Raw genomic sequence first — 72,089 nt, 5'->3', positions numbered from 1 at the left:
ATCTCACACCTCACATGCAAGTTTTAATACGTAAGCTCAAACCAAATACAACCTAAAGTGACAGTAGAATGACCTTAGGGTTTATAGGACTGAAATGCACATATTGTACACTTTCAGTCGACCGACCTTGGCAGTTCATTTTGCCTCGATCGATCGAAACAGGCTTGGGTCAACAGTTGACCAAGGTCCCAGTCAACCGAAACCTCCTAAGGTCAACAAATTGACCATCTAGTCGATCGAGCCAAAAATGTATACCAACTGCCTAGTCAACCGAGGGTCCTCGGGAGAAATCCCACCAGTCTGGTTAACCGAATCATTTAGTTCAAAATGGCCTAGTCGACCGAACCTCGGAGGAATAGAAAATCGCCCTTTGAAGAGGCACTTTCGGTCGACCAAGTCTCCAATTCAAAAGTGTCCTAGTCAACCGAACCATATGAACTTCGGTCGACCGAAATGCATCTGGTCGACCGGACCTCTCGGGTTGCCCTGATTTTTTTACCGCGGTTAATTTTTTAAATTAAATAGGGTTAAACTAATTAAAAAGTCATTAAACTTTCCTAATAATTCCTAATAGGTCCCCAACGGTCATAATTCATGGGGTGTTTATATATACCCCTTCATTTGGGAAAATTAGATATAGGATTAGCAAATCAAAGTAAAAATTTTCTCTTAAGCCAAAAATATCCTACTGCTTATATTTTCTCTAAAAGCACTCTAGCTTACATTCTCAAGTTCCAAAATCCTTTGTAAGTGTTTTGAGTGTTTATACAAAAAGGTTTGCTCTCATTGTTTGATTGTTTGAATCGATTTTTTCGAAAGCATTGCCTAAGTGTTCTTAACGGGCTTTTCTCATAAGCCTATCCTAAGAAGACTTTGCTAAACTTCTGAGTATTGCATTTTCGTTGCAATAACTTAGGAAGTTTTGTATTTTTTTTGGCTTACAAAACGTTTTCTAAACTTACTCAAATATCTTGTGGGATTGACATTGATATATTTGTGAAAAGATATTTGTGTTTGTGATATTGGTCTTTGTTGCAATATTTATCATTTTGCTGAATACAAAGATTAGATATATCTTGCAAACCAAGCATTTACACTATTCACGTGATTGATATATTATGCACTTTGGAATATTTGAAACTTGAGTGATATCTTTGTTTGAGCACCTTGATTGAGAACATCTTGAAATACAAAGATTGCTTGTTGACACTCTTACGTACGCATTACATTGATAGAAAATACATTTGAGAGTTAAACTATTTAGACCACACTGAGCTTACATATTAAATCATTTGTGGTGTATGTGATACGCATTTGGGTACAAATCTGCTTTACGTGAAAGCACTTTTATATTGTACCATTTGATTATAAATCTGAGTGATTCCAGGCGTGGCTTGAGGGGGCGGTAATCCAGCCCGGTAAGGATTGTTGTAAAGGTTGAGGTCAGTCCTGTGCTAATTGGCCTAGTTTGTATAGGTGCGGCTCCACCCTATTAAGTGAGCAAGTGATAATGGTAATCCTTGTGCTTGTTAGCCAAGGTGGGGACGTAGGCAATTGGCTAAACCTTGATAACATATCTGCATGTCACCCTCTCTTTACTGCTTTTTGGTGCTTGTGTGATTGATTAAATTGCTTTATTTACTTTCTGGTATACATTTACTTTACCTGCACTAGATTGACTATAGGGTTGTGAATATACTGGTATTAGGAGATTGACCTAGGGATTAAATTTTAAAAATACCAATTCACGCCCTCCCCTCTTGGGATCACGGTAAAGCTAACAATTATGTGTTGTATATGTGTTAAACACTCAATCTTATGTCAATAGTAAATCAAGCACAAGAGTGTATAATCTAAGCAGTCTTTGAAACAAATAGTCAATGTAAGTCAATCACCTCAAGTTTCAAAGTGTTTTAACAAGATTATTCAAAATATCTCAAATATGATTTTCTCAAATAATAGCTCAAGAGATATTTAAGAATATGTAAGCTTGTGAAAAATATTTTTACAAATCAAAAGTACACAAGCTTGATGAGTCTTGCAACGATGATGCAAATACTCACTAGCTATGAAGATTTTTCCCACACAAAGATTTATTTGATAAAATGGAGGGAAAAATCTTTGCTTAACCCTCAAAAGAAAATCACATGCACAAAAGCAAGTAAGGATTTCTAGCAATATAGAACAATGAATAAAACAGTCACAATGCTAGATTTCTCAAATGAATGGAAGTATTTGAGTGTATGGGGTTGATATAAGGAAATAGGGCTCTAAAAAATTCAGAGGAAATTTTTCTTATTAAAATCCCTAATCACCCACTAATTATTGCAAATGAGGGTATATATATAGCCTCTACCAAAAATATGATCGTTGGGATATAAAGGGGATAATTAAATTTGTTTTAAACCATGTTTAGGAAAATTAATCCTCTTTTAACCCCAAATAACCTTGGTAAAAATTGTGCAACCCAAGAAGTTCGGTCAACCATTTTTATGGTTCGGTCGATTGGGGTGCTCAGTTCGGTCGACTAGGACAATTTTGAACTGAGAAGATGGTCGACCATTCATAGGGCGATTTCCAAATCTCCAAGGTTTGGTCGATCATTTTTGGTTCGGTTGACCAAACTTTGGTGTTCGATTGACTAGGCAATTTTGAACTGAAGGTTCAGTCGACCAGGATGTTGGAATCTCCCCACGTGTCAGTTCGATCGATTAGAGCATTGCAGCTCATTTTAAAGTCGGCCGATCGAAGGGTCAAATTGTTGACCCAGTGGAGATTCGGTTGACCGAAGAGTTCTACATGTAGAAGTTCGGTCAACCGAACATGCCCTTTTTGTGCATTTCGGTCTTTTTCTTCTTATAAAGTTACCCTTATTCACAGGATAATTAACATTAAGATTATGGGGGTCATTTTCATGTAATATTGTGGGTCCTATGGTCGATCTAAGGCCTTTGAGCATATACCGTAAAAATCTGGCATTGGTCGACTAAATCCCTTAGGTCCATCTATGGTCTTGAGCTTATAGATCCTATATGCATGATATGCAGATTATTACAGACCTTGGAATAAATGATTATTGCAAACCCAATTGAATGAAAAAATACAACACTTAAAATCAATAAGGGTCTTCATATTTTTTCGGGTCTCTGAGTTCCATCATATGATATTGTCAATGAAAACCTGCACGCACACTCGGCAATCATTAAATACTGGAGTATTTTTCATAATTAAAACAAGGTATGACCCATAAGGTCAACAAGCTTTGTTTATTAATTGGGTTATTCTACTGAGTAGTGCGCAGTCTTTGTTTTCCCTCATGAGTTGTGCTTATCAAGTGGGCCGGTTTTTGTGCCTCATGAGCGGTGCTCATCTGTTTGGGCCAGTCTTCAGTCCTCATGAGTTATGCTCATCAGTTGGACCACTCTATTGAGCAGTGTAGAGTCTTTGTTTTGCCTCATGAGTTGTGCTCATCAAGTGAGTTAGCCTTCGGGCCTCATGAGTGGTGCTTATCTATTGGGCTAGTCTTCAGGCCTCATGAGTTTGCTCATCTCTTAGACCAGTTTTTAGCCCTCATAAGTTGTGCTCATTAGTTGGGTTAGTTCTTCAAGCCTCACAAGTGGTGCTCATCAGTTGGGCCAGTTCTTCAGGCCTCATGATCTGTGTTCATTAGTTGGGCACTTCCTTTTCAAGTCAGTTCGACCCTTTCTTGTGGTTATCACCTCTTCTAGGTTGATGTATTTCTGGGCAGGTGTCATCAATTCTCCCATATTGATCGGGGGCTTTTTCCCTAGTGAATTTAGGAAATCCCCTAACTAGAGAGTCATTGTCAAGCCTTCTACTGCCACCCCATGATCTAAGTTCCGAATCGCTAGGGTGGCGTTAAGAAAGCGGTGCATAAATTCCTTTAACGGTCCAACCAACCTTACAGGAAATGATTAAAGCCGCTCAGATGAAAGATGTCGAGTTGGTGAAAATCGTGGGGAAAGTACAGAGTGGTCGGGGAACAGTTTTTAATATCTTAGATGACGAAGTTTTGAGGTTTTACACTAGGATGTATGTACCTAATGATGCATAGATTAAAAAGATAATTATGGAGGAGGCTCATCGCTCTCTCTATACTGTACATCCAAGGAGCATCTTTAGGGATCTGTGTGAATCCTTCTGGTGGAACAACATAAAGAGGGAAATTGCTCGATTTGTAGAACAGTGTCTGACATGCCAGCAAGTGAAAGAAGAGCATCAAAAACCAGCGGGACCACTGCAACCACTTCACATTCCTAAGTGGAAGTGGGAGCACATCTCCATGGACTTTGTGATAGGGTTACCATTTGCGTTGCATGGACAGAACGTCATCCGGGTAATAGTAGATTGTTTGACAAAAACTGCACATTTTATTCCTATTAAAGTCAGTTACTCTATCAATAGGGTAACAGAGCTATATGTGTAGGAGATAGTTCGACTTCATGGCATACCAGTATCCATTGTTTCGGATCGAGATCCATGATTCACCTCCCAATTTTGGAAAATCTTGCAGAGAGCTTTGGGATCTTAGCTAACATTCAGTATAACATTTCACCCACAAATGGATGGATAGTCAGAAAGAAAGATCCAAATATTGGAAGACATGTTACGGGCGTGTGTACTGGATCTTGGTGGTGGTTGAATTCAGTATTTGTCGTTAGTCAAGTTCGCTTACAACAATAGCTACCAGGCTAGTATTGGAATGGCACCATGTGAAGCGTTGTATGAGCGTAGATGTCGATCTCCACTATATTGGGACAAGGTTGGCGAACCGCATATTTTGGGGCCATAATTGATTGAACAAACATCTAAGAAAATCAAGCTGATTCGGGACAGAATCAAGGCAGCTAAGAGTCGGAAGAAGAGCTATGCTAATACTCGCCGACGGGAGTTAGAGTTTGATGTAGGGGCTATGATTTTCCTTAGGATTGCTTCGATGATGGGAGTTATGAGATTTGGGAAGAAAGGTAAACTAAGCCCTAGGTATATTGGACCATTTGAGATTCTGGAGAGGATTGATCCAGTTGCCTATAGGGTAGCTTTACCCCCCCCCCCCCCCCCAAAACATTATCTAAGATCCATGATGTATTTCACGTATCTATGCTAAGAAAATACGTCCCCAATCCTTCGCATGTGATAAGCTACGAGTCATTGAGGTTTGATATTTTGATATTTTGGTTGATAATAGTAGTCAGAGCTGGTGATACACCAGCTATTATGTTTTGATATTTTGGGGTTGAAATATATTGACAAGAAGTTTATATGTATATTTGGAGACAGTTAGAATTCTGGTAATATGATTGAGGTGCTTTCTTCTGCTATATGGTTTTACTTTCAGTTATGATAAGACTACCTGATTTTTCCTTATTAGGGCGGGTGGAGGTATTATGGTATGAGAGTTTATTTTATTCACATATAATACCCCGAGCCCACTTCCAGGTTTGGGGGCGTTACACTGACTATCTTGCCTGATGCGATGGAATGATCAGTGATTGTTCTAAGATTTCACTGAAAGCTGACTTCTTATTAATCCGTACGCTCATCACTGACTATAAGTCAATAACATTTCGCATAATTTTGTTAATATTATAGTTGTATTTTTTTTATTAAAAAGTTTAATATTTTCATAAAAATACTCACGCTTTCCTGTGTTTCTTTTCTTTTCTTTTCTTTTCTTTTCTTTTCTTTTCTTAGGAAGAAAGAGGGAATATATTTTGAAAAACACCAACATCACTTCACAATGAACATGAACAGAGGAAGATGACTGATGCATTCACATTGTGCCCGCCGATGCTGTTAACGCCGATGGCTCCTCTCTTCCCCCCCCCCCCCTCTGTATTTTTAGAGAAAGATGAAGTTGCATTTTTTTTTAGAAAGAGAACCAAACTTGAGGGTGCGAGATTGACGGTCGCTAGCCGGATCCTCCATTAATATAAGCAGAATACAGATTGAGATGAGCCCAATGGGTCCGAAGGCTAGGATGTCACAGTTGCGAAAACCCTTCTTTGCTGTTGCTAGCCTGCGAGAAGGCCATACTTGCAAAAATTTCTCTCCGAGGCACGAAAGTAATTGCAAGGCTAGCTATTTTTAGTCTCTGGTGTGGACTGCAAACTTTTTAAATGCAGTGATTAAAATTTTGTTGTGCATACACATAATTGTTGCTGGTGTAGAATTTATAGATGGCTGGCTGTTCATTCTTGTTAATTTGTTGTATATAGAAAATTTCTTAATATTCCAAAAATTTGTTAGGTGTTTACCATGTTTTTTTAGGAGCTCTTGATCTTTATATTAAGGGTTTATAAAATTGTAGGGAATGGCTACAACTAATGAAATTCTCAAAAAATAAAGTGAGGTGTTTAAAGAGGGCTGGTGGTAGGGCCTTGTTATCTTTCTCTTTTAAAAAAAAATTATAAAGGTTTTAGAGTACCGTAGTGTGTTTGGCTGGGCTATTGTTTGCTAAAGCTGCTTTTGGTTGTCAGAAACTTTTGGCTGAGCTAGGTTCTTCTGGGCGAGACCAATGCTAGGCATGTTATGTGAGCCTTTTTCCCCAGAATAGTATTATTTTAGTTAAATAGTTCCCGAATTGATGCAATCTGAAAGCTTTCAATTCAATCTGATTTTAGTCGTATTATTGAGAACTTGAATATCTAATTCAATTTTTGGATTTATACTTGAAAAAGTATGATATTTGAGTATTCATGAGTATCACATAAATTTAAGTTAATTTATGAGTTTTGCATCGATGATTATGATCATAGCATAAGCTTTTATAATGTCAAATTATATGCATATTGCTGCAAGTCCCTTGGTAGCTTGAGGAGTACTAAACCTCACCCTGTGTCTGTGAGTTGACAAAATCAGGCATCGTTAACATGAATGATGGATTAAGTTGAATGTGGTATTTAGACCTCTTCAAAAAGTTGAGTATGGTATGCTAATTTCTCAAAGGATAATTTTTTTCCCCAGCAGTGGAAGAGAAAGTTAGGCATTGGATAATTGTTTTAGCTGGAGACAGGATATACAGCTGGAGCCAGGTGTGAAGAGTTGGCATTGCAAGCTGGACATTTATCCATCATTTATGCGTTGCAAGCTGAACATTTATCCACCATTTATCTCCATGATTATAACCTCCCAAATTTATAAGTTATTGTATTAAATTGTGATTAAATATCAACCCTATAAATAGAGAGTTGAGGAAGTTGTAATATGTACAAGAGGAGGAAGAGAAGCTCAGAGAGCAAAGAAAAGAGAGAGAGGAGGAAGAGAGTGAGAGAGTTGTATTTTTTCGGCGGATAGTGAATTTGTGGTGTGCTCCGTGGACGTAAGTCGATCTTGACCGAACCAAGTTAAATTTCTGGTGTCATATCTTTCTGGTTACTCATAGGGTCCTAACATGTGGTATTAGAGCCCGGTTGGAGCAAAAAAGCCAAATCGAAAGTGATCCCGAAATCAAAACTCTGTCTAGTGGCTCGAAACTGAGTTTTGAGGCCACCAACACATTCAGCTCGCTGAGACGAAGAGAACCGTGCAAACCAGAGCTTGAAGAAGCCTCACACGCCCTTACATGCTTCGCCAGAGCAAGATGCTTCACCACCCGCTGGTCACCCGCCGGTGACCTGCTCTCATGCGCCCCACGCATTGCCATAAGTCTTCCTCGCCCGGACCACCTCAACCCGACCCGGACACAACCCAACGACTCACACGGACCATACCAACCCTCACTGACTTGGATCTGTATCCGATCTGAACCAATCCAGACCCAAGCATGTTTGCAGTGCCACGTCAACAGGCCACGTCAGCATACTGCCACGTTAGCTTGCCACATCAGCATAGTTGACTATGTTTGGCCTAAACTTTGACTAAGTTTTTCGGAGTCGTTTTGGGTCCATTTTTCGAACGACTTGAACCATTTCTAAGGTTTTCAACCGTTTTGGATCCAACCGTGCAATCCGTTTGAGCTAATTCTATCTTTAGATCAAGAAATCGAGATATCAAACGAAAAGAGTTCAAAAATCGAAATGTTCAATGGCAACAATTTCGGTTTCTGGAAGATGCAGATAGAAGATTATTTGTTTGGGAATGAATTGCACTTACCATTGAAGGGTAAGCCATCATCTATGAACGAGGACGAGTGGGAGTTTCTTGATCGAAAAGCTCTTATAGCCATCAGAATGACGTTGTCAAAGTCTGTGGTGTTCAATATCAAGCATATATCATCCACCAAGTCTTTGATGGATGCGCTCTCTAATATGTATGAGCAACCTTCAGCTACAAAGAAGGTACATCTCATGAAAAGACTATTTACTATAAGCATGTCTACAGATGAAAGTTTCAGTAGGCATTTGAATAATTTCAATGAGTTGTCGGATCAACTCGCCTCAGTTAGTTGCTCGAAAGTTGGAATGGTGTTGTTACTGCAATTAGTAGCTCCACAAGAAAATTGCAGCTTATATACGATGAGGTCGTCAGCATGATTTTGATGAAGAAAATCAAAATGTAGTCGAACCATGGGTCCACTTCGAGTTCAGCCTTGAACATGGAAAGTCGAGGCAGAGGAAACAGGTATGGACAATCAAACAACTGCGGTAGATCTAGGCCCAGGTGATCTAAATCTAGAAATACCAGAGGTTCTCAAGACATAGGTTCCCAGAGTACAAAAGTTATTGAGTGCTGGAAATGTGAAAAAATTGGTCATTACAAGAACCAGTGCAGAAGTCAGAAGAAAGAATACGAGATGAGGGCAAAGACAGAAGCTAATGTTGCTTCAAAAAATGATGATTTGTTGGTCTGCTCTTTGGAGAGCAAAAAGGAGTCTTGGATGTTAGACTCTGGAACTTCATTCCATGCCACTTGCAACAGAGATTGCCTAGAGGAGTATACATCAGGTAATTTCGGTAAAGTATATCTGGGCAATGACCAACCTTATGACATTGCCGATAAGGGGACAGTGAAGATCAAAATGAATGGGTCAGTATGGAAACTGAGAGATGTCAAGTATATTCCAGATCTGAGAAAGAATTTGATCTCAGTCGGTCAATTGGCAGATGAAGGTTATAACACATCTTTCATTGGTGATGAATGGAAGATTTCGAAGGGTGCATTAACAATTGCTCGAGGTAAGAAAAGTGGTACTCTTTATGTAACTTCTGATGCATGTATGTATATTACACTTGCTACAGGAAATGTGATAGCAACTTATGGCATCAACGACTCGGACACCTAAGTGAGAAGGGACTCAAGGTAATGCACTCAAAGGATAAGTTGAGTGATTTATAGTTGGTGAAGATTGATACATGTGAGGATTGCATATTTGGAAAACAGAAGAGAGTCAGTTTCTAGACAAACATCAGTACCCCGAAGAAGAGAGACTTGAGCTAGTCCATTTAGATGTATGGGGACCAACAACCATTTCGTCTACAAGAGGAAAGCATTACTTCGTCACGTTTATTGATGATCATTCACGGAAGGTATGGGTTTACTTCCTAAAGTACAAATCTGATGTTTTTTATGCTTTTAAAATTTAGAAAGCGATGGTAGAAAACGAAACTGGTTTGAAAATCAAAAAGCTGAGAATAGATAACAGTAGTGAGTATGTTGACTCCGAGTTCAAGAAATTCTGCTATGAGCATGGTATCAAAATGGAAAGAACTGTGCTAGGTACGCCTTAACACAACGACGTAGTCGAGCGGATGAACAAAACATTGACAGAAAAACCCAGAAGCATGCATATGTAGTCAGGCTTGCCAAAGATGTTTTAGGCAGAAGCAGTCAACACAGCAGCTTATTTGATTAATAGAAATCCTTTAGTACCATTGGACTATAGTCTACTAGAAGAAGTTTGGAGTAACAAAGAGGTAAAACTTTTACATTTGAAAGTTTTTGGTTGTGTTGCATATGTACATAACAATGATCATGTTAGGAATAAGCTAGACCCAAAATCCCAGAAATACACTTTCATTGGTTATGGTGGAGATGAATATGGATACCGTATTTGGGATGATGAAAACAAAAATGTGATCAGAAGTAGAGATGTGATTTTTGACGAAAAAGTGATGTACAAAGATAGACACACAATAGAATCTACAGAGCCTGAAACGACCTTTGTAGATGTGGATGATGTTTTAGAAGGTGTAAGGACACGTCAACAAAACACCAAGAATCCTCAGCAAAATACCGAGATTCCTCAGGCAGAGGAACATGTGGAGTAGATTGTTGCACCACCGCCTCCTACTCCAGTACCAGAACTTAGGAAACCTTCTCGGTAGCACGTACCAAACATGAGGTATGTGAACCATTTACTTCTTACAAATGGAGGAAAACTTGAATGCTATGTTGAAGCATGTCAGGCACGAGATGCGAGCAAGTGGGAGCTTGTAATGAAAGACAAGATGAAATCTCTTAACTCCAACAAAACATAGGAACTAGTTAAGTCGCCCAATGGTAAGAAGGTTATTCACAACAAGTGGGTGTATAGAATCAAAGATGAGCATGACGGCTCCAGGAGGTACAAGGCTCGATTGGTAGTTAAAGGCTTCAAGCAGAAGGAAGAAATTGACTACACCGACATCTTTGCACTAGTTGTGAAGCTGACAACCATCAAATCTGTTCTGAGTACTGTTGCCTCAGAGGGTTTACATCTTGAGCAGTTGGACATGAAGACGACATTTCTTTACGTTGATCTTGATGAGGAAATCTATATGCAACAGCCAGAAGGTTTCTCAGAAAAAGATAAAGAGAATCTTGTATACAAATTGAAAAAAGAGTTTGTATGGTCTCAAACAAGCTCCTAGACAGTGGTACAAGAAATTCGACAATTGTATGCAGAGGAACAATTTTCAGAAGTGCAATGCCGACCACTATTGCTACTTTAAAAGGTATCGAGCTAGCTATATTATTCTACTGTTATATGTTGATGATATGCTAGTCGCAGGATCAGATATAGAAGAGATCATAAAATTGAAGCAACAATTGTTAAAGGAATTTGATATGAAAGACTTGGGTCCTGCAAAGTAGATTCTTGGGATGAGGATCTCTAGAGATAAGCAACAAGGCACATTGCAGTTATCTCAGTCATAGTACATTAGCCGTGTTTTACAAAGGTTCAACATAAGCAGCGCTAAAGTTGTAATTACACCATTGGTAGGTCATTTCCGTCTCTCAAAGGAGCAGTCTCCCCAGACAGATGAAGAGAAAGACTTCATGGCTAAGGTACCATATGCCTCAGTCGTTGGAAGTCTAACATAGGTTGTGGTTGGTACTAGACCGGATATTGGCCAAGCAGTGAGAGTTGTCAGCAGGTATATGTCAAATCCAAGGAAGACACACTGGGAAGCAGTGAAGTTGATTTTGAGATATTTACGTGGCACTATTGATAAGTGTCTATGTTTCGGCAAAAGTGATCTGAAAATCCGAGAATTCATATATGCTAATTTTGCAAGTGAAATTGATCATCACAGAAGCACCACTGGGTACATATTCATTGTTAGCACAACAGCTGTTAATTGGATGTCACAAATACAGAATATTGTTGTTTTATGCACTACAGAAGCTAAATATGTAGCAATGACAAAAGCTAGTAAAGAGATGGTTTGGTTTCAAGGTTTGTTAACGGAGCTTGGATTAAAGCATGAGATGAGTGTTTTGTACAGTGAGAGTTAGAGTGTGATACATCTGGCAAAGAACTCCGCATTTCATTCCAGAACTAAGCATATTGGATTGCGTTACCACTTTGTTAGATCTCTTATAGAGGATAGTGTGTTGATACTTGAAAAAATCCAAGGTAGCAGAAATCCGACAGATATGTTAACTAAGGTGGTGACTATAGAGAAGCTGAAGTTGTTTTCAACTTCAATTGGTCTTCATGCCAGAAGACATATTTTGAGCACATCATTATTTCATGATACTGGTTGTCTCCGTCTCCAAGTTGGAGATTATTGTAGCTGGAGACAGGAGATACAGCTGGAGCCAGGTGTGAAGAGTTGGCGTTGCAAGCTGGACATTTATCCATAATTTATGCGTTGCAAGTTGGACATTTATCCACCATTTATCTCCATGATTATAACCTCCCAAATTTATAATCTATTGTATTAAATTGTGATTAAATATCAATCCTATAAATAGAGAGCTGAGGAAGTTGTAATATGTACAAGAGGAGGAAGAGAAGCTCAGAGAGCAGAGAGAAGAGAGAGAGGAGAAAGAGAATGAGAGAGTTGTATTTTTGCGGCGAATAGTGAATTTGTGGTGTGCTCCGTGGACGTAAGTCGATCTTTACCGAACCACGTTAAATTTCTGGTGTCATATCTTTCTGGTTACTCACAAGATCCTAACAATAATAACAATATAATTTGAAAATCCATAACCTCTCAAACTAGTTTAAGCCATTTAAGCTTGCAAAATCACAATGGAAATATATGTGCAATAAGTGTTAGCTGCATTAACACCATATTATTCTTTATACTTGAAGAGCTCATAGGCATGGAGGATGGGGCCCTGGATTGAACTGTAAGCTAAATCAAGGCAAAATGCCAAGTTTAGGACCTGGAGCCCTAACCCCTAAAACATTTGCAACTGGATCTTCTTTTAGGCGATGCACATCTCCATGGGGAAAAGATATTTTATCAACAACAATTATCCAATCACTCCAAGAAGTGCAAGAATTCTTTTGAAGAAGGCCAGCACCATGGCCAGCATCGTCTGATTCATCTCTAGCACCACAAATGCACTTCCCCAGGTTAAGCTCAACCAGTTGATCTGCTTATTCGGTCTCATATGTTACAACCTTCGACTTAGGCCATGCCATGCTATCCCATTATTTTAAACGCGTGAAACACTAGTTGAACATTTATCTATTTCTAAACTAGTTTAGATGAGTTCACTAGCTAGTTACTGGCTCCGAACATTATTGTGTAATAGGAATTCCTATTGAAATTTTTTCAAAAGTCATCCTCCAAAAATTCTGTGTTGGTAGTTTCAATTGTTCCACTGGAAAAGAAATTAAAGTTTGGTTTAGCAACATGCATATGATCAGTGTAGTATGGAAAAGCTAGTGGATTGTACGTGATTCAGTTATTGAGTCCACATGTGATGTTCCTTGTGTCTACATCATCACAGCCTGATCCAATGGATAGACAATTATCAACTGTAAAAAATAGGTTATGGGTGTTTGTGAGGAAGTAAATGATGGGAAGAGCTAGAAGGTTATTTCAAGGAGATTATTTAATTATCTATTTCAACCCCATTTGTGTTGTCTGTGAATTCGATGGGCATTAGGATTTAGGGTGGGAGCTGTTATGTGTATGGATTCTATAAGGGCATTCTTGCAGTTATTGAATCTAAATTAAAAAATTAGGGGCTCTTGATTTTTAAACCTTGTACAGTCAAGTTAGAGCTCATGAAGAACTTTACGACTTACATCTGGAGAAAATCAAAAGGCATTAATTTAGACAATTCTAAAAAATGGCTTGAAATTAACCAAATATAAAGGTGATACTGTGGTAGTGATGATAGTTTGCATAACTTACATTGGCTGCAACATGGTCCTGGCAATGGTGTTCCATTTGTTCCCTGTGCCATACATGTTGGGATATGTATGCAAGGGCTCCTGATAGTAGAAAAGATTTCTCAAAACAAATTGGGCAACTTATATCAGTTCATTCTTGTTAATTTGTGTTTTTCATGCGGAGAAATTCTTGAAATTCGAAGGTTATTATTGTTTTTGTTTTGGGTTACTGATCTGCTGCTAATGTTTCAGCTGATGAATATGATATGGCAGTAGAAAACGGGAATGTGAATTCTGCAGAAAGGGAATTAGATGATTGGTATTTTTAATATCGTCACTATCTTCTCAGCACCTAAACAGTATATATATATATATATATATATATATATATTTTAAAAAGAAAAAATGCAGCCCAGTGCACAAAGTTCTCGTTGTTGGGCTTTTGTGGAGCCTAGTTGTGTTTTAATTTAGATGACGACCCGACCTCTAATTAATTAAAAATTTCTATCCTAAAGCTTAGTCCATGGAGCGAAGGCTTGGGCCGTAAGGGGCGGGAAAAGGCATAATAGGTGTGCCTGATGTACAAATGTGTAAGTCTCAACATGTGTTAGAGAACTCATCCTCAAAACCTAGGTGTTAAGGAAAAAGAATTAAGAGGATCTTATACTGGCTTTAGAATTGCTCATAGAAACGATGTGGGATTGGACGGATATTAATACTCCCCCTCGAGCCCATAGAGGAAATGAAGCGAGGAGAAGTCTAGCCCACGGAGGAGCTAAGCAGCCCAAGACCCAACTCTGATACCATGTTAGAGAACCCATCCTCAAAATCTAGGTGTTAAGGAGAGAAAGTTAAAAGAACCTTATACTTGCTTTGGAACTACTCACAGAAACGATATGGGACTAAACGGACATTAATAACATGTAATGCTGAAATTTGGTATTTTAAATTAAGTGTCAAGATATTTTAAGCATGCTTCGTCTTGAGGCAAGCCTCAATTAAGCCTTCTAAAACACTACGTTTAAGAATGGAGCTAAAATTACAGGGAACATGAATCCAAGGCTCAAAGAAGTATTGACTGTATTGTTATAAGTATGTGAAAAATACCTTGATCGTAGGAGGAGGCTTTTGGATGTTATATGATTGTAATGAATTTTTTAAAATTATTATATCTACTCTAGAGCGATAATCATGAGCTGATGTTGCAAGATAAGAATTTAATGGTGGTTAGGCTTGATAGCCTTCTTATTATTTTTCATTTGAAAAGAAAAATGATGACATTATTTGAAATTGTGAAGGCCTGAAGCTTATATATGCGTTTGTTTAGGTCACTTGCATAAGTTATCTGCTCGAGTTAAACAATGTAGTCTGGCTATGTTTGCAAGAACATAGATGAGCGCCTTAATTTATCTATATGGTAAAGTGCTGAAATTGGCTGCTCTTCGCTTCATAATAAACCCAGATAAATAAAATGTTTAGATTTTTATTTATTTATTTATTTATTTATTAATTTATTGGGGGAGGTGTTCTTTTATACCTAAGTGCTATTTTCATTAAGGTAGTTTTTGGGTATATGGATTTCGGGATTCAAATTTGTGTAAGCTTATAAAAAAGAAAAACTCAATATAATTTTGTATCATATTCCATCCAAATTTAAGATATAAATTTCATGCTTTAAACAACATAATAAGGATAATCTCATGAAAAGTTTTGTAATTTATAAGTGACAATCCAAATATCAAACAAGTATAGCACCATAACTTTGTTAATGTCTAATATATATTGTTAGCCGACAAACCTATTAGTTTGAACTTTCAGGGAAAGTGGTACTCTAATATGATATGAAAGTTGGTTACCATGACGTTCTAAGTTCTAGTTGTTGGCTGCGTTTATTGAATAAAAAATTATTATATTTCTTGTAATGGGCATTATTATCGTGTGCTTCTCTCCGCCATGTGTTGGCGAACTGCTAGTATGAGAGTGTTAAAGCTTAATATACAGTGTTGGCTCACAATTTAACAAATTAAACTTGTAGAAAAAGTGATAACTAATATCCTTATTGAACCTACAAATCTAATACTAGTCCAACTTTATAAACCCTAACCATGAAAACATAAATGCACCCTACATTCCCACATTCTACTTAACTCCACTTGTTGAATGGTAGCTCCCAACTTATGCAGATTTTAATTCCAAATTGGAAAGTTTGTACGCATGGAACAACCATTCAAAGAACACATGGTCATCCCCCAAACACCAAATACCAAACACGAGGCACCTAGAATTCTTCAGCCACAACATCCTCAAGAAAGGAAATTATTATTGTTAGGTGCGTTCATACAAGCCCCACCACCATTATTCACTTACTAAGATTGAAAAAAGAAAAAAAAAATACTTTAAAAGATAATTTCTCCCCATAAAATTTGAAACTTGACAACTGCAAGATGCTATGTTAGGACTTTAACTCACACGAGTATGAGATATGGTTCGGTATAGAATACCGAATTATAACGTGAAGGTTCAAAAATCATAATATCTTGTAATTAGAGGATTTCAAATGTTCTATGGAAGAATCGTCAGTGTAAAATATTTTTCGATTATGCCTTCTTTTGCAATGCGAGGACCTTTGACCAAGCCGGTCGAGCTAGAATATCGGCACACCACGCACTTACATGGGGGCGCGACTCGAATAGCTCCTTCACACGTGTCCCCATCAAGTAGTGAAGGCAGGGGAGGTGGTGCAGATCAGCCAAGCTGAAACAATCCCCAGCTAGGTACTTGGATTGAGCCAGCCGAGCCTCGTACACATCTAGAACCTTAGCTAGCTTTGACCCATTCTCCTCCGCCGCAACTGAGTCGGTAGCCACACCTCGCGCTGGCTTGACAAGTAGCTCAGTTGTGAGTCGAGCTGCCGCGGGGTTGAACTGGTGGGCCTCCACCTCTGTCCACACCCCTACGATGGCCATCTTTTTCGAGTCGGCACAAACCAACTGAGTCCCAGCACTCTCGTACTCGTGTGCTATGTACTGCGTTATTGCCCTTGATTCTGCATACCGTAGCAAGTCAAACCATTGTATACCCATCAATGGCATGAGCGCGATATATCCAAAAAATAAACAAAAAAAGACTATGTACCAAAGAGCTTGAGGTCTCCGTCTTCAAAGGCTGGGACTTGACCAAACGGCTGCGCCAAAACAAAAACACAGTCGTAAGAAGTAAAACGCCATATCAGAGAGAGAATTCAAATCAAAGTCCTGAAATTATGCAGGCTCCCAAACAGTACCTTATTAAGAACGATGAATAAAGGAAAAGGAAAGAAAAGGGAGCATGGGCCAGTTCCCATACGCATCAGTTAAAATTTCATTGTGAAGAAGTTGATTTCTCGGGAAGCAAACAGAGGGAAACTAGGAAAAGGGTAGGTGGGGAGTGGGGATTACTTACATTGAGGGAGAGAAAAGGTTGGGTCTTCTGCTGGCGGGTGTTGAAATCAACATGCACAAGCTCAAACTGGAGGTCCTTCTCGTAGAGGCAAGCCACAACTCTCATGAGGCATGTGGAAAATGGAGGACCGTGAACCTTCAAACCCGCCATTGAAAAGAAAATTGATATTCTCAGATTATTGTTATTATTCTTTTGCTTTTTTCTCTGCTATGGAGATGGAGATGGAGATGGAGATGGAGATGGAGATGGAGAAGGAGAAGGAGACCCCTCATTTTATAAGCGCATACATGACATTAAAATAATGCAAAAATGGAGAACGTGCAAACAAGGCACTGTGATCTTAATTTGCCACCTCCCTTTCTCCAACTGTTATTCAAAATATAGTATTGACGTGTCACATTTTTACTTTTTAATTCATTAAGGGCAAATTTGAAATTTGAAAATTATTATTAAAAAATAAAATATTAAAAAAAAATTTTGTTTGATTATGAAGAATATAAATATATATATATTTATATACCAAATTCATGTACAAAATTTTAATTTTACACAGTATTAGATTTTTAAAAAAATTTTAATTTTTATATTAAAATAAGCCTTCAATTTTTTGTAGTATTTAATTATAAGAGAAAAATATGACGAAAAATGAGTTTTCTCCTTATTTTTCTTTTTTTTTTATTTTTTCAATTAAAATATTTTACCCGAAAGGATCCTATATAATTTCATTTTTTATTTTCACTTTATTAATAAAAATAAAAACATAAAAAAGGATTTAAAATGCAATTGTTAAATATGAAATATACTTACTACTTACACATATATTGTTAAATTTGCAATTTCAATTTTTTTTTCATGTTTTCTATTTTTCAACGGAGACTGCAATATATGAAAATAGACTATTTTTCAAACCTTTTTTCAATAATGTAGTAAGAATAACAATAACTCATATCAAAACAATATATTTATTGTTGTTGAAATATTTTCTAAAATGATCGATTTTATGGGTTTTCAAAGTCTTCCATTTCTATATTTTTTAAAGCACTTATGAGTAGCATTTAATGTTATGTGGGTTTGTCTCACATTGGAAAGAGTGAAAAAAGAAAAGTTATCAATAAATGATAAGGTAAAATATTATCTTAAAGTTGGTGTAGAGATAGTGCTAATATGTACTCTAGTACACGCCACACATGCACGCGCTCGCATTCGTGGCGTAGGCTATGAGGCACTAGTGGCGCATTTAGTTGGCGCACAAGCATTTAGTTGCGAGATTGTGATCATTGATCATGATCGGATGACTTAAAATTAATCTTATATTTTTTTTTATAAGATCAAGTGGTGCGATCTGAATCATATAAATAATCTAACAGTCAAATTTTAATCTGACAAGTGGCAATTAATAAAACAGTTATTTAACTGATTGTTTAATTTGAATAGATGTAACTGTTTATTCAAATAACCACCTTTGTAAATATTGGGAATAGACATAATTATGTCTATTTAAAAACAGAATTAACTCTAAGAATCCTATAGAAATATTCAATCATTCTTTCCTTCTCTTTCTCTCATAAGGCTTTCACAAATTATATCTTCTTCAATTTTGGGTTTTGTTTTTTGCAGAAACAGAATTCTAGAAATTTGTTCAGATTCTTATAAGGGTGTTTGTGATTAATTTTTCGTTTGTGTATAATGCAAACTGATATCAGATTATATTCTAAGTTTCATTGTATTCTGGAAATGTTTTTGTTGACTCAATACACCGATTTGGTGGAAGCAAATAACGTTTTCAGGAAAACGACATTATAGCGTGCCTTGACGTATTTTCTGTCTTACAACATTTTTTCTATTTCTTTATTTACAATTGTATCTTCGTTATTATTGTTTATTGTTGTTAGGTCATAATTGTCTCTCAAAAATGATAGTCGAGAATCGAATGCGAGGTTAAAAAAAAAAGGCATGCAGACGCTGTATGATTGAGAAGAAATCATCCTTGTGGCAACCCTGGTTCATGATTATTTGAGGAGCCTTGGTGAGAGGAGGGAGTTGACATTGCTCATATTGGGTTTAGGGTGTGATGATTAGTTCCTCTTTTTGATGATGATCAAAGGGGGAGAGAATTGGTGTATTTGTATTTTAGTCCTTTAGGTTAATGTTCAATTGGTTTGAGAAAGATTTTTATGTTATAAGTTCGGATTAGTTTGAATCTTAATTTTTAGTTGAGTTGTTGTGAAACCTAAATATTTAGTTTAATGCTTAAGCTGTTATAAATGAAAGTTCAATTTGATGCTTTGAATCTTAATCCTATGTTGAATGAAATGAACTTTCTAGTTGAATGGATTGCATGTTATAAATCTCCTATGGTATGAAATAATTAATTGAATTAATTAATTGTGCTTTATATGCATATAGTAAGGGGGAGTAAATTTTTATTTTGTTCAACCATATGTATAAATTAAGGAGGAGCTTAAAAATATATCATGTGGAAATATCAATAGTTTGTCATTATCAAAAATGAGGAGATTGTTAGCCTCAGTGACTACATGATCATAATTGTCGCATTTTGATTATTACAACTAATTAGTGGTTCTAATGTCACTAACCTTTGCATATCAAGTTATGATAGGTACAAGTGGCGAAATCATGAAGATACATGTTAATTTGTACAGAAGTGGACACTCACATAGAATATATCAAGCACATCCAATGGATCAATTGTGAAAATGGGGAGTCTTTGAGGTAGAATTGTTATAACTCTTTTAGTGTCGTTTCACGCAAGCTTATTGAGAAAGAGATGAGCAAATTGCACATACGTACTAGTCCATATAGCATATAGGATATCATTCATCATGAAAAATATGTTTTTCATAGTTTTTACACTTCGAAGTTTTCAAAGTCAAACCCATGATTTATATGATGAAAGAGTTGCATATCCTAAACTCAATTTTGTTTATAATGGGACAAGATTAAATGGTCTAAGTGTTGTATACTTTAATATACTTGGTCCCAGTTGTGTTAAGATCATTTTTATGTACCTAAAAAATAATAAAATCAAGGATTTCAAGAAACAAGGAAAATCATTGACGGTTTTCCATAGGTACATCAACGGTTTCAAGATGAAGCTAATTAGGAGAATTGCTCGAAAGAAACTATCCACGGTTTGAGGAAACCATCCACAATTTGAAGAAACCGTCGATGGTTTGGTGAAAACCGTCGATGGTTTGGTGAAAACCGTCCACAATTTTGTGAATCCGGCGGCAGTTTGTGTTGGGATTCAAAACCCAACAGCTATAAACGGTTAGTTTTCAAAATATAAATTGTTTTACTATGTCCAATGACATACAAGGCTTCTAACTTGTTTTGATTACAACTTACTACTTCACAACTGGTGAACATCGTATACAAGCACTTTACATTTTAGTTCATCATTTTAATGCTCACTATCTCTCTTGCTCTCTAATCTTGTATGTGATTTAGTACTTGAGAGATTAGTGTGAGGATTTGTTATTGATTGATATTAGTTCATTCAAGGAGCATTGTCTACTGCATCAACATCTTATATACCTTCTTCAACTTGTAAGGGTTCTTTATGAACCTAGCTTGTTAAGGCTCTTTATGAGCAAAAAGGGATTTGTTCCCTTGGTAAAACTCTTTGTGAGCAAGAAGGGATTTGTTCCCTTGATGGTGTAAAGGCTTCTCTGTCCTTAAGGAGCACATATAGTGGATTCAGAATCATTGAGTGTCTCAAGGCGTGGACGTACGAAAAAAGCCGAACCGCATTAAAATTGTTTGTTAAGCTTCTCTTCTCTTCACTCCTTTATCTACGCTTAATGTATGATCTATCTTATACATATTGCGATATAATCATTTGTATCTTGTCAATATTTTATTTTGTAGATAAAAACACAAATACGTAAAAGAGTCTATTCTCCCCCCCCCCCCCTCCCTCTCTAGACTCCACATTAGGGATGACAAAGGCTGTCATACTCTTTCAATGGTTCAGGAAAAAAAATAAATATAAAGACAAGCGGTGGGTGCTTATAAATTAGTTTGATTCATGTGTAGCTCATTTTACTTAGAAATATAATTAAATTTAGGCCTCGACTTCTCTATTATGCACTAGTGCATGCTGCAACTACTTTTTTTTTTTCCTTGTCTAGGAAAATGTCCTTATTTGTCATGTATGCCATTTGATGTGATCTTGTAAATAACATTGCATTGGTTTATTGGCTTAAGATCTTGGATTACTTGAAAATTTTATTATTTTTGGAATTTGTTTTATGCATGTGTAGTTCATTGTCCCAAGTATGTACCCAAAAAAAAAGTTCATTTTCCTAAGTAAGATATTAAATTTAGGCTCTAACTCCTCTGTTATGTACTAGTGCATTACGCAGATGCTTTTTTTTTTTAGGGAAGTTGGGGGGTTAGAGAGAGGGGGTATTAAGGAACTAAAAAACAAAGTTATCGAAGAAAAATAATTTCAAACTTATCAACTACTAGACGAAAAATCTCAAGGCACTACTAGGATACACCATATTCAACTCTAGATAAGTATTTGTTGAACTGAACTTGGCCAAGTGATCCGCACACTACCTTCACTCGAGCTATTTTATCAGCACGAGTGCATTATATGTTGAGATATAATGTAATAATTAGACATTGATGTGAATAAAGTTATTTAGGACCATTTTAAATGAAATCTTTTTGCCTCTTATACAACAAAAAATATAAAGTTGTTGAGCTCTGATACTACATACTAAAGAGCTAAGATCCCAAATTCAAAGAAATGCCTGACACGTCAATGATATCATCATCTTTATGGTGGAAGATGCTTGAAAGCCACCAAGTCTTTGGTGTTAGCACCGGAGGAGCCCATGGGTGGGCTTGATACACATTGGTAAACACCAACTTAACCCAAAAGTTTAAACATATTGGATCTTGGGCCCAACCATGTATATAAGCACTCATCATCCACTCTAATTTTCTAATGTGGGACAAGATCACAAATGGAATTCTCAACAATCTCCCCCTCACTTATAAGTTCCAACTGCTCTCCCTTGAATGAAAATCGTCTCCCTTCTAGGAGTAAGCCTAATTTTCCAACAATTGCTCAAGTGGGCCTTACCACTGGCGCCTTACGTGCTTCGGATTGTATTCCACATGCCTTCAAACCAATCCTACCTCTCATGTCTTGACCCTATTCAGATCCATCCCAGCCTAGATGATCCTTATTGGCCTCAGCCACACACTTGGTCCTCCAACTATTAGCACGTCAGGAAAATTAGCTTCACGTCTCGACCTTTTTATGATGTCGCTCACCCAAAGTTACGAACCGTCGGCTCTGATACCACTTGTTAGGACCGGAAGAGCTCATGAGTGGGCTTGATACACATAAGTAAACACCAATTTGACCCAAAAGTTTAAGCCTATTGGGTCTTGGGTCCAATCATGTATATAAGCACTCATCATCCACTCTAATTTTTCAATGTGGGACAAGCTCACAAGTGGAATTCTCAACATTTTGATCCTCTATGTGTAAAAAATCAAATAAATATTTTTAATGGGAGTACCATTTTTACAATTCATCCTTTGGCAATGCTAGGGTTGCATGAAAAGCTACCAAAAAGAAACGATCTTATTGAAAAATTCACAAAGTCCATCTCTTACAAAGAGATTGAGGAAGTTTGAAACAACATATGAAAAAGAAAAGTAGATTTAAAGTGATAGCTTTGACCTGTCCAATATATATAGCTTAGGAAAGTAATTTCTCTAGCCAAGATTTCACTAATTTCTTGATAATGTCCATGATATTCACAAAAACTTGAAAAATTTAGTAGGAAGGTTCAAATATCTTTCAACCTCAAAAATCTTGTGGACCTTAACTCTTCTAGTCAACTCTTCGAAAATTCTTTGGAGGGATATTTTAGGTGTGTTTAAGTTGTTAAACTAGTAAAACGACTTATTAAGTGATAATGGATTTCAAAGATTTCATGTAAATTATGAAGGCTATCAAGTCATATTTGAAGGAAATGAAAGTATATATATGATCAACAAACAAGATTTAGCTAATATTGGACTTTTTCTATTTTGCTATAATCCCTTTGTTTTTGCCCCTTTTCTCACCATCTCTAGAACGTAACCAAAAAAAAAACGGAAAACATTTCATATGTCTCTTTGCGATTTGATTTTGTGTTTAGAATATAACAGAAGGCTTAAAAAGTGTCAAAAGTAGTTTAGTATTGCAACGGCACTGCCTTCTAAGAGAGATTTGTAATAAGCGACAAGTGGTTGCTTAAATTCAAAGAAAGAGAAGAATTCTAAAGCAACAATTGAAGGTACCAACTAATATTAAACCAATTCCTTATGATTCTAGATAAATAAAACATATATTAAATTAAGGGCGTCCCAATTGTCAACCAGGTCAATATTGTTGGCTTTTGATCATTTTTTGAGCCTAAAGGCAAAAAAATTGTAATTTTCAGAATTCTCGTAATCCATTCCTTATTTGATTTTGGACCTTGTCAAAAAACATAATAGTATCTTCAAGATAAGTCTGTATTCATCTTTAGCTCTAATCACCTTCAAATTTTGAAGAGGCAGGAGGAGGAACTCAAAAGAGACTCCCCTCCTCCCCCCCTCTCCCCCAACAAGTGCAAAAGGAAGAGTTTTCAAAACTAGTTAGAACTTGAACATGGTACCAAGAGTGAGTTGATGATATTTTTGAAATTTTATGATGTTGCACATTTTGAAATCTAAAACTGTAGCTTATGCAAATAGTAAGAGTTACACAAATACCCATGCCTCTAGAGTGTAATATAATTCTCAAAACACTGTATAAAATGAGAAGAAATTATAGAAGCTCAATGCAAGGAGAATGACTCTTAAAAGTTGAAACATAGAGCATCCAATCTTTTACAATGAGAAAATAGAAATTACAATCTAAAGATGAATTTTATTATCATCTCGAGTTAACTTTTTCCACTTGAAAAAAAAAGTCATCTCTGTAGATAATAATACAACTAAAAGTGACTAATGGATGAGCAAAGAGCACCTTGTACAAAACCGTGCCTCTTGCTACAAGGTTCTCTAATGGGAAGAAAGGGAAAAAAAAAAAAGCCCCTAAGTCGTGGTTCAGTTGGTTGAGCGAATTCTGGGAGTGCCTCTCAAGAGGTCAGCGGGTTTCCGCCTCCCAGGTTCAATTCAGCTCCTGGGCTCCTGAAAATTTACCCACTATGGGTTGTGGGGCCAACTACATAGGATGTGAGATTAGTCACGAACCATGAAACGGACACCCAAAACATACCTCAAATAAAAATAAAAAAGAATGGGGGATTAATGACTAAGGAAAAAAAAGAGAACTCAAATTTTATTCTATAAATAATTATTCTCTCCCATTACTTTAAAATATTTCAAGTACAAAAATGCCCTTGAATTTAGTTTTTTTTTTTTTTTTTTTTTGTAAAAAGGAAAATTAAGGGTTTTACAATTTTGTAGGTAAACCATCAATATCCAAAGTTTGCTTGATCAGTACGTGTGCAAATAGATGAGATGATATATCACTAGTTTGAAAGACCTCAAATTTTAAATCTAGATGAATTTTTTTTTTTTTTTTTTTTTAAATGTAACATAATTATATTAATTTTTTCTCCAAACGACCTGAGTTCAAATTCAAAGCCTATAATCCATAATGCCGTACATGCCCTTAGTATAATTTTACATTATTTTATTTAAATCCAAAACCCAAAATTCATGCTCACAAACGTACAATCAACCAACCACATCTCAACCTAAAGGTCACACACCTAACCACTTTTATTTTATTTTTGGTCAATTGGTGAACTACCTGCCACCATTATCCATCTATGCCTTAAAAGGGGGGGGGGGGGAAAAAGTCATAGCAAGCCACCTTTTTTATTTTATATTTGTGAAATCAGTAAACCAGTTGCAACTATCATCCATCTATACTCATATTTACAACACAATTTACCTTCCAGCAGAAGAATTGACAAGGGGAAAAAAAAACAAAAATAATAATATACATCCTGGATCTCCATCAGAAGGCTTCTTCTGGCTTGAGGAAGTTGTGATACTCCAGCTGCGTCATCTCTCCACCATTTACTGGGTCAAACTGACATCGGTAGAAACTGCATTCAAGTTCTATAATATCATTACACATCCAAACAGGAGAACAAAAGGCAGGAAAGACAAGAACATCTTCAACACATTCACCCATCTTTTTACAAACACCTCAAGCTTGTTCTCTCAAATTGTCAATTTAAAATAAAGACCAAAAAAGATGGCACAGTTTTATTTTCACTCCTAATCACATTTCAAACTGATAATAGAAATTGCAAGTATGGTGGGTGTTGTGATCAATGAGCAAAGTGCACCTCTGAGTTCCATATTAACCCATTCTTTCCTTTCAAAGTTTCCAACGCACCATATTCATCTTAAAAGACAAACAAAACAGAAGATGCATGTGGTAGCAGGTGTCTCTATGCATGCTCGGGAAAATGCAGATACAACAAACAATTGTATTGGATTTTCCACGTACCTTCCATCTATGCCAAGAATAACCACAGTATTCTTTTGGTGACCGAAAGCTACGATGTATTGAGAACCTTCCAGCAATCGAAATTGAGCCACCGACCACTCAGAATTAAAATATTTGGGTAATACTCCTGCAAATGAATACCTGATTTATAACCAAATAAAAGAAACATACAAACTTATTGCTACAGTTCAGTTCAACAAGGAACACATATTTGTGGCATTGTGTCCTGTTTCTTGGTGTGCCATTCGTTAACCATCCACTGGATAATCTCCAATAAGTAGTGCAGTGAGCTAAAGGAGACAATCATAAATCAGTAACATGACACACGAACAGCAGAAAAAAAAATGAAGTCTCATTATATACTAACAGGGCTATTTTTAATGTTCCTGCCATAGAGATCTAATATTCTTTTGCAGCAAAAAGGAAAAGATTATGGCAGCAGGAGCAAAACGGAAAAATGATTTGAGTGCAACAAAATATCTCCTGTTGGATTCACAGGTCCTGATAATCAGAATAAACTCTCAAGGGTAATAGTCCATTGGAGAAGCAATCATAGTCCAGCATCCAATCAAATTCAAATGGTATGAAGGACATGGTATAAATGTGATTCTATAAAATTGGACTACAAGAACTTCTAACTGAGTGCAAGACCTTTTATTCTGTCTTTTCCTCTCCATTTAGGGACTGCATGCTTGAATGCCGCATAAATGAAACATTCCACATGTTCCACATAGCATTTGGTTGAGTGAGGCGCCTTTTATAGTACAAATCTGTGATGCTAATGGGTCAAAACAGACAATACCTCACCGGAATTGGGTCCAAGACCATTACATTTGGTATCAAAGCTACCAAGGGTACTATCATGTGGGTGGATCTTACACAAAGGTATAAACCACTCCAACGAGAGCGTCAGAGATCTAATGGGAGAGCCTGTCACGGTTCCACAACGGATGTGTATTAGGAAATTCTTGGGCTTATAAGGATGATTTAGGCTCCAATCATGTGAGGTGTCTTTTATAGGACAAACCCGTGAGGCCAATGAGACAAAGAAGACAATACCTCACCAGAGTTGAGCCCAAGACCGTTACATTGGTGTCATGGGCCGAATATTTCACACCTTTGTGTAGGACTGTGCAACACTAACAAAAGAATTCTGGCTTAACTAGCCAGCCAAAAGTTTACCACAAATTACCAATAGAACACTTTCATTGTCATAGAAAGAAATGTAAGCGGAAGCATTAAGCAATTCATGAAAGCAATGATAGTGTTCTGTTGGTAATTTGCATGGCATTTAAAAAACACTGCTCACAAAATATGTAGAAATGGATGATAATTCCAGAATTCCATGGAAGGAAACCTCAATTTTTTTCTATTATCATGGTTAGGGTCCATATCTTTAATAGCTCAAGTCTATTGGATATATATATATATATATATATATATATATATATATATAAAATAGAAATATAATGAATTGATTACGTTGTCAAAGAAATTACAAATGTATCTTCACCTAGAAAGAAATATTGCAGAATGTAAAAGCAGAGCACTACTAATACAGATAAATATCAGGTGCCTTACCCTTAATGAAAGAGAAAGAACCAGAAGATGCAGCAGCTAGATTGGGATCAGATGTGGTGCGTAAGTTGTCATTCCCTGGGGATGCTGCATTAACTTTGAGGTTAAATACATGGACGGTGCCCTTGTCACTTGAGACTGCTAGCCACTGCGCAGTTGGAGAAAATGCCAGACTATATATCTCTGCTCTATCTGCACCCCTTCTTACCTTTCATGAAGCAACCAATAAACAACAGTATATTAGATATTTCTTGATCCTGCAAATGTAAGTGAGAACAAATATGAAGCTGCATGTGAAATAGTATGGCTTTCTAAGAGAGAAACAATGATCTGCTTACGACTCAATGAACAATATAGAATTGCCCAGTGCTCTCCTGTATCAAGTAGGCATGTAAAAATAATATAGCAGCAACACAAAACAAGAAGAAGAAGCCTTAAGTCTCATTAGTTGGGGTTAGCTACATGAATCCTTTTCCACCAATTCACCCGATTGAGAACATTTTCCTCTATGAGATAACACAAAACCAGACAGAACACATATTTCTGGGCCCAGGAATTTATTAAGATTGTTCAGTAAATTGGGAAACCAATTAAATTGATGAATGTTTTCAAAAAAATACTAATCCAAGTCCAGGTACATTCTTATTATTTTTTTGTTGTTGCTGCTGTTGCTTAGATGAATGGCATGCAACAAACTACTCATGTTACATAAATATTCAGAATGAATTGAAGTTCTCATGTTGTGGATACATTTATGTGCAAACATTATTTAACCTCAAGATCTGACAAACTGTGGAAAGAATGTATCTCCAATCCACAGAAGCCCTAAATGACACTTTCCTGGAAAAATGCCCCTCCTCCATGTGTACATTCAAAAATATTGAAGTACTCAGGCTGGAGAGGCAATGCTGCATAAACATATCATTTTCAACTCAAGTATTGGAGAAAAGCTGTATGTGACATTGAACCATCCCCCATTCATTGGATTTTAAGAATTGAACAAATCCAGCTTGATATAATAAAAGGAAAAAATAGCATTTCATATGCTCAAGCACTCAGACTATTGCACTCAAAACTTTAAAATATTCATAGCAGTAAATGTGAGTGCATGCACATGTTCACACATGATAGATAGAAAACGGTAGATACCATACTCATCCAGATATAACCTTGGGGATTCTTGCCCATTCGTCAATCATCAGCCACTCTAAACCAAAAAAGCACATTTGTGAACTTAGTTTTCAACCCAACAAATTCTTCTCTTAGCTAAAGGTTCAACACAGGAAACTCACTGACTTCATCTTTTCACCGAGAAGATCACCCATGCGGAAAGAATTTATTGCCCAAGTCCAGGGTAGGCACTTATATGCCTTGATCTAAGGATTCAATTACCTATTCAATCGCAGCCAAACATGATTATGTCTCTAACCATGAAAGGAGACGGAGGAAAAGCAAAGAGAGAGTGAGTTTGCTCACAATTGGTTTAAAAGGGGAAGGTTTGAAATTATTCTATTGTTTGTTTCTTTTGTATCGATATTTCTTTTCTGGTTCTCTCTCCCCCTCCCTCTTCGTATCTCAGTCACACAACACACAAAATATAGACATGTGGCAGTCACCAGATCTACTGACCACCCAATCAATTCATTTATAGCGGACTCTTCCTCAAGGAGGTGTCTACTCCTTTTGTCTTGTCTTTCAACCTAAAAATACCCTTTCTGTCCCACCATTAACACAGAACTATTAACAAATAAATGTACTGAAATATTGATCAAATAATATATTTTATCGTGGCTTTAAGAGTTGCTCGCATAGTGCCAATAGATAAGAGGAGATTATCCCATTGATGGCATATTGTCAATATTTAATTTGCTCAATTGTGCATAATTCTTTCCAGTGTTTTTAAAGGCAAAACGTTAAGGGCAAGGTGTTTTACCCCTAGTGAGATGAGGCATAAACCTAGATGTGTTAAGACATAAGCCTTTTGAGAATTTGATTTTTATTTTAAATATATAAAAATAATAAATATATACCAAAATTAATATGCAATTTACCAAAATAAATCCTAAATTTTATTTTCTGAATTTTAAATTTAAAAAAAATAATTTGGAGAAAAAGATCTACAGAGGCAGCCACCTGCCCGTGGACTATAATGAGACAGCCACATACATTCATGTCCAGCAAATATGAAACAAAGACACAAAAATGGTGGGGGAGCAGCTCATCTGCACAGAGAGAGAGAGAGAGAGAGAGAGAGAGAGTACAAATGGATTCTTGAAGACACCAGTTGTTCCATCAGAGAGAAACAAATAGCGAAAGAGAAGATTGGTAGTTGTGGTCTACTAGAAAGACAATGGCATCAGAGGAGCAGCATAGTAGTTAGGCGCGAGGCACAGTGGGGCAACAAGGCTAGCGCCTCATTCCTGTTAAGGCAAGGCGACCTTCAAGAGGCTCCGGCAGGCGCAGTGAGTCACGCCTTGAAATTTTTGAACCTGTTAATAAAGAAAATGTAGCTAGAACGAGCCCTAGCCCTCTTACAGAAATCCAGCCTTCGACTCAAACCAGCCCTACTGCCCTAGCCCTTCGCCTTTGAGCCTTTGACTCAAACCAGCAGGATTCATCTTCAACCCTTTGAACCAGCACAAAACCAATTGGAGCCCTTCGTCTTCAACCCTTCAAAGCAGCACGACAGCAGCAGAAGCCCTTCGTCAGTTCGTCTTTGAGCCTTTGAACCAGTAGGAGCCCTACATCTTTGAGGTTCGAGCCTTCGTGAGTCATCAATTCATCTGCTTTGAAGTTCAAACTAGTTAGTCTTCTTCTTCTTCTTCATCATTTTCAGTTCTTCCTCTTCTTCTTCTTCTTCTTCTTCTTCTTCAATTCTTCTTCTTCAGTACTTCTGCTGCTTCTTTTTCAGTTCTTCTGCTTCAACAACTTCCTTTTCAGTTTTTCTTCAGTTCTTCTGCTGCCTGTTGCCTGCTGCTTCTTCTTATAATATTTTATGTAATTAATTATGTAGTCTAATGCAAGTTTATAATTAATATATAACATTTTTTTTTTACTGAATTTAGCTGCTGTTTTGTAATTTATTTGGAAATGCAGTATACAGAGTATGCATTTTTCTGAAATTTATTAGACATTGCTTTTGCATTTAGGATAACAGGTCTTAAATCTTAAATGGATTCTGGAAGTGGAAATTCTGGCTCTGCAAAGAAAGATCTTGCGTGGAAGTATGCACGTTTGGATTATCAAAAAAGTAGAAATAATTTGACTTGCAATTTTTGTGGCAAAGTCACAAAAGGAGGAATATTTTGGGAAAAACAACATATTGTCAAAGGATTTCGAAATGTAAAAGAATGATCTAAGTGACCTGCTCATGTATGTCAAGAGATTAGGAAGTATATGTTGAAGAAAGATATAGAGGAGGAAAATGAATTATTTCCTGACCTTGATGACATAGATCATTATGGTGAAGATGAAGAGGATGAAGTTCAGGAAATTGGCCCTCGTGGCAAGAGAGTGCTTAGTAGTGGAAGTCGAAGTCGAAGTTCATACCAATTTACCTTGAAGAAACCAAAACAGAAGGGGCCTATAAACTAGGAAAGAAGGGAAGAAGAAGCAAACATCAATAAATAAAGCATGCAAGAAAGATTTAAGGCAAAAGGCAGTGGCAGATTTTGCTAGGTGGATGTATGATGCTGGAATACCATTTAATGTTGTACGTTTGGACAGCTTTGTAATGGTACTTGAATCAAATGGGCAATATGGTCCTCAAACAAAGCTACTTAGCTATCATAAAGTGAGAGTTCATTTTTTAAAGCAGGAAGTTAGTCGAACGAAAGAGTTGATGAAGGTCCATAAGAAGGAATGGGCAAAATATGGACGCTCGATTATGTCTGATGGTTGGAGAGATTCGGTTGCTAATAAATACATAATAAACTTCATAGTGAACTCTCCAAGGGGATTAGTGTTCATCAAGTCTATTGATGCATCTAATCAATCTTGTCAAGAATGCAAATAGAATGTTCAAATTACTTGATAAGATGTTGGATGAAATTGGAGAACCAAATGTGATTCAAGTAGTAACTAATAAAGCTTCAAACTATGTTGCGGCAAACAAGAACTTATTTCTAAAACTACATTCTATAGTGTATACAGTGTTTGTTTTAACATTTTAATGGCCTCACTCCTTGATTTTTGAACAGGGTGATTGTTGGAAGCAAAGAGGCCACATTTATACTGGACACCATGTGTTAACCATTGCCTAGATTTAATATTGGAGGATATTGGTAAGATGCCTTCAATTCATACAAATTTTGAAAAGGACTATTTTTGAATGGTTATATTTATAACCATGTTGGTGAGGTGAACTTGATGAGATAGTTCACTGGAGGAAACGAGTTACTAAGGCCTACAGTTACAAGATTTGCAATTGCCTTCATCACTCTTCGTTCGATCCACCTTCAAAAGAGCAACTTGAGGAAGATGTTTATTTCTGAAGATTGGTATACTACAAAATGGGCAAAGGAGGAAACTGGAAAAAGAGCAGCTAGAATTGTTTTGATGCCTACCTTTTGGATTACCATTGTCTATGCTCTCAGATTGACAAGCCCACTTGTCTGTGTACTCCGTATGGTTGATGGGGAAAAGAAACCTGCAATGGGATATATTTATGAAGCAATGGGTAGGGCTAAGGATGCCATAGCTAAGGCTTTCGATGAGAGAGAGAGAGAATAAATTCAAGGAGGCATTTGAAATTACTGATACGAAGCGGGGATGCCAACACCATCAACCTTTCCATGCATCTACACACTACTTGAACCTAAAATATTTCTATTCAAACCCCCACATTTCACAAGATGAAGAAACCATGGTGGGTTTGTACAAATATATCGCGAAGTTGGTGCCAACCCTTTAAGTGCAAGATAAAGTTTTACATAAGTTTTATATCGCTAGTGGCCTCTTTGGAATTGATTTGGCAGTGAGAGAAAGGAAGATAAAAGCACAGACTAAAGTGGCCTTTTTATTATCTCTTTCTATCTAAAATTATTTTTTCTATTTAGCTAGTAGGTATTCATTTAAAATTTATTTTATAACAGTGCAATGGTGGATATCATTCCAAATTTGCAAAAGTTTGCTATGAAAATCCTTAGCCTCACGTGTTGTGCTACTGACTGCAAAAGAAATTGGAGCATATTTCAACATGTAAGTCATTAGGATATCATTGATTAAAGAACATGAACTACCAGTTTATTGCTTTTTAGAATCATTATTTACTACATTACTTTAAACTTCTTGCAACTTCATAGCAAAAGGAGAAATAGGCTAACCCAGCAACGCTTGAAAGATTTGGTATTTGTAAAATATAATCAAACTTTGAGCCTTGAGGCATTAATACAATAAGCGTGACACCACTGATCCCATCCTTCTAAAAGACATTGATGATGGTAATGAGTGGTTGATTGGTAGGATGGATGGCGATTCCAATGAGGATGACGAACTTTTGTTTGAAAATGATCTTTTGACTTGGGGTTATCTTGCTAAAGCTGCTGGAGTAAATAACCCCCTGCATGGCAGCATCACACTAGATCAAGAATAAGTGCAAATATGTCATCATCTTCTAGAGGAAGAGCTTCATCTAGCAGTGCTAGGGGCCGGACTACAATGTTGGAACCTTGCAAATGAGGATGAGATCCTAGTGGGTAGTGCAAAGGAGACAAAAATGGAAAAAGATGTTGGAGAAGAAAATTCTGATGATGAAGAGGAAGATGATGATATTTTGGTAGACTTAGTTGATGATGAGTAACAACTGATGATTGGGAAGGATTTTTAAATTTTAGACTTTGAAATCTTTTATTGAACTATTTTCTTTTGATGTTGAACCATGTTGATGCTTTTGGGCCTTCGGCCAAGAAATTTCATTAAATTTCAAATTTTGGCATTGAATATTTTGGAATTTAAATTCTAATATTACTATTGATGTGTTCATATATCAATTACCCACCAAACATGCATTGTACACAATTTTAATAATTATGCGCCTCACCTTTGTGAAGCGCATGCCTTCACCTCACACCTTGCTCCAAGTACATTTTGCACCTTTGACTACTATGAGGAGCAAGCTTGCCGGAGAAGATCAAGAACTTCATCAAAGAGAGGCCAACTTTGTCAAGGCGGCCCCCGGGGGGGGGGGGGGGGTGGTGTGCTTCGTCAAGGGAGTTTCTTTGTAGAGGGAGATGCTTCTTCAAGGAGCTGCCTTTTCGAGGAGGGACTCTGAAGCTTGCACGAAAGAGAAGGGGCATTCATGCCCAAATTTTCTGTTTTCTATTTTTTTTTTAAATTTCATATTTTGGAAAACAAGTTGATGGGGATCAAAAGGCATACGCCTTAAACTCTAAGGCATCAAAGGCGCAATTTTAAGTTAAGGTATATGCCCAGCTACTAGGGGTGTACAAAAATTACCAAAAAACCGAAAACTAATCCGAAAACACAAGCGGTTCAATTTTCGGTATTCGGTTTCGGTTCTAGAAAATATGAATTTTCGGTTTCTATTTCGGTTTCATAAATATAACCAAACTGAAAACCAAAAAAACTGATTTAAATATAAATTATATATAAATTAATATAATTACTATGAATGAATATATGATTGGTCCATTATCCTAGTCGTAGTAGGCTGCGCCACACAGGATCCAGTCCCTTAATATAAGTGAATCTAGGGTTTCTTCTTCTCAGTTCTCACTCTCATTTCTCAATCTCAAGCTCTCACCTGATCCCCACTGCGAGTGCAGCTCTGCCTCAACGCTGCCCCGCTGCCGCCCTGCGGCTCTACCTCCCTCCCCAATCCCCACTCAGCCAGGACAGCGATGGCCATCTCTGCAGTCAGCAAATCGAAGCGAAAGCCTCCCAAGTCTCCAACCTCGCAAGCGAAAGCCTCAACCTTGGCTTTTGTCGGAGGCTCAAGGAGTCTTCTTTGCTCGAGTTCCTCCCTGTTTGTCGGAGATCTTACCTTAGCACACGCAATCGCCTCCTCCCAACCTCTTCTCTGTTGAAGGCTTGAAGGCACTTCTTTGCTCAAATTGAGTCACATCCTAGCTGTTTTTTTACTTTTACTACTTTGGATACTGAAGTGCCGAAGCACAAAATTGATGTTCCACTATTTGAATGGTCAAATGCAAAATTGATTTTAATGTTCCAATGTTCAAAAATCATAAAAGGGGGACTGCCCAAACACAAGAAATGCATCTTCAGAGTGTACTTGCGACCCTCACATTGCACTACCTGTTTTTTTGTATATTTGCTTTCTTAAGAAATTTGATGGTTGATTATATTTGTATATTGATATCAATAATTTAATTGTATCAAATCATCAATATTAATATTGTTGTCATGTTATGGAACACCGGAAATATTGATTGTGGGAAATAAGTTGTTTTCCGCATGTATATGGACTCCATCTTGATTGTTGGATGTACTATGTTAATTGTTATATTGTTTCTCAAATTATATTTCTACATGTGTGCAAAAAATAGGTATTTTTTGACAATGAAGCATGTGTTAGGGTGTTACTCATAGCTTTTCTTTCAGCATGAGGTGTAGTGTAGCTTTTACCTCTATTTATATATATTATTTATAGTAGTCACTATTTTGCTTCACTGATCTTCATAACTAAACTGCGTTGCTAAATATAGTTGGACATACAAGTTTTCTCTGTTTTTTATTTTTTTAATCTCTTTCATCATGTGCTTGCTTCTCAAATATTATAGAGAATATTAATCTATTAGATTGTGAATTTGTGAGTTTTTCAACATTAGTTTATGTTTCAAATCTAATGAATTTGCAATTATACATGATTTTTATAGATGTCTGAAATTAGGGACAAAGCAAGTCTCAATACAACTCCTTGTTCGAGCCCAAACCCAAGTCCAAGCCCAAGCATGAATACAAAGTCAAGAGATAAGGTTGCTACTTCAGGAACAGATTTGGGTGACAAAAAAATTTAAATCAAGATCAGAGGTACAGGACCATTTTACTAGATTATGTGTTGATGACACTCAAGAGGTAAAAGCTCAATGTAAATATTGTCCAAAAGTGTTCTATGCTGATTCAAGAAGAAATGCAACAAGGGTTTCGTGGAATCACTTAAATACATGTGCTAGGTATCCCTATAGGAGACCTCGTGATCGTAATCAATCACAGATTAACTTCAAACTAGAAACAAAGATGGAAGAAAAACAATTAACATGCCAAAAATACGATGCAAGTGTTCTAAGAAAGGCTTTAGCATATATGCTGATAGTTGATGAATTACCTTTAAGATTTGTGGAGGGACAAGGTTTTAAACATTTTTTTAACCTCATGGAACCTAGATTTAAGGTTCCATCACGAGTGACAGTGGCTAGGGATTGTCCTCTTTTATATGGAGAAGAGAAAAAGAAATTGCAAAATATTTTGAAACATAATTATCAACGAGTTTGCCTTACAACAAACACTTGAACTTCTTTATAGAATGTTAGTTACATGTGTTTAACTATGCGTTGACATTGAATAGAGGTCACAAAAAATAATTTTGAGTTTTGGTCTAGTTCCTAATCACCGAGGGGAAGTATTCGGTTTTGCAATTGAGAAAGCTTTGTTAGATTTGGGGAATAGATGAAGATTTTACATTACTGTGGACAATGCAAGTTCTAATGGTACAACAAATAGTTACTTAAAGAGGAGGGTGAACAATTGAAAGGGTAGTGTGCTCAATGGTCAGTTCTTGCACATGAGATGTGTTGCACATATCATTAATTTAGTTGTGCAAGATGGATTGAAACTTGTCGAAGATTCGGTAATTCAAATTAGGCAAGCAGTAAAATATATTAAACAATAACCTGGTAGAACTTCAAAATTGATTGTAAAAAACATTTGTGTTTTGATGTATGTACTAGATGGAGTTCCACATACATGATGTTGGACACTGCTTAAAAATTTCAAAAAATTTTAGATAGATATGATGAAAAATATCGAGATTTTGCACTTGATCTTTCGAGAGATGGTGGAAAAGGAAAGCCAATGGAAGATGATTGGGATAATGTGAGGAGGATGGTGCAATTCTTAGAATATTTCTATGAATTCACTTTGCGTGTTTCTGGTTCTAATTATGTGATTCTAATACTTCTTTCAATGAAATTTGCATGGTTAATGCTTTGTTGGAAGACTAGTGCAATAGTGAAGATTTTGAATTGAGTGAAATGGCATTCAAAATAAAATATAAATATGATGATAGTGATGATTTTGAATTAAGTGAAATGGCATTCAAAATGAAACATAAATATGATGATTATTAGGGGAATCCAGAAAAACTGAACATAATGATGTTTGTTGCCATCGTTCTTGATCCTCAATACAAGTTGGAGTATGTGGAGTGGGGCCTTTCTCAACTATTTTCTCCTCCTCCATCTTCAATTTTGAGTAAAAAGGTGAAAGATGTTATTTTTGCTATACTTGATGAGTACAAAAATGGGGGTAGACAATGCAATGGACCTAGTGGTAAAACTTCTAAAATTGGCTCTAGTTCTTTCTAGTGGTATGATGGATGTTGAGCAACCATCAATGAAGATAAGGATGCTTATGGTAGATAAATTCAAGAGGCATAGGTCATAAAAAGAAGGTGGGGAAGGCAAGAGTGATCTTGATAGGTATCTTTCTGTGGACCTTGAAGAGGCTAGTCATGAATTTGATATTTTAGGATGGTAGAAGATAAATAATTTCAAGGTTTTCTTATCCTTTCACAAGTAGCATGTGATGTTTTGACTATCCTCATAGCTATTGTTGCCTCTTAGTTTGCATTTAGTACGGGAGGTAGTGTTCTTGATTCTTTCAGGACATCATTGACTCCTAAGAATTGTGGAGGCTCTTATATGTTCTCGAGATTAGTTGCGAAATTCACCACTACCACCTAACTATGAAGAAAGCCTTGAAGAACTTAATAAAATTGAGAAAGGTAAAAACTAATTTCTTAGGGCATATTTTTCACATTTCCTAGTTGTTTTATTCTAATTATTGTTTTGCATTTATTTTCTCTAATTTATTGACTTTTTCTTCTTAATTCATTTCAGAATTTGATAAATTTGGCCTAAATTCTTCTAGTATTCACACCATCAATGATATAATGGTAAGATTATGTATTCATTTCTTTTTGAACATTTATCGTCAATTTAATTTTATCTTATTATAACTTTCATATTGCTTCATTTTATTAGGAACCATGAATGATGCTTGTATGGAGATTGGATAATTGAAGCTACAATCTTGAATATTGAAGAATGTGGATGACTTCAATTCCTTGAAATTTAAAACCACTGATTTTCTCTTTTGGTAAACAATTTTAATGTCTGTTTTTTTATTTGTAATTTGAGATATTTCATATTTTCTTTGTTTATTGTGAATGTTACTTTATTTTGGGTAATTAGAAACAGATAAACCTAATTGTTGAAGTGCCAAAGAATTTGCTTGCTTATTTTGTGAAATTAGGGATAAAGAGATTTAATTATTAAAGTGCCCAAGAATTGGGGCATTGTGGTTAATTGATATGCAATTTGCATTATGAAGGTTTGTAGGAGCTACTAAACTACTAAGCTAGAAGGAATTAGGAACAAAAAGAAAAGATCCAACAAGACCAAATAGGTTCTCAGCTGTGTAAGCTATTTAGTAGGTTCAATTTTGTTAAAATTATGAAACATTATAAAAAATCAAAATGTCCAATACATTCTCAACAACCCTTGTGAAAAACAATTATTAAATAATTTAAACAAATGGTTAAAAATTGAAGAAAAAAAAATCGAAACCAAACCACCCAATGTTCGGTTCTCCAAGGGATAATAAGTTTGGTTCGGTTTTGGTTTAGGTTTCGATTTGGCAATACTAAAAACCGCAAAGTTCGGTTTGATTTTCAATTTGGCCCATAACCGAACCGTTATGAACCAATTACACCCCTACCAGCTGCAAAAGGCATACACATTTGAGGATTTTCACATGTTAGAATATGCCTTGGGTGTCTTTGTCTGAAAACGCACTGAGGCACTCCCCAAGAACGCCTTTTGAAACACAAATCCTTTCAATGACCTACCAACTTTAGACGAACCTTCTATCAATTTTTAAACCATTTTCAACCTTCATAACTTTTGTAGCCTGTTATAGACAATTTCAGAGAAGCTTTTATTAATTAATTAGTCAAATCATGACAAGATTCCCCTCTCCATGATATTCATTTTAGAAAATCGTATGATCTAAACATGTGGCTGAAAGGGTTTGGTACTTAAGAAAACAAACCCAAAGAACCGCATCTATACTATAAAAGGAAAGACCCGTTTTGTACCTATTTTTATATTTTTACTCTCTCTAAATAATATAAAGAATTCTCACATATTAATTCAGAGGACAAAAAAGGGTTTGGTACTTAAGGAAACAAACCCAAAGAACTGCATCTATACCATAAAAGGAAAGACCCTTTTTGTACCTATTTTTATATTTTTACTCTCTAAATAATATAAAGAATTCTCACACATTAATTCAGAGAACAAAATAGAGACTGAACTAAAGATTCACTTTAGTCCCTTGAACCAACTGACATTTTTAACACATCAGCATCTTCCGACAACTGCTCTCAATTCACTCTCATATCGCCCAACCTTTGTTAACCAAATGGAAAAGAGAGAGAATCAATACATACAACAACAACAATACGTGGCTATCAACAGAACAGCAAACGGCAAAAGATTTCTTTCCTTACTTCAGCCCACAATTATTTCCTTATTTCTCAATTCATTATTTTGTACTGTTAGCATATATTTAGTTTACATGTATAGGGCTAGAATCATGCTAGGACTTATTTACTTTCCATGCAAACTTAGTTTACATGTATAGGGCTAGAATCATGCAAGGACTTACTTACTTTCCATGTATAGCATTCATGTAAAGTCTATATATAATATACAGAACTCAAGGCCAAACCATTCAGCCATTCACACAATACTTTGACATGGTATCAGAGCCAACCGACTGCTAAGTTTTTTTTCCCCTTCGAATTTTTTTTGTCTTCTTGGTTTCGGAGGTGTCTCTCGTTTCTGTGGCTGTCGTGGTTTTTTTCTCTTCATTTTTTTGTTCTCTGTTCTTTCGGTATTTCTGTGGTTGAGTGGCTGTCGGCACAGCAGGTTTTCTTGTTTGCCATTTATTTTAGTGCAGGCAACAGCTTTCTGTTGCTGTTTCAAGTGCTTCTCCATCTCAGCACAACAGGTTTCTATCCTTGTGATTCTCGGCACAGCAGGTTTCCCCTTCGATTTTTTTTTTTTTTTGTCTTCTCGGTTTTGGAGGTTTTCTGGTTTGTAATTTATTTTAGTGCAGGCAACAGCTTTCTGTTGCTGTTTTTGGTGCTTCTCTGTCTCGGCACAGCAGGTTTCTTGGCTCAAGATTATTTTTTAGTGCAGGAAGGTTGGTCTTGGTTCTCTCTGTTGCTGTTTCGGGTGCTTCTCTGTCGTTGTGATTCTCGACACAGCAGGTTTTTTGGCTCAAGATTTATTTTTTAGTGCAGGCAGGTTGTTCTTGGTTTTCTTTGTACCTGCGTTGATTTATTTTTGGGCTTCTAGATTTTCTGGCAGTCTTTTTCTTTTGGCAGAGTCTTTTTTTTTGGGGGGGGGGGGGGGGGGGGGGCTTCTTCATTTTCTCCTTTGTTTAGCATGGACTCCGCACCTGTGTGTGCCAACTTTATGGGCAACAATTATTCTACGTGGACTTTTCAATTTGAACTTTTCCTAAAGGAAAAAGATCTTTGGGGTCATATTGATGGCACGGATAGTGCACCCAATCCTAATAAATCCAAGGAGTCAGCGGCTTGTCCTTCATGGGCTGTGATTGGTGCCAAGGATTCAACGGCTTGTCTCATGGGCTATGCTTGATGCTCGAATTAAGTCTTGGCTTCTTGGCTCAGTTGAGCCACATATTGTCCCCAACTTGCAACCTTATCACACCACTCAATCCATGTGGACTTCTTTAAAAATAGTATATCATCAAGATAACAGTACCCGCCGTTTTCAGTTAGAGCATGCGATTGCCATGTTTCAACATTTCAATCGTTCCATCCAAAGACTATTATTCGGGGTTTCTGACTTTGGAACGAATATTTTGATCTGGTTACTGTGGATGTTCATGTTGCCTCTCTTACCATTATTCAACGTTTTCACGAGACTAGTCGTCGTGATCAGTTTCTTATGAAAGTCCGCCCCAAGTATGAATCTGTTCGCTCTTCTCTGTTGAATCGCTCTCCTATTCCTTCTCTTGGTGTTTGTTTTGGTGAGTTACTTCGTGAAGAACAACGGCTTAGTACTCAAGTTACTCTCGCACAGTGTCATGGTACTTTAGGGTCTGTCTCTGTGGTTTATGCTACTCAACGACGAGGACCACCTGTGCATTCTAGCACGTTGCAGTGCTTTTGCTACAAAGAATTTGGGCATATCACTGCTAATTGCTCCAAGAAATTCTACACTTATTGCAAGAAGAAGGGTCACATTATCAAAGATTGTCGTATCCGCTCATAGAATCGTCAGGCCCAGGCATTACAAACTTCTATTATTGTACCCCCCACAGGGACGTTTGCGGCCCCTGGCTCTTCTTCAAGTGACTCCTCTGTTCCTACACCTCCTAGAGCGAATTACTGCACACCTAGAATGGTGCAACAAATGCTAATTTCGGCATTATCAAGAATGGGACTTCATGGTAACAATTCTACTAAACTGTAGTATGTGGACTCGGGTGCCTCTAATCACATGACAAATAATCCCACTACCCTGTGTCATGTTCGGCCCTACGCTAGCCCATCTACTATTCAGATTGCCAATGACAGTTCTTTGCCAAGAGCTACTGTCGGTGATGCCACTTCTACGTTCATTGATGTGTTTCTTGCTCCTCAACTTTCCACAAACCTTATTTCTGTTGGTCAATTAGTTGATAACAATTGTGCTATTAATTTTTCTGGTAATGGTTGTGTTGTGCTTAACCACGTAACCGGAGAGCCAATCACAAAGGGACATAAAGTGGGGCGCTTGTTTCCACTACTTTTGCCTGTTCCAGCACATTCTCCAATTTCTTCTATTAAGTCTTTTGCTTGTACTAATGTTTCAGATCTTAGTATGGTGTGACATCGTCGTTTAGGCCATCCCAATACTCAGATCTTATCTCATGTATAGAACTCTAGTTTACTTGGTAATAAAGAAATCTTTTATTGTTTGCTATTCCATTGACAGTAGCAACATGAATCATTTTCCGTCAATTCACTCAACCAAGAGCATTTTCCTTTATCAAATTAACAGCTACTAAATTCTTCCTCACTATCTCATTCCAAGTTATTTTAGGCCTACCCCTGCCCCTTTTCATGCTAGACACAATAACTAGCTCACTCCTCCTTACAGGTGCTCTATTAGGCCTACGTTTCAAATGCCCAAACCATCTAAGCCGCCACTACCCCTATCTTCTTTTCAACTGGTACCATACCTAAATTATTATGTATATGTTCATTTTTTACTTTATCTTTTAATGTTAAACCACTCATCTACCTTAACATTTGCATCTCTGCAATTTTTATTTTTTGTACGTGTTGTTTATTTGTTACCCAACATTCTGAATCATAAAGCATAGCTGGCCTTATCGTCTTATAAAACTTTCCTTTTAATTTTAAGGGTATTCTACAATCACACAACAAACTTGACACACTCCTCCATTTTACCCAACCTGTCGTAATTCTATGTACTACATCTTCTTCAATTTCCCCTTTAGCTTACATAATAGATCCAAGATATCAAAATTTATTAGTGCTAAATTTATTAGTGCTATTAATCTCTTGATTATAAAGTTTAATCTTCTCTCTATTGCTACTCCTTACATTATTGAAATTACATTTCATATATTATGTCTTATTCCTACATATCCTGAACCCTTTAGACGCTAATGTGGCTCTCCAAAGTTCTAACATAGATTCCACTCCGCTCCTACTATCATCAATCAACACGATATCATCTGCAAACAACATACACCAAGGGATCTAATTTTGGATATTCTTAGTTAGTTCATCAATCACTAAAGTAAAAAGATAGACTCAAAGTAGAACCTTGATGTACACCTATTATGATTGGAAAATCTCTAGATTCACCTCCTATAGTCCTAATGTTAGTCACTACTTTATCATACATATCCTTAATGACCTCCGTATATCTACTACAAGCTCCCTTCTTTTTTAGGACCCACCAAAAAACCCATATTTAGTTAAGAAGAAATATATTTGGCTTTTACTATACCCACTCATGAAGGTTATTAAATGTTCTTCTCTTTTTATAAAGCAAGTATTCAATATAACCAAATCATAAGACATGGCAAAATCTAAGATTGTATCACGGCCTCATTTTTATCTCCATATGCATGATCTCCATGTATCCTCTCATATCCTATATTATCCTTTCCAATGTAATCATTCAAATCAGCTCCTATGAATGACTTTTCAAACATAAATAACCCTTGTAAAATACTATCAATATCTTCCCAAAATTGTCTTTTAAGATTGTATGCTAATCCTATTTGGAGAGCATACGCACTAATGACGCTCACTATCTCCAAACCTAAAGCTATCTTGGTTTTAATGATTTTATCCCCTATTCTTTTAACATTTACTACTATCCTTTAAAAATGTACTACATTATCTTTTAGGTCCTTGTCTACAATAATACCCATCCTGTTTTATGTTTCTCTATACCAGTGTGCCAAAGTTTAAATCTTGATTTTTCAATTTCTCTCTCTCTCCTACACATTTCATCTTTTGAAAGCAGATTAAGTTAACTTTCCTCTTAAACATTATTTTCAGAGTTCCTATATTCCAAGTTGCTAGTCTAATCTTAGTTTCTTGTGCTAATTTATTTATTGATGGGGATCAGCATGCCCTACTGTCATGAGCTAAGCTTGTTCAGGGCATTATGCTTGCCTATGACCGTTTGTCTCGTATGCTTGGGATGAATTTCCATCATGTAAATACTAGTGTAGGGTTATTTTCTGCTATTAGTGTCTTTGTATGCCAAATAAGACAGTATGACTCCTCGGTCACTTTGATGTCTCCTAGTGCCAAGATGATAATTACATTAAAACCTCTTTAAGGGGAGGGTGAGTGTTCATCAGTCATTGTAAAACTCACTAGCTATTGTCAACGCGTTTAGCCTACTTGCCTCCCTCGCTAAACACACAATGTCAACAGAGGTGTTGTTAATGAATTGCATAGATTCAATGTTTACTGCTTACGTGCCACTGCTTTCATGATTGCTTACTGTTTACGCTGCCATTTGATTGAATGCTAATGAAAGTATTTCGTGGATGAATGTTGGTAAACGATAGTTAAACAAGAGTGTTTTAGTTAGCACCGCATGGCCCTTTCACAACGGTATGAAAATAGTCGGACCGTGACACTTGGTATCAGAGCCAAAGTCGTGACAATTGGTATCAGAGACCAAGGTTGAGTTGCTACGTGAATTCGATTGCCTCCATTGTGGGATTTGGAAAGCTTTGATAAGTGACCATGGCACCAAACAATGCTGAGAGGATCAACGTGCTGGAAGCACAGATTGAGGCAAAAACCAACACTGTGGCTGCGGAAGTGGCCCAGATGAGAGAACGTGTTGATGAAGTGATGGGATCACAAAAGCATCAAGCAAGTTTGCTAGGTGAGATGTCAAAGGACTTTCGCCATACAGTTGAAACTTTGCAGTCACAGATGGCTGATCTGGATGCAAAGGTGAATCTGATGGTTCTTGCTATAAGGAACTCCAACACTCCAGGAATTAGCAAGACCAAGGTACCAATACCCAGGACGTATGGGGGTGCCCGTGATGCCAAGGAGTTAGAGAACTTCTTGTTTGATGTGGAGCAGTACTTTCGCGCTGTGAGGATGGCCTCAGAACAGGCAAAGGTGGATACCGCGACCATGTACTTGGTTGGTAACACCAAACTGTGGTGGCATACCAAGTTCACAGAAATTGAAAATGGAAGTTGTGTAATCGATAGTTGGGCAGACTTAAAGAGAGAGCTCAAGGTCCAATTCTTTCCTAAGAATGTTAAGTATAATGCAAGAAGAAAGCCGAGGAATCTCAAGCATACGGGGGTCAATCAAGGAATATGTGAAACAATTTTCTACTTTAATGTTGAATATTTAGGATATGTCGGAGAAGGTGTTCTATTTTCTTGAGGGGATGAAATCGTGGGCAAGGACAGAACTTCATAGGCAAAGAGTTCAAGACTTGTCAAGTGCACAAACTACTGCAGAACACTTGACTGACTACACTGGTGATGATACCGCTTCGTCCAAACGGCTTGGCGGAGAGGGAAACAGTGGAAAGTCTTTCAACAAAGGCAAACCCAAGAGTGGGAGAGCCGACTCTAAATCATCAATCTCAAAGGAAGCTTCGTCGTCCCAAGGGTTCAACACACCCAATGAAGAGAGGAAAAGTAAAATTTTGTGCTACTTGTGTGGTGGATCTCACAGAGTAAGTGTCAACACAAGGGATTACTCAATGCCTTACAAGCTTCCACTTCGGGAAAAGTGGTGGAAAGCGAGGAAAAGGATGATTCCCCGAGGGTGGTTTCAGTGCGGCTGGTGAGCGCATTGGAAAAGCGGGCAAAAGCACCGAAAGTTACACAAGCAAAAGGGTTAGTGTTGTGGACTCAAGGATCAATGGGAAGAGTACCCGCGCTATGGTGGATATAGGGGCTACTCACAATTTTGTTTCACAGTAGGAAGCATGGAGACTCAACTTATCCTTAGAGAAGGATACAAGACGCATGAAAGCAGCTAATTTTGTAGCCTAGCCTACACCGGGAGTAGCCAAGCAAGTGACTAGGAAGCTTGGATAGTGGGAAGGTAATGCAAATTTCACAGCGGTGCCATTGGATGACTTTCCAGTCATTCTAGGAATGGAGTTCCTAAGGGGGGATGAGGGTAGTGCTGATGCCTTCGGCTGGTTCCCTATGTCTAATGGGAGATCACTCATGCATGGTGCAAGTCGTTGCGATGAAAGGAGACGACAGGGAGTCCCTTTCAGCCATACAACTCAATGAGGGATTGGGTCAGGGTGAGCAGACACGTCTAGCCACGGTGGTGGTAGACAAAGAAGTAAGCCAAGAGCTGGAGCCTACGACCATCCAAGCGGTGTTGGATGAGTACAAGGAGGTGTTTCTGGATAAGCTGCCTCACAATTTGCCTTCACGACAGACTATGGAGTATGAGATCGAGTTGTTATCAGGAGTGAAACCACCTGCTAAAGGGCCATGTCGGATGGCACCTCTTGAGATAGTAGAGTTGGGGAAACAACTTGATAAATTGGAAGCGGGATGTGTTTGCCCTTCCAAAGCACCATTGGGAGCATTGGTGTTATTTCAGAGGAAACATGAAGAGCATCAACGGAAGGTGTTCGACGGGCTGAGAGAAAACAGTCTGCATGTGAAGAAAGGGAAGTTCTCTTTCGCTTAGTGGAGCAACAAATTCCTTGGTCATGTGGTTGAACAATGTCGTATCCAAAGGGGTATATAGAAGGTAAGGATGATTCAAGAATGGAAGATCCCCACAATAATGAAGGAGTTGCATTCCTTTCTTGGCCTCACTAGATATTGCCGGAAGTTCGTTTAGGGGTATTCGCGGAGAATGACTCCAATGACAGGACTACTGGGGAGGTATTGTTGGCCGCACACGCAGGATGATGTGGTTAATTATACCAGAACTTGTCTCACTTGCCAACAAGACAAAGGGGAGTGGAAGAAGTATGGTAATTTCATGGCCGCACCAAAGTATTGTTTGGCAAAGGAGATTACACAATTGTTCCTTGTGACTGTTGTGAAACATTGGGGTGTTCCCCAAGTTATTGTTTGTGACAAAGACTTAATGTTCACTGACAACTTCTCGACAAAATTTTTTAGGATATTCAGGTCACAGCTTGACATCTCTTCGAGTTATCACCGACAGACAGACAGACAGACAAATGAAGAGATTCAGAGAGCTGCTAGATGAATACTTGCGCCATTTTGTCAACGACAACAAAAGAATGCAATGCAGCTACTTGATATGGCTCCGTTCTGTGGCAATGCCCAAAGCAACTCAACAACCAACAAGAACCCTTTTGAGCTTGTTACAGGCCAGCAGCCGCTGTTACCTCACACAGTGACCGAGCCATACAGGCAAAAGAATCCCAGGGCGTACATCTTCACTAGAGAATGGAGACAGAATGCAGAGTTTGTCCAAGCCTATCTGGAGAAAGCTTCTAAGCAGATGAAGAAGTGGGCAAATCAGGGGAGAAGACCGCAGTTTCATGTCAATTGCCTCGAGTCGTTCAACGCCAACACCAATGACTTGAGCAGAAGTCAATCCAACATAGCAGAGTTGAAGATAGTGCAACCTGACAGAAGAGAAGTTGAAGAGATCCTTGCAGACAAAAAGTTCATATCCTCAAGGAAGAAGCGGCAAAAGTTCCTAATGAAGTAAAAATACCTTGATGACAAAGAAATCAGCTGGATTTCTGTAGAAGATATGAAGTCGTTCGTGGACAAAGTTAAAGTGTACCTAGCGCCGAAGTCTACGAGGATGTAGACAGCATAAGTGGGGGAGAATGTCACAAGCTAAGCTTGTTCAGAGCATTATGCTTGCCTGTGACCGCTTATCTTGTGTGCTTGGGATGGGTTTCCATCATGTAAATACTAATGTAGGGTTATTTTCTGTTAGTAGTATCTTTGTATGCCAAATAAGGCAGTATGACTCCTTGGTCACTTTGATGTCTCCTAGTGCCAAGATGATAATTACATAAAAACCTCTTTAAAGGGAGGGTGAGTGTTCATCAGTCATTGTAAAACTCACTAACTATTGTCAACGTGTTTAGTCAACTTGTCTCCCTCACTAAACACACGATGTCAACGGAGGTGGTGTTAAGAATTGTGTAGATTCAATGTTTACTGCTTATGCGCCACTGCTTTCATGATTGCTTACTGTTTCCACTGTCATTTGATTGAATGCTAATGAAAGTGTTTTGTGGATAAATGTTGGTAAACAATAGGCTGGCTAGTTAAACAAGAGTGCTTTAGCTAGTGCCGCACGGCCCTTTTACAACGGTGTGAAAATAGTCGGACCGCGACACCTACCTATGTCATTTTAAGATATGCTGACACGTGGACGACCTCCTGATGTCCACATTTTCTTTGCCGACATGATGACACATGGACGACCTCCCGATGTCCACATCGGTTCATAATTGTTTGTAGATTTTAAATTGATTATTTGAAGACTTGTTTTAAAGACTTTTCAGTATAAGAAAGACCCAAGTAGAGATGCCAAAGCAAGTCCGAGTTCAAGACCTATACGAGCCCCACACGGTCTTGTGGGCCCCACACAGAATTGGGCCTCCCTTTAACTTTTGTTTTATATTTAATTTGTAATCTTGTAAGACAACTTGCTTGTTTGCTTGCATGTGCATGTCTTAGTAAGTTTTGTGTGTTGTAAGTGGTGTTGGCATTTATTGTGTCTAGTAAGTTGGAGTCTTGCAAGTGGCTTTATTTATTTTCTGTCTCTCATGCTTGTATGGGAATTGTTAGTATTAATTGTTGGAGTCCCCCATGCAAGCTAATCTTGTCTCCCCATGCTAGCTTATATATACCCCTTCATTGTAAGAACTATGTAGAGAAAAAGTATTGATATTGAATTAAAGGGTATTTCCTTTGTGAAGCTTGTTAAGCTTTGTCCAATCCTTGTAATTGTGTAGTGAGAGCCTACGTCGTTCTCCTCAGAGATCAAGTGGTGAGAAACCACTATTCTATCCAGCGACTCCATCCCTATCCCACCTTCATGACTTCCCTCCATCACCCACACGGCCATCACCAAGATACACCCCAAGGGCACCAATCCACCATTCCATTGCAGCATACATATTACATTTCAAAGTTTGCACGAAGGACTTCAGGAGAGTTCTATCTTGTGTAGAATATCGTCAAGTCAACCATCATTTTGATTGGTAAATTCAGCATTCATTTGGATCATTACATGCTTACAGCAGTTCCACTTCCATCCTTACATTTCAAAACTTGTTCCAAGGAATTTTCTAGCATGATCTAAGACTTGCGTCGAACAACTTCAAGTCATCCAAACAATTCTCTTGGTAATCCCAGCACTTATTTGAACCCTTATTTTTTATTGTAAGCCTTTGCTAGAAATCTGAAATTCCATATTTGATGAGCCTTTTGAATCCATAGATTGCAATATTGATACTTGCTAGCTTTAGATCAATTCTGGGAATATTGTTGTGCTAAACATAGAACTTTATTCTTGAAATATTGAAATATTGAAATAGCATCTTTTCCACATTTAACTTGATTTCTTTGTGAAAGAACTCTTGGGACTTATCTCTGAACAGCATCATACACATTTTCAAAATCCTTAAACATGTGAAATATAGCATGATTTATTGTGTTTATGTTTGGATAACTGAATTCTTAATTTAAAGTGTTTGAGTGCGTGTGCTTGCTTGTGAGCGTTAAACCGTAGGACTAGGCCACCCTTCCCCGTCCTACATCATTTATCCTCTTCCTTTTATATTGATCTTGTCTATTCCCTCAACCTAGGTGAATTTGATAAGAATTTAACAACAACAACGTCTTATATCCCATTGGGTGGGGTCAGCTACATCAATAATTTCCTGCCAATTCACCCGAGCTAGAGCATTTTCCTCTATTAAATTAAGTGCTATTAAATCCTTCCTCACTACCCAATTCCAAGTTATTTTAGGCTCACTCGAACCCCTTTTCATGCCAAAAACAATAACTAACTCACTCCTCCTCACAAGTGTTCCACTAGGTCTGCATTTCAAATGCCCAAACCATCCAAACCGCCACTCCCTTATCTTGTTTTTTAACCGGTGCTATACCTAAATTATTGCGTATATGCTCATTTTTTTACTTTATCTTTTACTGTTAAACCACTCATCTACCTTAGCATACGCATCTCAACTTTCATTTTTTGTCAATGTTGTTTCTTAGTTGTCCAACATTCTAAACCATAAAACATAGCCAGCCTTATAGCTGTCTTATTAAACTTTACTTTTAATTTTAAGGATATTCTAATGATCATACAACACACTTGACGCATTCCTCCATTTTAACCAACCTGTCTTAATTATATATACTACATCTTCTTCAATTTCCCCTTCAGCTTGCATAATAGATTCAAGATATCTAAATCTATCAATGCTATTAATATTATCCAATTTAATGTTCTCCATATTGTTATTCCTTGCAACACTAAAATTACATTTCATATATTCTATCTTATTCGTACTTATCCTAAACCCTTTAAACACTAAAGTGACTCTCCAAAGTTCTAACTTAAGTTCCACTCTGCTTCTACTATCATCGATTAACACGATATCATCTGCAAACAACATACACCAAGGGATCTCATTTTGAATATTCCTAATTAGTTCATCAATTACTAAAGTAAAAAAATAAAGACTCAAAGTAGAACCTTGATCAACGCCTATTGTGATTGGAAACTCTCTAGAATCTCCTCCTACAGTCCTAACGTTAGTCACAACTCTATCATACATATTCTTAATAACCTCCGTATATCTACTGCAAACTCCCTTCTTTTCTCATACCCACCAAAGAACTTTCCTAGGTACATATCATAAGCTTTCTCAAAGTCAAAAAAATCATACGCAAGTTCTTCTTTTTCCTGAACTTTTCCATTAAACTTCTTAAAAGATAAATAGTTTTTGTTGTTGAATTTGGTAAGAAACCCTGATAATAAATATTTATCCAATTTTCCTATGCACTTTAATCAATTCGCTGTGCAATTTTAATGCCTTCAATATAGAATTGGTTAGTTTCTACTACAAGTGATCAGACATCAGGTCTAAAGACATGAAGAAGAAGAAGAAGAAGAAGATCAATGATGGGTTTATTTTTGGGAGAAAATAGGGTTGTGCCACAATTGGGCATTGTTTTTTCTAGTGGATATTTCTAACATATTGCCATTACTGCCACAGCGCCCCAATTGCAGCTGCTCTTCTGAGCATCAAACTGGGGATCCTTTCAAGAATATCATCGTTGGTTCATTTTAGTAACCAACGAATTCAAATACATCTTCTCCACCCTCCATTTTATACATTAATACTATTATCTAATATTTCTAAAAAGAAAGCAAATATCTACTTGTTCAATTACAAGAAAAACAAAGAAACCCATACAAAACCATTTATACTAAATCCTCTCCTGAAACCCTTATGTAGCACTACGTCTAGCCTAGAGAGCCAAATCCTTTGCCAACACAGTGGATTGTCCAGTAACCAATAACTGGAGACCAGTGTAAACACAGGATCTGTGAAAATTCCAAATTTGTGGATGAATTGTGAGTTGGAAATTGGCATTACTAATTTTCCAAAACTCATAAAATATATTAGAAATTCGGAAATGCATGAAAATAAGACATGCCCCCGACGCAAGTATTCAGTGCCTGTTAAGCACCATCATCATACTCAATTATGCCATTCAAAGGCTGCTATTATTCATCAGCTTTTTTAACAGGCAGGTGGAATAATAATACATAAAATAAAACTACGATAATATCCATTATATGCTTATTTGAGCATGCTCAAAGATATGTCCCCAATAGTACATTCTCAGATTCGCTGCTCTCCAACTCTTTTATATTTTTACAGTAAGTTTCTACATACTTATTTCTCCATCTCTTTAATGCAAACACATTGGATACTTTTTAGACTGCAAGCAAACATATAGACTATAACCCAGAAAAAATTTCTTAAACAATATAAAATATTTTTTAGATAAGAAAATAAATTTATTGAAAAAGAAGAAGAAATTAAGTGTGTGGTAAGATTTAAGTGTCTTTGGCGAGTCTAGTTGTCAAACTATATGCTTTGAAGTTAAGCCATTGGTTATTTTTAGAAATCCTTTGTTTCCCAATAACGTGGTCTCATAATATGATCAGAAGATATGGATTCTTTTCATTTCCTAAAGATATGAAAAAATGCCAATTTAAACTATTGATGCTTTCTCTCGGCCATGTGGATTCCATAGGTGTTTGATGAGTTTTACTCACAAGCCCTAGGTGGATCTCCTGGGTCTAGTCATCTTCTTGTATTTTTCTTCTCTTAGATACTGTTCCTGTAACACTGCCGACAGCACTGAAAACTTCACCTCTACCGCCTCCTTATAACCCAAGGTTTTACTCCATCTTTTTATCCAAAATGGCCCAAAACCTAGACTACTTCGTAGCCTTTTACCACCATAAAGCCCTAGCCCTAGCAACCAAAATTGCCAATCTCCTGACTGGCAGAAGATTCCAGCAACCCTAGTCTTCTTGTTCCCCTGAATTTCCAGGTATCTACTCCATCTCTTCCAGTCCTTGTTGTCATTCAATACCAATTAAACGTAGCACTGATTGGCTTCTAAACCTTGGCCCAGCTTGCTACCATATCACAAACCCTAAATTTTTCCCAAACAAAGCCCACCTAAGGCAAGTAATACGCACATGCATGGTGGTCTTGTTCGCACACGTAAAGCATATGTGCAGCGTGACAGAAAATGCAATTCAATGCATTAACTTTTGTATATAATGGGAAAAAAATTAAATCCATGCACAACTTGACAACATAGGCAATTCAAGGCATTAATTTTAGTATATAATGCAAAAGGACGCACAGAAAAAATACTCAACTGCAAGTTATCTCGGTTTCAAAAAACAACATGTAAGCATCACATTAAAAAATCATAAAATTAAAAAAAAAATCAACAAGAACAGGAACCAAACTATTGCTGAACTTGGATATTTTCACTTCAATCCTTGATACTTAAGACACAAATACATTTTCCACAGCAAAAGGGGAAGAACGATCTATGCTAAAGCAGATGCTTTAGCCAATGTAATCCAAAGAAGTCAGAACCACAAAATAATAATTTGAGTCCTTGTGTGATTTCTAAGTTTGCTTCTTTAACAACTTATGGGGTTCTAAGTAGCCTTTGACTCGCTCACATTAAATGTTCCTTTAGGTAATAAACCACAGCCAGTTTTGTGCTGGAATACAATCACTGTGCTAAGGTTTCTAAACACCTTGATGGTTGGAAACCTTCTGAATCAATTCTTCCTTGTTCTGGAAATAAAGAAAGTCTTTTCAAATTGAAAATTGGTGTTGATTCTTCATCAAATTCACTGATTAAGGTCAAGAAATGAACAACTACCTTTTTCCTAATGGCTAGCAGACTTTGATTCAGGCATTTTTATCTTCTATTTCACTGGTTTTTTTTTTCTTTTGGTTGTTATTGTTTCGGCTTCCTCTCCAAGTGGCTGCTAGGCTAGAGAACGTGAATAGGGATTCTTTTGGGTCTAATATGTGAAATGACATGAGTATTAAGTAAGTTGAAAGATTGTTTGTACGTCTAAGCAACAGAAGATTTGGAACTTGGAAATTTTGGGCATAAGAATAATGCTCATGAGAAGCTTAGCTATGGCAGTTCCTTATGGGAATTAACTCCTTTGCAAAACATGATTAAAAAGTCAATTTAGTCAACAAGATAATGGGGGACACCCTAGAAGTTTATTTTGCATATTTCTTCTTTATTCTTTTCTTTTTTAAAGTAAAGTCAGAGATGAATCTCGTATTATTAAGTTACAGCAGTGTTTCGAAAGGCATTTTTGAGGCGCGCCTTCGGTGTGTTTTCGAACAAAAATGCCTCAAGGCATATGTGTAAAGGCGTAAATCCAAATAAGCATACGCCTCAGCAAAAAAACCACGCTTTTTTACGCCTCATATGCAAGGCGTGCGCCTTTCGGTATTCCTGGGTTAAAACACAATTTTATAAGTCCAAAACCCAAAACACACTGAAACCCTATCCTCCCTCTCTCTCCCGCGAAACTTCTACTCCTCTGCTCTATCGTCGAAGCTTGACGAAGCCTTCACTCTCTCTTCGAAGCTTGGACGAAACTTGATGAAGCCTCTACTCTCTCTTTTGAAGACTCGACGAAGCTCGGCGAAGCCTCTGCTCTCTCTTTTGAAGCCTTGACGAACTTCGACGAAGCCTATGCTCTCTCTCGAAGCATCTGTTCTCTCTTTTGAAGCCTCAACAAAGCTCTACAAAGCCTCTGCTCTCTCTCAAAGCCTCTGCTCTCTCTATCAAAGCATTTGCTCTCTCTCAAAGCCTCTGCTCTCTCTCTCACAACATATGCTCTCTCTCTCGAAGCCTCTGCTCTCTCTCTCTCTCTCTTTCAGCATTTGGTCTCTCTCTCTCAAAGCATGTGCTCTCTCTCTCTCTCAAAGCATCTGCTCTCTCTCTCTCTCAACATCTACTCTCTCCCTTTCGAAGTCTCTGTCTGACAGGTATGAATTCTTCATTCGTCAATCAAGTTTTTGTTTCATATTTTTAATATGCATTGTTTGAGTTTGTTAGCTAAAATTGGCCTATATGATACTTAAGAATTATGTTTATTTTTCTCTCCATTATTCTAACATTTTTCTCATTTTAATGCTATATATATAATTTTTTTTATTTATTAATTATTTTAAAAAATACAGTTCCAAAAGGCTTACGCCTCAATGCCTTGAGGCTTATGCCTCGCCTCGCGGAGGGCATAGTAGTTAGAGGCAAGAGGCGAGCCGAGGCGCAAAGGGTCTTTGAAGCCGAGGCGCGAGGCGAAGGCGCGCGCCTCATGAAGGTGAGGCGCACAATTATTAAAATGGTGTAAAATGTCTATTTGGGGTAATTGATATATGAACATATGAATATCTAGTAATATTAGAATTTAAAATGCCAAAACATTCAATTACAAAATTGAAATTTAATAAAATTGCCCGTACGAAGCCCAAAAGCATCAACAATTCAACATAGTTCAACATCAAAAGAAAAGAGTGCAAATCAAAAATTAGTAGCTAAATTTCAATAAAAAGAATAAATATTATGTACTAGTTATAATTTATAAACTCACAGTAATTAAACTAAATATTAAAAATTAAAAAATAGTAGCTAAATTTCAGTAAAATAAATAAATATTATGTATTAATTATAATTTATAAACTTGCATTAATTAAACTAAATATTTAATTAGTAATTACATATAAAGAAGAAGAAGAAAAAAGTAGCCAAATTTCAATAAAAAGAATAAATATTATGTATTAGTTATAATTTATAAACTTACATTAATTAAACTAAATATTACAAATTAAAAACCAGTAGCTAAATTTGAGTAAAATAAATAAATATTATGCATTAGTTATAATTTATAAGCTTAGATTAATTAAAGAAAATATTTAATTTATAAGCTTACATATAAAGAAGAAGAAAAAGAGAAGCAGCAGTCAGCAGCACGCAGCATGCACAAGCAAGCAGCAGGAAGAAGAAGAAGAAGAAGAAGAGAAGCAGCAGGCAGCAGGCAGCAGGCAGCAGTCAGCAGTCAGCAACATGTAGCATGCAACAAGCAAGCAGCAGGAAGAAGAAGAAGAAGAAGAAGAATAGAAGAAGAAGAAGAACTCGTGAGGGCTCCTGCTGGTTAGAAACGAAGTCGCGAAGGGTCGTGCTTCTTCAAAATGTCGAAGACAAACTCACGATCCTGGTTCGAAGCTCGAAGATGAAGTCACGAAGGCTTCCGGCTAGTTCGAAGGCTCGTAGACGAGCTCACGTTGCTGGTTCGAAGGATCGCGAAGGCTCCTGTTGGTTCGAATGTGCAAGATGAACTCACGAAGGGCTTCGAAGGGCCGAGAGGGGCTAGGGCTATGTTCATTTGAGTCGAATGAGGGCTACGGGTCTGTGGCTATTTCTCTCCTTTAAATGACTAAAAATTCACAAGGCGCGACTCACTCCGCCTGTCGCCCCAGTGCACCTTGTCTCGCCTAGCATCGCCTCTTGCAGGTCACTTCGCCTCACCTAGTTTGAGGCGCAAGCCTCTTCGCTTCACTACGCCTTGCGCCTAGGCGCGCCTCAAGCGCGCTTTTAACTACTATGATGGAGGGTACAACGCCTCGCCTTACGCTTTCGCCTTTTAAAACACTGAGTTACAGAAAAATTTTGTGATTTGGTGATAGTCGTTTTTGTTACTTTCCCAGCCTATATCATTTCCTGAATTCAAAATGCACCCACTTCTTTTTTTATGTATTAAGGGATTTCATCACTTGAAAGCTTTATCTCCACACAGATATTACTGATAGGGACACTGTGAAGCTCGCTTTGATACTCAGCCTATCAGACTCCTTAAGACGTTCTTTAGGAGGGGATGCAAGGGTTTGACATTGGGCTACGTCTGTCATTTATCATTTATCGTTGTAGAGTTTGGATGATTCTAATGTCCTCATTTTAAATCATTCTCACTGGATCCTTGATTCAACTCTTTTCCTTTTGTCAATCAAATTTGGGTAGCTAAAGTTACATCCGAAGTTAAGGCTATTGTTAGACTAGCAAGTTCTTAAAAGAATTACCACCAATAGTTTACTGGATATTAAGAGACCTCACAAAGCTCCTTCAATTGGTATGATATGCTTTGGCAGTGATGAATCACATTCCCATCTATTTTAAATTTGTTCACAGAATAGGCTTGAATTTTTAAAAACGCTGGGTGAGTCAGCCTGAGGCTTTCTTGCTTGTTTTCCTGTGGGGATTTGGAACTTGGGAGGGAAGAGGATGTTCCAAGGCTGTGGGACTGCGCAGTTTTTCTGCGCTTTGGAGAATATGGCCAGAGAGTAACGCTCGAATTTTTAAGGCCACTTCATGTTTCAGTCACAGAGAGACCCTTCAACTAACATCGCAAAAAATGCAGACAATCAGAAATACCCAAACTACTAGCTGAACATTAAGTTAGAAAAAAAAAGGCTATAAGTCAATTGAAGAATAGGTTTCCGTTTCGCTTCAATACCAGAGTTTTGAACTTAATTTGGCTCAATTCACACCGAAACCTCAGAAAAGGCGACTGAAATTATCACATACCTCTTGCAGCAATGTACCATCGACAGCATTATAAACCCTAACCAGAGTTCCCTTCGTGCTCGCTGTCGCAAGCAGCTGCCCGTCCTGTGTGAGCGCAAAGCATGCAATCCTCGAATCATGGGCCATGATAAACTTGGTCCTCTTCGACGCGTAATGCTCGACCCTGACCTGCCCTTTCTGCAGTCCAGGACACACCAGGACCATCGATCCCGCCACCTGCGACACCGCACAAAGCCCCTTGGGGTTCGCAATCGTCTCGATCTGATGAAGTAGCTTCAGGTCCGCAAAATTGTACACAAATATTTTCTGCTCCAAGACCACCACAATTCGGTCCCGCCGAAGCCGAACCGCACGAACCTCCGACCGAAACGACAATTCGCCGATGCACCGACTCTGATGGTCATCCCAGATCATGACCTTGTTGAGCGGGTACTGCGGGTCGGGTCCACCCCCGACCAAAGCCAAAATATTGCACCGAAACAGCATTTCCACCACGCCTATGCCGCCCCCGTGATCGAAGTCTCGCCGGAAGATCTCGCGAAACGGGTCGCAGTTATAGATCCGGAAGCCGTGGTCCGTACCCGTGGCGAAGCACCCATAGTCCTGATTGAACGAGATGTGAAGCAAAGACGGCACGGGGGAAGACGACAAAAACACGCGATCCTGGAGAGTAGGATTAGGATCAGGATTAGGGTTGGGGTTAGGGTTTTGTACAGTATCAGGATTCGGATTGGAAAGCGAATTGGTGGAGACAGATGAAGCCTCATCCTCTTCGTCTCCGTCCGCCTCGTACCCCTGCGGTTCGGCGCTGGGCGACAGAAGCATCGGAGAGGCGTCGTCGGCGACCTGGAAGCGGTCTGGGCGGTCGTGCTGAGAGAGAAAATTGGAGGTCGGGTTGGGATTAGGGTTAGGGTTTGGCCAGGAGGAAGGGGAAATGGAGGAGAACGCAGCCATGGGAGGAGCCAAATGGAATTTCGGAGATTTCAGGGTCATCACATCACTGGAGACAGTTGAGCGTCAGGTATAAGCTCAGAAATTAGAAAAAGAGTAAGCTAGTGGAAGAGTACAGTTTTGTCCTCAACAATTGAGAGTGGGTAGTTGGTCAGGGTTGTAATTTCGTGACGCAGCGGAGGACGTTTTGGCCATTAAAATAAAATAAATATTAATATTTTTGTGTTCAAATTAGTTAAGGTTGATTCTTTGATTTGAAATTCAGCAAGACGACGACCAACCTTACGCCGCTACGCTTCTTTCCCACGCAAATTTCGCCAGGGCAAATCTGTAAAATACTAATCAGAATCCTGCTAGATTAGTCCCCCATGTATGTGTTCCACTTTGCTTTATAAATTATTAATGTACTTGGAATGCTTTTTTAATAATTGTTTTATCATTAAACAAAAGGTGTCATTTGGTATAAAAGAAAATTATACTTAGAGAAAGATCCAATTTTAATTTTGTTGTGCTTCTATTAGAAATTCATATTTCTCTTAATTTTTTATAAAAAATTTTGTTAGTATTAACAAAAAAGAGATTATTGATTAATTTTGACAATAATAAAAATTGTATGGTGTAGATTAATTGATTATTTAAGTATGTTAACCAAAATTTAGGATTTGTTTGAACGTAAATTGACAAGGGAAAAGGGAAAGAAAGGGAAAAAGAAGCTAAACAAAAAAAATCAAAATTCAGATATGAATGGTTTTGTTGTTGAGGAAAAGAGAATGGAGAAAAATGAAGGGAATTCCAAGAAAGTAATTTTTCTTTAGAATTAAAGAGAAAATAAATGAAATAATTATTTGACATTGTTGTTTACATTAATTGTGACTTTATACAAAAGTTCTTTATAATTAAATTTTTTACACTTGATAATAATAAATATGTAATTGTTAATGTGAACTAAAAATTGTAATATAAAATAAAGGGCAATGTTTGGCAAAAAGATAATAACTTCTCCTGAGATTTCTAAAATCTTAAGAATCTCCCGTGGAGTTTGTAAAAAATACACAAACCTCTCCTTGAATTTTGTAAAATGATAAGCTTTTTTAGGAAAGGCTTGTATCTTTTAGACAAACTTGAGGTTATTGTCTTAAAAATTTAGATCACATTAGCACTTTTTTACGAATACATTCTTACTTTCGCAACCTTGGAAAGCCTTTAGAATTCACAAACCAAATGCTCCTAATAATTAATTTATATCCTTAAAATCATATTTTTGCACCCAATTGAACTCACGTCTGTCCTCCCTACTCCAATTAATAGACTTGTGCTTAAGTATCTCAAAATGGTCCAGTGTTAATACTAATTCAAACTGCATTTCCATCGAGCGTGAGAGAGTCTCATCCTAACATATGGAGTTTGAACATAATTGTTGACTCTGGTGTATTCCTAAAAGGGGGTAAATTGAAAATTTAAAAATTTATCTCCTGAGTTAAACTATCCAGCAGCAGTATATACACAACTTAGGGTTTGTTTATACAATTCCAAATATGCAGATAAATATAATGTGCAGAAATTAAATCATGCACAACATTCATAATATAACATACACATGTAGTAAATAAATTGCGGAAATGTAAAGTATACACACGGTATGTTATCGGGTTTCGGCCAATACTACCTACGTCCCCGTCTCAGCTCACAAGCCAGAGGATTCCACTAATGCTCACTTAATGGGTGGAGCGGCACCGATTACAATCAGGTAAATTAACGAGGCTGACCTCAACCTACAACCGCATCTTACCAGGATGGTGCACCTAACTTTCTTAATCGGGTCTAAGTCAATTTGGGACTATTCACCAAAACTAATCTCCCTCTTCAGGCCCATGCCTGGAATACAACAAACAATATAATTTTTTGTGTACAAATAATATGCTTCTTAATCAAACAGATTTGTACCAATGATAATAATCAGAACACACCAAATATGTAAGAATAATAAGCTCAATGGTGTATATGTGCAAACAACACTCATAGTGATTATTCTCAAGTTAAGCACAAGAGTATTTTTACAAGCTAATTTTTGAAAACCAAGTATATCAAATCTCAATGACAAATTAGTGTTTCAAAGATGCTAGCAATAATATTCAAACAAACTCAAAAGTATTTTCTCAAATGTAGCAAGCACAAAAGTTATTTGAAATCAAGATTGTAAAATATTTTGCACAAAAAAATAAAACTTAAGGAATTTCGCAATGTCAATGCAAAGACCCTAAAGCTAATGAGTTTTCCCACACAAGATTTATTTATTCAAATTAGTGGGAAATACTCTAGCCTAAATCTCAAGATAAAAATCAATCAATACAAATTTCAAATGAGAGTTAAAGGCTATTTAAAATGAAGTACAAATAATTTAAACACTCTCTTTAGGCTTGAATAATTAAGGAATATGAAGTAGAAGAGTATTTGGGAGTAATTTAACAATATAGGCTTTGGAAAATTTCAGAAGATTTCTCACTAATCAATTTGCTAATTATTGGCTAATCCATGCAAATGAACCCCTATTTATATAAAAGGTGAAAATTATAATCGTTGGGGACATAGGGGTAATAATTAAAATTATTTTAAAACTATTTAAGAAAATTAACCCCGTTTAATCGTTCTTAAATGAGGTAAAAATAAAACAACCCGAGAGTTTTCGGATGTCTGATCCATGGTTCGGTCGCCCGAATAGACTCAATGAAAAAAGTGGTTTTCGAAGTTCGGATGCCCGAGTCAAGGTTTGGTTAGCTGACCGAAGGCGATTTCCATTTTGTCCACATTTCAGTCGCCCGGTCCTGAGTTTGGTTTGTCAAACTCATATGTTTAGTCACCCAAGGCCATTTTGAACGTATAAGTTCAGGCAGCCGAGTTGGTGGGAAAAGTCGCAATCAAGGTTCGGTTGATCGAGGATGGTACATTTATTTTTTGTTCGGTCACCCGAAACCAAGTCAACCTTTTGACTGATCAAGGGCTCGGTCGCCCAAGGTGTTTTGAACACCAAGGGTTTGGTTGCTCGAAACCACACAAATTTAGCCCTTTATGTCCTATTTCAATTCAATTGTTTCCCCTGATAATATAAGTGATTATGGGGACTGTCTTATGTGTTTGTACACGAACCTAAGGTCTTTCTAAGGTCTTTTGAGCTTATTAGAACTTACATGCATGATATGCAGATTATTACAGACATTTGTCTATGTTATTATTATAGATCCAAATAGAGCAATAATATAGATTACAATAAAAAAGAAATCTTTTGGGTCTTTAAATTTGGAGTCTTCATATGCCATCAAGTGATATGCTCATATGGACCTGCACACAAACTAAATAGATATTAAATACTTGAGTATTTATCATTATCAAAATCGAGTATGACCAATTAGGTCAACAATCTTCCCCTTTTTGATGATAACAAATACCTTATGCAAAAGTGGGTACAACCATGAAAGGCTCCCTCTGTCAATATGTATAAGGGAAATGTAAAGATGTGAAAAATTCAAACATTTTCCTAAGGGGTACCCAATTTTGCCTAAGTTCTCCCCCTTTTGACAACAACAAAAAGGGCATGTAAAATATAACTGGTTTTTGAAGAATATAGCATATAAGCACACAAACAATATAACTGATCATTCAAATTTAAAATGACATAACAAACCTGATTAGACCATAATAATCTACAAACCATAGCACTTTAAGTCATATCATAAGACTCTTAAAAGATTTGATATTAAAACATACGGCATATGATAACAGGTAAAAGGTTTAAGCATAAAACAGTCTAACTAGTTCGTATGCATTTTCATGTGTAGTTATCGAACCAGTTATGCAATTTTAAAAAATATATATGTGTGTAATGATAAGGCAAGATATGAAGAATTTAGTTTTGAAAAAAGTTCTTGCCATATAGCATAAAAAAAATATTTCCCCTTGATATTTGCAAAAAGTATAGAGGGTGCTTACTGAAAAAGAAACTTTAATTTAAAATAAGCAAACAACAATATTCTGGTTTATCATTTAAACATATATTAAAATATAACCAGAAATGACTACCATATAGATCCTAAAAATTTATCAATCACATGCAAGATCATATGGCAAAAATCAAACGACTGTGGCAAATCAACACGTTTCAGATTATGATTTTTAATAAAACATTTCATTCATGCATATGCCACACTTGATTCAATAACAAATCTAAGCTAAAAAGTTTGTGAGCATAATATGATAGGCATTTTAATTTTAGATGATCCCCCTATCGATTTGAATTCTAACTTAGATACAATAAACTACTTATACTATATAGAGAATTGTTTCATTATGTTTAGTAGTATAAGCCATCAATCTAAATCTTTAAAATCAACTATACCAAATATTTATCAATTGCATTTGTCACTTGATCAGTATAGTTGTCCCTATAGACCATAGATGCATCAAAGAATGTATATTAAGGCATATAATAATGTCCATAACCGAGAACAATCCTTATCTATTCATTGAGCTTTAAGAGTTGTATATGATGTTCCAAGTTTTCAGAAGAGCCTTAATGTTTCAAAAAAGCGAAGTGATGCATTTGAATCTATTATGTTTTTTCTATAGGGATGGAGCTGAACTCATCTAAATATTCTCGATGATTATGCAAGGATGAAGTTTAATTATTCAATTGATTTTCACTCATCCTTTCAAAAATATTTTAACTTTCGTTTTATTATAATCATCTTTGGACAAGGTTTTAATTAGGAAAATTCTACCGAAATTTCGGCAGCATGCCGTCTGTAAATTAAACGTTTTCCTATAAAACCCATGTCTGATAGGTTTAAATAAGCAATTTATAATTCGGTTCAAAACACACGAGAACCTATATCCACTACCAACATGCAATTCACATCCACTGCATCTGTCATGCTAGAGGCATTCTAGACAATGCATGTAATCAGGTAGCAGTCAACAATTCACATAAATAAAATCTACCCATCACAGAACATGAATAGTCAAGAATAGTGGATAGTTTGAGTTCAGTGCAATGTTGTAATTCATAAAGGCATATGGGCATAGATGTTATAAGATAATGAGAGCATTTAATTTATATAGTCATGAAAGAGTAATGCTCCCCCTAAGTTATACACTTAATCATTTTATGTCTTTTTCATCTCAAAATATCTTAGCCAATGTTCTTAAAATTATCAATGATTTAATCTTGGCAGTGAATGTTTTAGGCTTATCGGACCAAAAAGTCACAATTAATATTTGTTAAGATGATAAGCCAATGTTTGCCTCTTTTCTTATGAATCTCAATGCGTGTGAGAGGCACAAGATTAAATACTTTTAAGGATTAAAATTTCTGCTATGCTCAGAAGAGTATTTAGGAGAGGTAGGACATTATTCAAAATGTATTCGTGCTTAGTAATAATGTCCAGGTTTGAGCAAAGAGCGTCTAGGGGTGTATGAATTTTTGAATGCAGCTCTTTGGTGATTGGAAGGTATCCTTTAGATATAATCACGATTTGTGGCAAGGATACAATCCAATGGATAGGTAAAATTTCTACCTAATGTGATCGTGGTATGGTAAGGATTTCCTATGGAGAAGAAGATGAATCAAAATTGAAGATTTTTATGTTTAAGGTTCAAAGATGAATCAAAATTGAGGATTTTTATGTTTAAGGTTCAAAGATGAATCAAAATTGAGGATTTTTATGTTCAAAGGGAATATTTTGATTTAATAATAAAACTTGAATCCCTTAAAGGATGCCTCTAATTTGATACAAGAAGGATGTCTTTAAATTAAGCATTGGGTAGAATAGGAATTTGTGAAGGACAATTCTTATGTCTGAAATGATGACTAAGTTTCTAGTAAAGGCCTTTATGTTAAAAGATAAGCTTAGAGATAAAGGATATATAGTGAGATGAATCCCTAAACCTCAACTTTGTGAAATGGACAAAGTATGCTTAACTTAAGATGTTTATATTAAAGCATGAGTTAAGCAGTAGGAAATATATACCAGGCATAATTGCCCTGACCATTTGGAAGTGGATATGTATACTAAGCTTCTATATTTTAAACCTAAGCCACTTCCCAAGCCTAATGTCATTACTAACCCCTAAATCTATTCCTAGGGTCTGAGGAAGAATCAACTAATTTGGTAATATTAATTTAAATCCATTTTTCCTTAGGTCCTAAGGGGTTTTCTTTCATGACAACCCACTCCATTTCTTTATCCATGCCTCTGACACCTCTACCTAAACAAGTGTATTTAATGTACCCTTTCTTTCTAATGTATAAGCGAGTTTTATATGCACATGAACAATTACACTTATTTGTTCTACTTCTACTTGATGAGTCATGACAATGAGATTTATAAGATGAACCCTTTTTGAACGATTTACTTCTTTTAACTCCTAAGGTTTGATTTCGGTAATCTCTTTCAATTGTGGGTTTGAAAATCATTTCAAAATAGTATTCAATTTTTCTCTTCAAGCAAATGATTTTCAAGACCTTCTTAATCTTTTTCTTCTCAATGATAGCATGATGTTCCTTTCATTCTTTTAATTGTTTAGCTATCCCTTTATTCTCATTTTTTAAAAGTGTTTTTTGTTTATTCATCCTAACTAGAAGCTTATGCATCTACGATAAAGCATTTTCTAGTTTTTCACACGAGGGTATGCTTTCATTTATCAATTCAACACATGATTCAACACAAAAATTATTATGATCACTTTCATATGAATCATTGCATGCATCAATATCACTAGAAACAATAGATGATTCATAATACAATTTATAGCAATATTTTTCACCTAAATTATCACATGCATCATTATCAATATTTTCAACAAATGGTTCAGCATATAACACATCACGACATTTAGCATAAGAATCACCAATAGTGGTAGAGATAGAATCATATACCTCTATTTCTGTTAATGCAATTACTCCATGATTTACCATATTCAGATTATTTGAGTGTGACACTTCTAGAGATGTGGTCTCCTTTCCTTGGGATTCTCCATATTTCTTTTCGAATTCATCCCAGATTTCCTGTGCACTCTAACATGCCACAAACTCAACAAAAATATTAGAATCTAATGCAAGATATAACATGTCCATGACATATGAATTTGCATGCATCAAAGTAATATCATTTTCATTTAGAGGCATACAAATTCCTAGGACAATCACCAGCCAGACCCTCTAATTCATTGATTTTATAAATGTGTTCATTCTAATTTTCCAGGCAGTGTAATCGACACCACAAAACAATGGAAGACTCGAAGATGATCATTCCTTTCCGAATGGGGATACACCATTGTGAGCCATCTCGATCTTTTAGCAAAAACGTTTATGTCAATGCCACGAGACTCTAATACCAATTGTTGACCTTGGTGTATTCCTATGAGAGGGGGGGGGGTGAATTAGAAATTTAAAATTTATCTCCTAAGTTAAACTATCTAACAGCATTATATACACAACTTAGGGTCTGTCTATGCAATTCCAAATGTGCAGATAAATGTAATATGCGAAAATTAAATCATGCGCAACATTCATAATATAACATACACGTACAGTATATAAATTGCGGAAATGTAAATTGCACACACGATATGTTATCGGGGTTCAGCCAATACTGCCTATGTCCCCACCTCAGTTTGCAAGCTAGAGGATTCCACTAATGCTCACTTAACGGGTGGAGCGACACCGATTAAAGCTAGGTTAATTAACAGGATTGACCCCAACCTACAACCGCACCTTACTAGGATGGTGCACCTATCTTTCCTAACCGGATCTAAGTCAATCCGAGACTATTCATTAGGGTTAGTCTCCCTCTTCAGACCCATGCCTGAAAGAACACAAACAATATAATTTTTTGCGTACAAATAATATGCTTCTTAATCAAGCAGATTTGCACCAATAATAATAATCAGAACACACCAAATATGTAAGAATAATAAGCTCAATGGTGTATATGTGCAAGCAACACTCAGTATAGTGATTATTCTCAAGTTAAGCACAAGAGTGTTTTTACAAGCTAATCTTTGAAAACCAAGTATACCAAATCTCAATGACAAATTAGTGTTTCAAAGATGCTAGCAATAATATTCAAACAAATTCAAAAGTATTTTCTCAAATGTAGCAAGTACAAGAGTTGTTTGAAATCAAGTATGTAAAAATATTTTTCACACAAAAATAAAGTTTAAGGAATCTTGCAATGTCAATGCAAAGACCCTAGAGCCAATGAGTTTTCCCACACAAGATTTATTTATTCAAATTAGTAGGAAATACTCTAGCCTAACTCTCAAGATAAAAATCAATCAACACAAATTTCAAATGAGAGTTAAGGGCTATTTAAAATGGAGCACAAATAATTTAAACACTCTCTCTAGGCTTGAATAATCAAGGAATATGAAGTAGGAGAGTATTTGGGAGTAGTATGAACAATATAGGCTTTGAAAATTTTCATAGGATTTCTCACTAAACAATTTGCTAATTATTGGCTAATCCATGCAAATGAACCCCTATTTATAGAAAATGTGAAAATTATAATCATTGGGGACATAGGGGTAATAATTAAAATTATTTAAAAACCATTTAAAGAAATTAACCCCGTTTAACTATTCTTAACTGCAATAAAAATAAAACAACCCGAGAGTTTTCAAGTGCCTGATCCATGGTTTGGTCGCTTGAACAGAATCAATGAAAAAAGATATTTTTCGAAGTTTGGGTGTTCGAGTCAAGGTTCGATTGGCTGATCGAAGGCAATTTCCATTAATTCTGCATTACGATCACCTAATCCTGAGTTTAGTTTGCCGACTCATATGTTCGATCGCTTAAGGCCTCTTTTTGAACGTATAAGTTCGGGCTACCGAGTTGGTGGGAAAAGTCACAATCAAGGTTCGGTTGACCAAGGACAGTACGTTTGTTTTTGGTTCGGTCGCCCGAAACCAAGTTAACTTTTTGACTGGTCAAGGGTGTTAGCCTCACAAGGCTTAAAATCTTGTTATCTTATTTTGATGCTAACAAACAAGTGAAATTTAATGTAATTGTGTGAGTAATGATATTTCAGGATTCATATATGTGAAAGTAAGGTCAAAGTGCCCACAAGGATCAAATATGATGGAAGTAAGGTCAAAGTGCTCACAAGGATCAAATGAAGCTTAAATGAGCCAAGACATGAATTACTTGTTGAAGAACATGAGGACATGAATAAGTTGTTGAAAGCCAAGGCATATTAAAGTCAAAAGATTCAAAGAAAGGCAAAGTAAGAAAGCTTAAAGAATATGGAAGTTTGAAGAAAAGATGGATTCAATCAAAGGACAAAGCATGAAGACTCAAGAACTTAGAATGTTAATATTTTAGAAGTCTCATGTAAGTGCTTTAATGTTTAAAATATCATTTGAAATATTTTGAAGCTCTTATGTTAACTTCTTAGACCTAGATACTTTTTAAAATACCTGAATAATATTTTTATATGGTCAAAAATTATTTTAAAAAGGTTAAAATCATTTTTGGAATAAAGAGCACCAAAAAGAGTTTTTTCCCAAATGCTGTCAGTTTTTATACAGCCACATTGAGGTGAATTTTTCTCTATAAAAAACTCATTATTTTAAATAGTGATAACACAAAAGTTTTAGGATTTTCTCTTAGCTTTCGTTTAACACCAAGATCACTTAATTTGGAGTTATATAGAAAAAGTTATGGCTAAAACACTGAAATGAGGTCACTGCTGTCAGACATTTAAAAATTGTTCAACGGGCAAATTTTTAAAATTCGAATGTTTTAAATTATAGCCGTTTGAACCTTAAATATTCTAATAAATAGGGAAATTCTTTAAGGAAACTTTTGCAAGTTTGAAAGCCTATAAATACATGGTTTTGCAAAACAAATAAAAAAAACTAAGAATTGAAAAATCTGTTTTGAGAAGTTGAAAGCATTCTTGTTCTTCCTAAGTTCTCTTGCTCACTCATTGAAAAATTCTTTTGCTGAGAACTCTGAAGTGTTGATCCTTCTTCCTTTGAATTCCTACTGCTAATCCTCTTCTAAGAAGGATACTGGTGAATTCTACACTTGAGCTTCATTCTATTTCCTATTGATATTTTACATTTAAGTATATAGTGCTGAAATTGTACTAACTTGCTCTTTGAGAGAGTATACTTGTACGTAGATTTTATCTTATGTTTCTTGTAGTTCATTGACGTTCCAAGGTGTTTGGATCGTTGGCTAAGCAAGGGGATATTGCTTAGAGAGGCAGACTCTAGCCTATGTAAGGAGTGACCGAACGAGGGAATATCGTTTGGAGAAGGCAGGCTCTAGCCTTAACCAAGGAGTGTTGTAATCGGTTTTGTTCCACCAGTCAACGGAACAGGTTTAGTGAATCCTTTGGTGGTTTGCCAAAGGCGAGGACGTAGGCTGGGTATAAGCCGAACCTCGTAAAAATCTCCGTCTCACTCTCTTTTTTCCTATTCTTTATTTTCAGTTCATATACAACTGCGTGGATGATTTAAATATCTAAATTATACATACTATGCATATTTGGAAATCAAGTAAACTTAAAATTCAATTTTGATTTGGGTTGCGGAAATCGAAAGGGAGTACGTTGGTTACACCATATCTTGCGGAAACCATACGGGAGTACGTTACTTGGTTAACACCCCAAAGATAAATTTACTAAGAGTTTATTTGAATTCTAAATATTTGGAAAGAGTGATTGGATTTATTTATACAGGGCTTTACTTCAGTAAGCATAAATTATAATTCATAATCACAGGGCTTATATAAACAAATAAACTATCTCAAGATCTTATATTACCAAATTGCTGAATACTTTATATCTTGGTTTGGTTATTTGTTGTTTAACTTGTACTTGGCAAATAAATTGATTGTTTGCTTTGAAGATTGTGTTTAATTGATTGGATAAAAGAACTAAGTTCTTGATTGATTAAGGAATTAAAAAAACAAGTCAAGAATTGGTTAAGTGTTTAAAGAAGTTAAGGATTCTTAAAAGAAGTCAAAAGAAATTTTTATAATCCAATTCACCCCCCCTCTTGGGAAGCTATTCCTAATTTCAAAGGGTTTGGTCGCCCGAGGTGTTTTCAACACCTGGGGTTTGGTCACCCGAAACCACACAAATTTAGCCCTTTATGTCCTATTTCAATTCAATTGTTTCCCCTGATAATATAAGTCATTATGGGAACTATTTTATGTGTTTATGCAAGGACCTAAGGTCTTTCTAAAGTCTTTTGAGCTTATTAGAACTTACATGCATGATATGCATATTATTACAAACCTTTGCCTATGTTACTATTACAGACCCAAATAGAGTAATAATATAGATTACAATAAAAAAGAAATCTTCTAGGTCTTTAGACTTGGAGTCTTCATATGCCATCAAGTGATCTGCTTATATGGACCAGCCCATAAACTTGATAGACATTAAATACCTGAGTATTTGTCATTATCAAAACCGAGTATAACCAATTAGATCAACAATAATTTTAAATTTTGAAAATTTTTAGAGTCTTGGATAAAATTGGAAGCTTCAAATATGGATTTGTCTTTTGGAAAAAAATATTTAACAAATTATTTTCAACAAATGTTCAACAAAAAAAAAAAAAAAAAGACAACCCATAAGGCTTGGTTGCCTAAAGTGGCCAACTAGATCGACCTTCTACGAAAAAAAAAAAAAGGGGACTAAAATGTCCAATTTTTTTATGCCAAAATAAAGTGAACCTTTAAATCAGTTTGTTTGTATTCTAACTTTACTTTTAAGTGCATAAAAAGCTCTCGGGGGGATTTTTTGGGCATCGTTAGCTTCGGCACGTCCAACTTAATGTCACAGACGTGTCAGGATTGACCCCACTCGGTTTGGGCCTCGTATGCCCGACTTGGACACCTGAGTGCTTAAATCCACTAACTTTACTTCTAAGTGCGTAAAAAGCTCTAAGGGAGGAGTTTTTGGGCACCGTCAACTCCAAAACATCCAGCTCAATGTCATGGACATGTCGGTACTAATCCCATTCGGTTTGGACCTCGTATACCTAACTTGAACACCTGAGTACTTAAAATTAACTAAGTTTACTAAGTTCACTACACATAATTTTCAATTGGTGAGGATTCTTTGGACACTTTTAGCTCCGACATATCCAACTCAATGTTGCGGACGTGTTGGGACTAACCTCACTCGGTTTGGATGTCGTATGCCTGACTTGGACACTTGAGTTCTTAAATCCACTAAGTTTGCTAAGTTTGTTTGTATTCTAACTTTACTTCCGAGTGTGTAAAAAGGAGTTTTTAGACACCGTCAATTTCAACACGTCCTGCTCAATGTCATGGACATGTCAACATTGACCCCACTCGATTTGGACCTCGTATGCCCAACTTGGACACCTGAGTGCTTAAAATCAGCTAAATTTACTAAGTTCACTTCTAAACACATAATTTTTAATCGGGAAGAATTTTTTGGGTACCTTCAGCTCTGACATGTTTATCTCAATGTTATGGACGTGTTGGGACTAACCCCACTCAATTTGAACGTCGTATGCCCGAGTACTTGAGTGCTTAAAACCACTAAGTTTGCTAAGTTTGTTTAGATTCTAACTTTGCTTCTAAGAGTGTAAAAAGCTCTCGCGGAGGAACTTTTGGCTACCATAAGCTCCAACACGTCAAACTCAAGTTAAGACTGACCCCACACGGTTTGGATGTCGTATGCTTGACTTGGACACCTGAGTGTTTAAATCCACTAAATTTGCTAAGTTTGTTTGTATTCTAACTTTGGTTCAAAACAAGGTGGTGTTTTGAATCTAAACCAAAAGTAAGTAGGATAGTTTTAATCTTCTCCATTGTTATATTTAGGAAGGAAATTAAAGTCGGATGAGTTTGTGCAGAAGATTGGAGTGTGCAAATGTTTGCAATACTAGTAGTTATCAAAGTCCTAACTTTGGACCATGTAAAAGTCATCCTATTTCCCTAGGACCCTACCGCTGGTTTGTATTGTGTCATTACCATTTACATGCATACTAATGAGAGGAGGATCCACCCTTAGTATCTCCATAATGTTGGTGCATCATTTCTTCCATCTACGCTTTCTAGCGCACCATTTCTTCCAACTGCACTTTTTAGCCCATCATTTCTTGCACCTGCGCTTCCAACATCTAGTTCCTCATACTAAGTGTGTCAAGATTTTCAGCCAGAATGGATGCCCAAGCCTCGGCATCTCAACGCCCTCCATCTTAGCACGAGAAGCCACATTTGCACTTGAAGATGTTGTTGGGGCTATGTATCCACCCCCAAGACCTTTCACATAACCCCTCGGTTGATGCCCAAGCACCTGATCACAGATCTCATCATCTGTGGGTGGCTAACTATCATATGCATCCCTAATATGGACAATACTCTCCTATTTTCAGTCATAAAAATGTAGAAAATGATTAAATAACAATGCAATTATGGCATTTTAAATTCAATAAATAACTAAATACTATAATTGACAAACATGTTTGGTTTGAGCACCCTAACACCCCTCCCCCGATGACCTTTGATGTGTTCTCTAATAAAGGGAAGACCCGCTCTCTGGTTGTCTAGTGACGGTATCACGCTACATTATCATATAAAACCTTATATTAACAACTTTTGAAGTTTAAACATATATAACACTTGTAATGCATTGTATCTAATACACAAATAACTTTGACCCACCACAATGCGTCATATCTAATTTTCTTAGGTTCTCAGCATTTATTCGGTAGATATCCTACATAAAAGATTTAATGAGATAATAATCCACATCGATACCAAAAACTAGTTCTAATATAAACATATCACCTGGTAGTGAGGGTCACAGAAATGTCGACACACAAGCTCCCAATCTTCATGGGAGATCTTATCATATGGGTGTCGTTCAACTTCATCTCCCATCTCTTTAAAATGTCCGTGCATTTTGTGGCGATAAGTCTTAAACTGAGCGCACAAGTTCTTTTTCACTGCCATTTTGACATGAGGGTCGCTGAGAATGTTAATATCAAACTCCGTATGCATATGAAATATACATGGAATATTAGACAGTATATAATGTAGTATATTAAAAGTAATAGAACTAGTTGGAAAACTTACCAATATGCGTTCATAGAGAACTAAGCGTTGCTCCTTAGCACCTGTGACCAAGTGAAGCAGGTGACTTAAGCAAATTTTTGGTATATAATGCCAACCTCCCATACCCAGGTCGCGCACCAATCGCCCATCGGTGTCGTGTAGCCTAAAGGAATCTTGATCTTGATACGCTGTTGCGTCATCTACAAGTGCCTGTGGAACGTGGTGTTTTTGGCTGCACTATGCCCTAACCTCGTCTGTAATGATGAGGTTGATGCTAAAAAAAAGTTAAAAGATTCATTGTAGATATGTATATACACGTATATAATACAATCAATTTATTTAAAAAATTAAAGAATCATAATCTTACCAACACTGCTTATATGGGAGGGCAACACTAGGGGTAAGCAAACGGTCGGTTCGGCCAAATTCGGGTAATTAATTGAATTAACCGAAAAATTCGGTTAAATAAAAGCATTAACCAAACTAACCGAATTGGTCATGGAAACCGAACCGGACCCGACTGAATTACCCGAACAGGTAATTCGGTTAACCATTTTAACCGATTTTATTTAAAATTGATTATTATACAAAAAAATTAAAAAACCAAATCCAACTTAATTAAATACCTTATTTATTAATTTTATTAATAAAAATGATATTTTACCATAGAACAAAGAACCCAAAAAAAAAAAAATGACGACAAAATATAATAATAATAATAATAATGACGAGTATAAGCTAACTTAATTAAACTCCTTAATGCACTTACATAAGCAAAATAGGATTGTTCACAAGAAGCATAACCATTAACCAGTGTTCATAAAATTGCCAAACCAAATGACGAGTATAAGCACAAGTTTAGTTTCTACTAAAGGCAAATTAAGCAAGACAATCCCAGAATTCAATAGAAAAAAAAAAAAAAAAAAGTG

The 72,089-nt window shown here is 36.7% G+C and overlaps 2 protein-coding genes across 3 annotated transcripts; both read right to left on the bottom strand.

Moving 5' to 3' along the window:
* Positions 1-15,803: 15,803 nt before the first annotated feature.
* LOC131154800 (glutathione S-transferase-like) lies at positions 15,804-17,302 on the bottom strand. The gene is made up of 3 exons (XM_058107556.1): positions 16,961-17,302; positions 16,655-16,703; positions 15,804-16,565 (listed from the first exon to the last, which is right to left on the bottom strand). Exons 1-3 carry the CDS (start codon positions 17,108-17,110, stop codon positions 16,117-16,119), a joined length of 648 nt encoding a protein of 215 aa, XP_057963539.1. The 5' UTR covers positions 17,111-17,302; the 3' UTR covers positions 15,804-16,116.
* A 7,547-nt stretch (positions 17,303-24,849) lies between these two features.
* Positions 24,850-57,162, bottom strand: LOC131155065 (autophagy-related protein 18a). Of its 2 annotated transcripts, XM_058107977.1 has the most exons (4): positions 56,109-57,162; positions 27,090-27,294; positions 25,509-25,635; positions 24,850-25,098 (listed from the first exon to the last, which is right to left on the bottom strand). In XM_058107977.1, the coding sequence occupies exons 1-4, from the start codon at positions 57,099-57,101 to the stop codon at positions 25,008-25,010; spliced, it is 1,416 nt and encodes a 471-aa protein (XP_057963960.1). In that variant the 5' UTR covers positions 57,102-57,162; the 3' UTR covers positions 24,850-25,007. The 2 variants fall into 2 exon arrangements, with proteins under 2 accessions (XP_057963960.1, XP_057963959.1); XM_058107976.1 differs by having other exon boundaries at positions 24,850-25,635; positions 56,109-57,147.
* Positions 57,163-72,089: the final 14,927 nt, after the last annotated feature.

The sequence above is a fragment of the Malania oleifera genome, chromosome 5 (assembly GCF_029873635.1).
Source record: "Malania oleifera isolate guangnan ecotype guangnan chromosome 5, ASM2987363v1, whole genome shotgun sequence".
Lineage (NCBI taxonomy): Eukaryota > Viridiplantae > Streptophyta > Magnoliopsida > Santalales > Ximeniaceae > Malania > Malania oleifera.
This window is presented reverse-complemented; position numbering and strand designations above follow the sequence as displayed.

Excerpts from the sequence above, each read along its gene's own strand:
- LOC131154800 (XM_058107556.1), bottom strand. The coding sequence starts at position 17,110 with ATGGCGGGTTTGAAGGTTCACGGTCCTCCATTTTCCACATGCCTCATG. Across the intron at positions 16,704-16,960 it reads AACCTTTTCTCTCCCTCAAT|CCGTTTGGTCAAGTCCCAGC; the intron begins GTAAGTAATCCC and ends GTTTTGGCGCAG. Across the intron at positions 16,566-16,654 it reads CGGAGACCTCAAGCTCTTTG|AATCAAGGGCAATAACGCAG; the intron begins GTACATAGTCTT and ends TACGGTATGCAG.
- LOC131155065 (XM_058107976.1), bottom strand. The coding sequence starts at position 57,101 with ATGACCCTGAAATCTCCGAAATTCCATTTGGCTCCTCCCATGGCTGCG. Across the intron at positions 27,295-56,108 it reads ATGGTACATTGCTGCAAGAG|GTAAGAAGGGGTGCAGATAG; the intron begins GTATGTGATAAT and ends GCTTCATGAAAG. Across the intron at positions 25,636-27,089 it reads TTCTTTCTCTTTCATTAAGG|GAGTATTACCCAAATATTTT; the intron begins GTAAGGCACCTG and ends ATTCATTTGCAG.